Source organism: Streptopelia decaocto (assembly GCF_964273445.1).
Source record: "Streptopelia decaocto genome assembly, chromosome: 1".
Lineage (NCBI taxonomy): Eukaryota > Metazoa > Chordata > Aves > Columbiformes > Columbidae > Streptopelia > Streptopelia decaocto.
The window spans coordinates 209193391-209264878 of NC_138663.1; the positions used below are offsets into that span (position 1 = coordinate 209193391).

The 71488-nt window shown below is 45.8% G+C and overlaps 1 protein-coding gene across 1 annotated transcript; it reads left to right on the forward strand.

Annotated features, from left to right (window-relative positions):
* Positions 1 to 1822: 1822 nt before the first annotated feature.
* Positions 1823 to 31509, forward strand: WNT11 (Wnt family member 11). The gene is made up of 6 exons (XM_082052168.1): positions 1823 to 1935; positions 5255 to 5466; positions 14551 to 14786; positions 16254 to 16531; positions 17981 to 18273; positions 30084 to 31509. Exons 2-6 carry the CDS (start codon positions 5384 to 5386, stop codon positions 30256 to 30258), a joined length of 1065 nt encoding a protein of 354 aa, XP_081908294.1. The 5' UTR covers positions 1823 to 1935; positions 5255 to 5383; the 3' UTR covers positions 30259 to 31509.
* The last annotated feature ends 39979 nt before the right edge of the window (positions 31510 to 71488 follow it).

A 71488-nucleotide genomic window follows, 5' to 3' on the forward strand; every position in this document is an offset into this window, starting at 1 on the left:
GTTGCAGCACCGAATCCAACCAACCCCAGGGACCAACACCGGGCATCCCCCACCCTCCCCACAGCTATGCAAGGGGGGTGTCCTGGGGAAGTGTGTGTGTGGAGGGATCATAGAATCATAGAATGCCCTGAGTTGGAAGGGACCCACAAGGATCATCGAGTCCAACTCCTGTCCCTGCACAGGACAAACCCACAGTTCACACCGTGTGTCTGAGGACGTTGTCCAGTCTCTTCTTGAACACTGTCAGGTTGGGGCTGTGACACCTCCCTGGGGAGCCTGTTCAGTGTCCAGCACCCTCTGGGTGAAGAACCTTTTCCTCATGTCCAGCCTAAACCTCCCCTGGTACATCTTCCTGCCATTCCCTTGGGTTCTGTCATTGGTCACTAAAGAGTTCAGCGCCTACTCCTCCTCCTCACCTTGTGAGGAAGCTGTAAACCTGTGATGTCCCAGGCAAGGAGGGACGAATGCCCCGGGGAAGATGCACCGGGAAAGAGGAGGAGATTTCCCGGGGAAGTGGGGCGAGATGCCCCAGGGAAGGAGAGAGGGGTGTTCCGGGAAACATAGGAGTGAATGTCACGGGGAAGGACGGGGATGTGTCCCGGTGAGGGAGAGGCAGATGTCCTGGGGAAAGAGGGGAATGATGTCCCGGGGAAGCGGGGGGCGGATTGAGGATGTCCCAGTGAAGGAGGGGGAGGGATGACCCGGGGAAGAAGAGGGGGATGCCCCGGGAAAGGATGTCCTGGAGAAGGATAGACAGATATCCCGTTGAAGGAATGGGGAATGCCCCGGCGAAGGAGCAGAGGATGTCCCTGGGAAGGGGACGCGATACACCGGGGAAAGTGAGGGTGATGTCCCAGGGACGGGGGGCGGGGAATGTCCCGGGGAAAGAGGGGATGATGTCCTGGAGAACCAGGTGGAGATGTCCCAGGGAAGTGCGGGGAGATGTCCCGGGGAAAGAGGGTGAGATGCCCCGGTGAAGCCGGGGTGGATGTTCCGGAGAAGGAGGGGGAGATGTCCCGAAGAAGCAGAGGCAGATGTCCCGGGGAAGCAGGGGGAGATGTCCTGGGGAAAAAGAGGCAGTTGTCCCGGGGAAGAAGCAGCAGTTGTCCCGGGGAAGGGGAGGGGATGCACCGGGGAAAGTGGGTGTGATGTCCCACGGACAGAGCGGGGAAATGTTCCGGGGAAGGAAGGTGGGATGTCCCGGGCAAGGAAGGGGGGATATCCCAGGGAAGACAGGGGAGAATGTCCCGGGGACGGAGGGGGTGATGTCCCGGGGACGGAGGGGGTGATGTCCCGGGGACGGAGAGGGTGATGTCCCGGGGAAGACAGGGAGGAATGTCCCGGGGAAGACAGGGAGGAATGTCCCGGAGACGGAGGGGGTGATGTCCCGGGGAAGGAGGGGGTGATGTCCCGGGGACGGAGGGGGTGATGTTCCGGGAACGGAGGGGGTGATGTCCCGGGGACGGAGGGGGTGATGTCCCGGGGAAGACAGGGAGGAATGTCCCGGGGAAGACAGGGAGGAATGTCCCGGGGAAGACAGGGGGGAATGTCCCGGAGACGGAGGGGGTGATGTTCCGGGGAAGGAGGGGCTGATGTCCCGGGCAAGGAAGGGGGGATGTGCCGGGGAAGACAGGGGGGAATGTCCCGGGGACGGAGCGGGTGATGTCCCGGGGACGGAGGGGGTGATGCTGCCGGGGCGGGGGTACCACCCCGTGCGCGGAGCCCCGCGGAGCCCCAGCCCTGCCCGCGGGGGGATCCGCGGGGCGCGGAGCTCTCCTCGCGGAGCCCTTTGTTATGCTAATCCGGGCTGACATCACGCCGCATATCAAAGCCGAGGAGGCCGCATATAAGGCGGCTCCGCGGGCCGCCCCGCCAGAGCAGCCCCGGCCCCCGCGCAGCCCCCGGCCCCTCCGCGCCCGCGCAGCCCGGGCGGAGGTAAGCGGGGACCGACACCCGGGATGGGGGGGTTATAAACCGCTGCCGGGAGCTGCGGGAGCCCCTCGAAATGCCGAAGGTGCGAGGGAGAATGTGGCCAAAAGCAGGAGAGGGAAGACCTGGGAGGCTGCAGGGGAGAGAGGGAGACCGAAGGGGATTGTGGAGAGAGGGGAGACTGGGCGGGGGGGTGTAGAGAGAGGAGGCTGGGAGGCTGCCAGGGAGAGGGGAGACTGGAGGGATGCAGGTAAAAGGGAGACTGGGGTAGATGCAAGGAGAGAGGAGGCTTGAAGGCTGCAAGAGAGAGGGGAGACCCGGGGGGATACAGGAGAGGAGAGGAAAGACCAGGAGATTGCGGGGAGAGGGAAGACCCGGGGGGTGCAGGGAGATGGGAGACTTGAATGCTACAAGAGAGAGGATGCAGCGATACCCGAGACCCGGTGAGGTGCAGGAGAGAGGGTAGACTCGGAGGCTCCAAGGGAGAGAAGAGACTCGAGGGCTTCAAGGGAGGCAAATCAGGGGGTCTAGAAAGACTTGAGACCCAGGTGCTGCAGGGGAGAGGAGAGACCCAAGAGCTGCAAGGGAAACCAGACACCTGGGGGATGAAATGAGAGGGGAAACGTGGGGGCTAAAAGTGAGAGGGGAGATGGAGAAGGATATAGGGACGTGTGAAATCTGAGGGCTGTAAGAGAGAGGGGAGACTCGGGGCTGCAAGCGTGAAGGGAGATACAAGGAGCTGTAAAGAAGAGACTGGGAGACTGCAGGGTAGTGGGGACACCCAGGGGTTGCAATGGGGAGGAGAGGTGCAGAGGGCTGCAAAGGAGAGAAGAGACCCAGGATCTGCAAGGGAGAGGGGGAGACCTGGGGGCTGCAAGCAGCCCAACCACTCCCCATTCCCCGTCCGTGCTCCCCATCCTCACTGCAGGTCATTTGGGGATGTGCCACCCCTAAAACAGGCGACTGCACTCCCGGTGAGAGCCGCAGGCTGGCAAGGGGGTCAGGTGGATGTCCGTCCTTTTGGGGTGGGAAAGTTGGAAAAATGTGAGATGAATACTCACACCTTATATATAGTTAATATTGCTTGTTCTCATCCCTGGGACGAGGCTCTCGGAGGCGTCAGATGGGACTATTTTCTGTGTGTAAGGCTGGGGCTGGTTGCAAACAGCCCCGGGGTGAAGAGGAAAGGGAGCTTTTGAGTTAAAAACGGCTCCGGTTTTTAGGAGTCCACAGGCCACTTGCTGCTGGTTTGATCAGTGACCCAGAGCTCTCCAGAGCTGTAAACATCACGTCTGCCCCAAAGAGTCTCCCTCCCCTCCCCTCCCCTTGCAAATTCCTCTTGCAAATGTAACCTGTGCCGGACTGAGTGGAAAAAGGCATTATTACCTCCCCAAATAACAGGGGTGCAATTGCAGGCCAAGCTTGCAGCTCTTGGGGTGGGGATAGGGGTCTTAGATAATTTCTATTCCTTCCTATGGGGGGGGGGGTGGAAACCCCAAATTGTGATTTTGGTTTTTTTTTTTTAAAGGTAGGGTGAGAGCAGAGGATGATGTTGTCTGGTCAGGGTTAGCAAGAGGGGTTTTAGACCATCTGAGACATTTTACACCCAACTCTTGTGTCGTTCAGCGGTTCACAGGAGGGAGATAAGGAGTCTGAAATATCTAAATGGACACTAAAAGGCATGGGCAGGATTAAGGGCTGAAGGTTTCCAGTGTGCTTGTGGAGGGCTGGGGCAGGGGGGGAAGCAAAGAGCTTCCAGAGATGAAAAGATAGAGAAATACCCTGAAACAAGAAGTGTAGCTGGATGCTCATGGGAGCGCTGCCTTCAAGGGACACATCAAACCCAAATCTGAGCAGGCATTAAAGAAAAACAACCCGTGGCGATGAAATCCTGCCTCCCTTGTAGTCAGTTGGAGTTTTGTCTCGGACTTCAAGGGAGCCGGGAACTCGCCCCTAGAGGTTATTAAAATCCTTTGTAATAACAGCACTTCTCTAGTAACCCTTTGCACCAGGTTGTGACAGCCAAAAAAACAGCCTGGATGGAAAAATATGCTGCAGAAGGCAGAGAAAACACCTAGAAATATTCCTGCCCCCCCTGTAACTCGGTTGCTCCCCAAATGGGGGTATCAAGACAGAAAGCTGCAGCTGGGACATATCCAGAGCTGGGGGTGAGGTGGGATGTGCTTTTTATGGGGTAAAGGGTCCCCCAAAGTGATGCTGACCACTCCAGTGATTCCCAGTCCCATCCCAAACCCCTTTGAGGGGGTGACATGGGGGGATGCACGGTCACAACGTGGGGCTGTGAGACTCCAGAAGTGCAATGTGGCAGGCAGGTTTTTCTGTTTATTTTATTATTGGCTTTCTGGTGGGGTGGGAAACCACCACAAAGACCACAAGAAGCAGCCCGGAGCGGCGTTTGAAGTGAATAACTGAAGGGAAACCCATTTACTGCTATTAATACCGCTGCTAAAATAAGCAAGCAGTGCCCCGGAGACAGAGAGAACCCCTCTAAGAATTTAAGTCCTGCATCTGGTTTGTTTATTTGTTTGGACTGAAGAAGAGGAAAAACAACAACAAAATAACCCCTAAGGAGGTTTGGGGGAATCCTTGAGAGCTTTTGTCTCCTCTTGGCTGCTCCCCTGAAGTCAGAAATGTGATTTTCTGTTTACGAAGTTGCAGCTCTTTTCCGTAAGCTCCAGGTGCCCGAGGACTTGGAAGAAGTGAGAGGCAGAGTTAATGAGGTGAGAAGAAAAGCAGAAGGGAAAGAGCAAAACACATTTGTTGCAACAGATCAGACCGAAACATCTGCAGGGCACGGGCACCTGCGTTAAGCCGGGAAATGCAGCTTTTATAATTCATCCTTTCTGCAGAAAAAAAAAAGAGGAGAAATAAAAGAAATCTGGAGGCAAGGGAGAGATGAATAGCTGAAGATTTGGGCTCGTCTAAAGATTTATCTTTTTTATTTTATTTTTTTTTTTAATTTTTTCCTTCTTCTCAAGCAGTTACACAAACCTTTTGGATAAGGGAGGAAAAAAAGCGAAGCAGTGAATGAAGTCTTGCCATGTGCAGGGTTAAATGGAAACACACAATCAGACCATAACTCAGGGTGTAATTCAAGCCATACGGTTTGTCTGTCTGTTGACTCGAAAGGTTGTATCACGGCTTGGCGAGGGAGGGGACTGAGAGGGGATAATCCAAACCTCTCGTTTTTTTTTCGTGATTCATAAACCACTCCTATGCAATTTGGATAATAGATCTTTCTCGCGACGACTCGCTAAACTTCAGAGTTAACTGTAGCTCGTGCTCTTTCCTTCTCTCCTTTCAGGTAGTTCATCTCCAAGGAGGAGCAAACACCCGAACTGCAGGGAAATACATCGTGCAGAAAATTAGGAAAGCTTATTTTTATTATTATTTTTCCTTCGGAGAAGCCGATTTCCTTCAGCAAGTGGAGAAAATGAAGCCGAGCCTGCGATTTTTCTTAGCTGGTTTTCTGTCTTTGATTCTGCAGACAGGGCTTTGCTATGGGATAAAATGGATGTAAGTACCTGGCTATCTCTCTCTGCATTTTTAAAGTATTTTGTAGGCATTGCTGGTCTCTTATTTTTGCAACTGCTATTTGAAGCACACTGTAAAGCCATTTAAAGAGCAGCAAGTGCTGCGTTTCTCTGGGCATTCATTGATTTCAAGTGTGTGTACTAGGGGCTTGTGCTAACAATATGTCTCCATCTTCTTTTCCAAAATATGCATGATTTAGGCTCGCTTTTTTCTTCCCCTCATTGATACCGAAGGAAAGGCACACACTTGAGCGCTCACATGAGCCACTTAATGAAGTTTCTAGCGTTAGCTCCTGCCACGCTAGGAAATTCTCCTACCGGGACCGCTGGTCGTGCTGAGTAGGAGCTGAGAGCAGGAGGGACGGCAACTAAGATAATGCCGCCAATCTCCAACCACAGGGGATGCTTGACAGATAACATGTTTTTTCTGCGGACCTTTTAACCTTTGGATTTTGCAAAGGGTGTTAAAAATGAGCCGGGGTGGGGGGAAGAAGTGGGAGAGGAGGGTGAAGGAATATCAGGGAGTGTGGTCAAGTCTGGATCGAGTTTCCTCAGAGGTAATGTCACTGCAAACAAAGTGAAAACATCGCTATCTCATTTCTTTGCTTAAGCAAGCAATCAATTAGCTGCTTACTGCAAAATAAACAAATAAGCCCCTCCAACACCCATCTGTTTTCACATCCTTGATGAGTGATCTGTCTTTTCTGAAGCGGTGCGCAAAATAAATAATGGGATGTGGGCTGGCCTCAAATGAGCATCTTCTGTAGAAGAAAAGGCACAATAAAATGCAGTGCCATGGAGAGTCTGTTGTAGAGGGTATAGTGTGTCAAAGTGAGGATTTTGGGGCTAGGTGAGGAAATTGAGATGAGAGGTTCTTTTTTTTGTTCCTTCTTCTGTACTATGTCCAATTCCCATTCCACTGTTCCGATCGTTGTCACTTGAGGCTCTCTCCATGCCACCTTTTGTAAAGGCTTTCTTGAATTTGGGCACCTTCAAGTCAGATGTCTGCTTGGAGCCAGTGTTTTCATTGCCCTGCATGCAGTCATGGGAAGGTGGACCTTCTAGGTGGGGATTCACCTGCTCTGAAGAGAGACATCCAACAGAAATGTCAAGAGGTGTTGTCTGGAGATGACATGACTGCAGGGAGCTGGTAGAGACCACACATCCACCTTTTATATGCATAAAGTGAAGCAGGGGGAACCCCTTCATAAGGTGCTTAAATATACTTGGTCAGGGAGGAATAGTCACCTACTTTAGAGCATCTTACGTTTGCTGTCTCCATACTCCAAGGACCACCTTGGAGGTAGAGAAGAGTCATCATTTGATTTGCTCTTCACTGTCTCGGCTTTACACCTTTTAATAGTCACTACAACTAAATTGCATAGCCCAGCTATTTCTTTCTGCCAGCTTTCTCGAGTATTTAGGTGCTCAGCTTTGCATACATCCAGCATCTTGCATAGGGTGGGCATCTCCTCTCTGTAAGACATTTAGCAACATGCCCATGGGCTGGCAGAACCTGGACTCATTTGTGACCTTTATTTCTATGCAGCACAGAAATAAAGCTGGTTTGTGGCACCCTGATTCAGCATCTTACAAGACGCTGACTTATATACTTGGTGTTAGGGTCCCACTTAAGCAAGTCCTAAATCATGAGTGAAGGGCTTGGCTTCCTTCAAAGGACAGGGGCGAGATGAGCTTCAGAGGGAAACTGATAGTGCTGTGACAAGCTGTAGACACAAAAAAAAGCTGGAAGGCAAGGCAAGGTCTCTAATAGCCTGGCTGGAAAAGCAGCTGTTTGGTTGGTAAGTGGTTAAGCTGGTTGTTTTGGGGTGGAGGCAGAAGCAGTTGGGGGAAAGACACTTTGGTTGCCGCTCCTCCCCTTCCCAGCAGACATATCCCCCCTATCGAAAAGCGAGTGGGGAAGATGAAAGCTGGGATTAAAGTGGCATTTGAAGCATGAACTGCAGCCAGATGCGCTGCTGGGCCTCCTCTCACACCTGTTTAAAACCTGATGGAGACCTGCACTCCTTGTCCCAGGGAACTTGGTGCAACTGGGATGCTGCCAGCCGGGATTTCTAAAAATTATGTGTTTTTTTAATTGTTTTCATTTGCTGTTTCCCCTCCCTTCCACACCCTTGTTTTTCTATGGAAACATGGGTCAGTTTTCCCCCCCTCCTCATCACTCCCTTTTCCCCACTGCAACGGTGCTGCCATCCTTGGTTCTAGGGGATCATCCTTGGAAATTGCATGAGTAAACTCTTGGTGCATTGGAAATTGAATGAGTAAACTCTTGGTGAATTGGAAATTGCATGAGTAAACTCTTGGTGAACAGAAATCGATGGTACCGAATGCCGAGTAATACCTCAGAGCTGCAATCTCAGCCCTGGACTCACACCCTGGGTTTTGTACACCCAAACCCTCCTGTGCTAGTGGACGGAGAGGGGGAAAAAAGAGGATGGGATGAAGAGGGAGGAAAGTGCTACGAGATGTTTTCAGTTGTTGTAGGCACGATGCCAGAGGCGAGCTTCAAAGAGGATTTGGGAGGGGAGGGCAGAAGATAAGGAGGTGGGTTTTGCCAGCCTGGTGTGCTGGGTTTGCAAGCTTGAGGAACAGGGAGCAACTGATATGAAAGGTGATAGGAAATTCAATTTTGATTCAGCGTGTGATGTAATTATGGGGGAAGGGGGGAAGAAAAACACACTTTTCGGCCATTTAGGACTTCCGTGTAATACGAATAACATCTGTAAATTAGGAAAAGTGGGGAGAAGGTAAAAGGGAACTATTTTTCTTATTTTATTTGGCTTATTTTTACGAGCTCTGTGGTCCAGGTCCCCGGATGTTGTAAATTGGCACCCTGCCCTTCCCTGCCATGGAAGCGTTGATCGCTGAGCATCCAGTGCGGTGCAGGGATGATCTACATCTCAAAAACTTGCTTTCTGCTGGAGAAACTTCTTATTCTGGCCTCTTCCATCCAAATTCTAGCAAGCTGCTCAGGTGTAAAGCCAGGGTATGGACAGGTCTTTACAGGATCAGGGTTGCCATAGGGAAGCAGCCTTTCCATTCAATGCATATGAGCCCCTGAGTCTTATTTTTGCATGCTACTTCTTGCAAACACTCGCCTATCCTTAGAGCAGGGTTTGCTGTGTGTGTGTGTTTGTTTTATTTTTCATTGCTTTGTGGTTCTCAGTGCTTGTCTTGCATCACAGTGGCTGGAAAGTCAAGGCAGCTATTGGTTTAAGTGGGAGATGTCTTAGGGCCAATGCATGTAGGAACTCTATCACCTTATCCTTCTCCTTTTGCACCCCCTTTAGCTTTCCTAGGGGCAGCTTGGGTTTGGCCAAGCAGGTTGCTGAAGCATCTCGTTTGAGTGGAGCTGAAAGCCAGATGAGCACTAGAGGGAGCTGCAGCCAGATGTGCATGCTGCAGATGTCTGCAGATGTTGGGATGTGGCTTCCAAGGCACTTCTGCCTTGCTGGGTGTTGGCATCTCCTCTGCCCAGGTGGCGAGACACAGGTTGGACTGTTCCTCTGTGTTGTCACTGTCAATGTGAGTGGTTGCAAAGAGGCCAAATACAGCAGGTGGGTTTTTTTTTTTGCATGGCTTGCAGGACCAGCCCATGATAGCAAGTGGTGGCATTAGGAATCCCATCATTTTTAAGTGGAGCTTGATCACTTTGGTAAATCCCTGCCTGTCCCTGTTGTGTTGGCCTGGACATGCCCCATGGCCCTCTGGAGCCATCCCCAGCTGAGCACCATTCCCAGCTTACAAGGTCAGCTTTGCTGCACGATTCCCACGGTTAAATCACAGCCTTTTGGGAACAAAAGGTGGCTCAGCCATGCGTTTCGATGAACCCGGGGTGTCCTCCAGCTCACCAACCCCAAGCAGCACCGCAGCCTTTCTGCAGCCAGCAGAAAGCGGGGGAGAAAATGGAAAGAGTTTGTGCTTCCCAGCAGCTTCTGCTTCTCTCCTTCAACTAGGGAAGGGGGAGATGGGACACGGGGGCACGGGCGCCTGCGAGGAGACCGTCTGCCTGGCAAGGGGGCTGCTAGATGAGCTGCTGTGAAAAGGCTGCAGGACGGGGACGGTGGGGGCGAGGAGAAGCTGGGGGGGACACAACGGCTTTGAAGCATTTTCTCTTCGCTCCGTAGGCAGCTCGGGAAAACTTGACAAAGCTCCATGGCCTTCCCCGGTGCTCGGCGAGCCAACTCGCCGCTGGCATTGACTTCAGTCGGGCTTGGGCTGGAAGTCAATGGCCTGGTGCCCACTACTGCCAGCGCTGGATTTGGCACCGTATCTGAAAGCAGCTCTTATTTTAAGCTTTTACTTCAGGGTTGTTTTATTTCCCCTCCCCCCAACCCCGACTCCTCTCCCTCTTTCTCCTCTTTATTTCGTTTTAAATCCCTCTTCTCTGTTTTGAAAAGGCTTTGCAGAACCACTGAACGCGTTTACCAGGGGATGTGGTGGCTTTCCCAGTGTTTGTGGTCCCCAGGCCAGGGCTGATGCAGGGCAGGGTGGCAAGGACATGGGCTGCATCTGACTACCAGGAACTTACACAAGGTTATTATAACAATCCTGTGAGCCTCTTCCAGTTGAAAACCTGGGAAAATGAGGCTCCTGAAGATAAAAAAACCTTCAATGAGATTGAATGCAAAAAGCCCCCAATCACCGCCTCTCTTTAGTAAAGTTTACCGCACACTTCACTCTCCACAGCCATGTAATTTCGTCTAAATCTTGTTTCACCCAAATCCCTGGAAGATTAAGGGGTTTAAGAACAGGCATAAAAACAAGGGTGCTTTCATGAAAAAACAAGCAGACAATTTGGAGCAGAAGTTCACGGTTTCACCAACAGTCCCTCTGTGAGACCTTCTTGGGTAACACCACACAAGGGATGATGGAGAGATGCCTTCAAGAGAGCCCACATCAGACAGAGAGGAGAACGTTCTACCCTCCAAGGCTGTTTTACAGGGCACCAATGCTGAAACACTCAATTCAATGAGTTTTTCTCCTTTTGGCTTGACCAGGAGCGGTGTCCAACGCACAGTGCTCCTTGTAAACCAAACCATGTCTGCTCAGATCTGAAGGTAATTCTTCCAAGCTGTTGCTCCTATGAATAGTCTTCTCACAGAGCCCAGATCTGCAGGAATGAGCCCATACCTCTCAAAGGACCTAACACTGTAGAGCATTCATGTTTTCAAATGAATTTATTAACTGCCTGAGATAATTAAAAGAGTAAACGAAAGTCATGATCCATCTGTGCATCATATTTCCTCTGTAATTACGTTTATGGTTTTCTGTCAGTATCCATAACTCCAATTGAAAGCGCTGCTATGCTATATATAAAGCAGGAGATGTTTGGTTTGGGGCCTGTTTATTTAAAGGGATGGGTCAAATTTGTATGTTAAGAAAAAAAAAACAAACCCAAAAACAAACAAAAAACCCAAACAAACAAAAAAAGAAACCCACCTCTCAGTTGTCCCCAGATTTCTGGAGAATGAAGGATGGGGCAGGGGAGTCAAGGGAGGAGAGCACAATGTTAGCAGGAGGAAACATTGGAAAGCAGCACTTATGGGATGGCAGCAGGTAAAATCCCCACGTGCTGCTTCTTTGATGAAGGGTGTGAGTCCAAAGAAAGATGTTTATCAGGGTTTTTTTTTTACCAGACTGAGGGCTAAAGGTTGTTCTTCCCTGAAAGCTGCTTTGTTCAGGCTGGCTGTTCCCCTCCCATTGCTGGTGGTCAATGGAGACTGGGTAGAGATGGAGTAGAGACCCACCACCAAATCCCACCATAGACAAGACTCTTCTGGGGAAGGTTATTTCCTTTCCACTGCCCTATGAATGGACTTTGTTCCCCAACAATGTCCTTTGCAGGTGGTGGGCATCCCTCCCTGGTCCTGCCAGAATTTGGGGAACAGGGAGGGTTGGTGCCTTTCCATGGGGAGGGTTTGAAGTGACAAGGGGTGGAGAAGGCATTTCTGAATGTAGGACAGAGACTGAGCAAACCTAGGCTGTCAGGGCATGGACTAAATGACCTAATAGGCCTCTCACATTCCTGATCTGTGATTTATAAATGCACTTTTCGGTCTCGGCAAGCAACTCCAGTAACTGTGAGTTTTCTTTTCCATCCCCATTACCCTTTACTTTTTCCTCCCGACACTTGGAGATGTTTCCAATTATAGGTTCTCACCAGCAAAGGCATGAAGTTCAGGCCTGGGAGATGTTCAGAAAACACCTTCCTGCGTCTTGCATTTTTATTCTTGGCGGGTTCCCTGGTGCTCGGCTCATTCAATGAGAAACAGCCATTGCTGCCATTTACTGAGTTTGTCTCCCCAACAGGGCCATGGTCCTTTCTCTCTTGACCGTCTGGCAGATACTTTCCCCTCTTCCACAAAGCAAATTTCTTTCTTGTTGCATTATAGATCTGCTTCTCTAATGGAGACCATTTCAGACTATCTGTAATAATATGATCTCATTGTATCACATCCCCTGTTTTTCACAGTGGGGATAAGTTTCAGTCTGAATTCAGCTCTCATCCCAACTTGTAGGTGGTTATTTCTGCTATTTCTGGCTTATCTGTAATGATGAGATGCAGGTGTTACAGTGTAGGCTTCCAGGTCCTTGAAAGATGCTGAAGGCCCCTGTAGAGGATTAGAAAATGTGGTACAGGATGTAGGAGATCCACGCATCATTCTGGAGGGCCAGGTGAAACATCCCAAGCTCTCTAAAGTGTCACTTGGCACCTCTGATTAGAAAATTGAGCTGGTGCCCCGTAGTATAGCATCTCTCAGAGATGAAGTATTCCTCATTTGCCCGAAGCTCAGGCTATGGAGGTCTCTCATTTCATCTGCCTCACCCTTTCTCCTTATCTTGCTGCTGGGACATACTGTGCTGGAGTATTTATCATTTTTACTCTATTGGTGATGAGCTGCTTTGGCATCTTGCCCGATTTGCACTTCACCCATTCCTGAGAGTTGCTGATAGGCTTTCTGGGATAAGTTTTCATAGGTTTCTGGTGCCAAGTGCTAGGGATTGGACTCATCTCACCCAACTCTGTGCTTATACACTCCAGATGCCTGCATCCGAGCTCAGTACCTGGGTTACCTCTATAGCCAGAGCAGAAAATGAGAACTAGGGCACGAATCACCTTATCCTGCTGTAGATCTTAAAAACACATGAGGTTATTTACTCTCTAGACATGGCTTTTTCTTTCCATGGGCTGAGGAGGGACCACCATGAGTGGTTCAAGAAGAGACTGGACAACGTCCTCAGAAACATGGCATGAACTATGGGGTTGTCCTGTGCAGGGACAGGAGTTGGACTCAATGACCCTTGCAGGTCCCTTCCAACTCAGGACATTCTATGATTCTATGAACAGTGTGCAAGGGACAGAGATGAACAACAGGGCAGAGTTTCAGACCATTAAATACTCCACATTTTCCTTTCCCTTGAAATTCATTGGCCGAAATTTCTGTTCGCTGTATATTTAATGGACCTCTTTAAATATATGTATGATGTATATATTTATATAGCTAGCAGAGTGGTGGTTTCCCTTCCAACTTTGCCACTGATTATCTGGTGTCAGAAATGCCAAACTCCAGCAGCTCGGGAATTTGTCAGTGCAGACCCACTCAGGCCTAGCAAGGATGGTAGCTTTTCCCTGCTGGAAGAGGAGTTGGGCTTAGCAGTTATGAAGAACCCAGAGAGAGCTCCAACATACACAGCAGCTGGTTCAAGCCAACCCAGAGGGAGCTGGTGGAACATAGATGTGTTTTCCTGAAAGTCAGAGATCAGAGCTAATACCACCACCCCCCCCCCTCCCCCATCTTGGTTAGGGCTCAATTTTAGCTCCGTTTCCATCCCATTTAACTTCTGAAGGACGTGGATGTTACAGTAATAAAGTGAAATGCGCCCAGAAATGTGTCTGCTAATAAGCCAAACTAACCAAGATGGCTTAGGATGAAACTGAAAGGCAACACATTTAACAAGGAGAGAAGGAAATATGTGTTAAGGCAGTTGTGGTGCCAGGATCAGATGCCAGTTACTGATGCAGCCAGCTAGAAAGTTGTTTTATGGGAATGAATAACATTTATGACTGCCCTAAGCAGGTCATAAAGATACAAAGAGAGTTACACACCAGGCTTCTGCTGATCGCTGTGGGTGCTTAAGAAAGAAGAACACAGCCCTGTGCGATGCATGGCAGCATCTGCCTTTTTCTTTTTTACCTGGAAACGTTGAGAATTGCACACTAGAAAAATCAATGAGGTTTTTAGGGTGTTGTTGGTTTCTTCTGTGGTTACAAATGTGCTGGTGCTAGTGGATCCCTTCTCAGTTCTGACCATGGTATTCTCTTTGTGTATACTCTCACTGTGCTTCTGCTCTACATTTTTGGAAGCTGGAGAAAGAGACTTATCTATGTGCAACAGTGATGGAACTGGTGGAGGCCCTTGGCGTTAACTCTAAGGGAAAGCATCTGTTTTGCAAGCTTGGTGGCTTTTCCCTAGGCTTTGCAGGGGATATTTTTTCCATAATTGATTACATGACATTTAGCACAATCCCTAGAGAGTGTGTGAGACAGATGCTGAATGCAAAACACTGATAACAGCAACTTTACTCTTTTTTTATTATTTTTTTTTCCTGAATACCACGGTCTTGGAAAATCCAGCTTTCTGTTATCGTGGAACTGATGGGTCATTTTTCACTCTGTTGGGATGCCCATCCTCTTCATTCTTCAGCAAAAATAACCCCTCTCCATAAGGATTTACACATTCAGTCAACTTGGCACGTGCCCCAGGAGCTTTGTCCAGGCTCCCCGAGATGATGGAGAGAAACACGCACTTCTAGAGGGTGTTTCTTCCCACATACCTTAAACACCTACTTTAGATGAGAAAAATCACTCTTAAAAGTTGACCATATCTCTCACCAGCTTAAAGTAAGCTCTTATTTTCAGGTAGCTAAAATTAAGATGAACATGTGCCAAAGTACTGGAGGTAGTGGAGGAATTAAGAATGACCTGAAGACTAGCTTTTTTTTGCTGGTTTTAATGCCTTTTTGCATGTGCTTGTCTCCTCAGAGCTCTGTCCAAGACTCCTTCGGCTTTGGCCCTGAATCAAACCCAGCACTGCAAGCAGCTTGAAGGCTTGGTGGTTTCCCAGGTGCAGCTGTGCCGCAGCAACCTGGAGCTAATGCAGACCATCATCCAGGCAGCACGGGAAGTGATAAAGACCTGTCGTAAAACTTTCTCAGACATGCGCTGGAACTGCTCTTCCATTGAGCTGGCTCCTAACTACCTGCTGGACTTAGAGAGAGGTAAACAGCACTTCTGGCTCAGACGGGGACATGAGTGAGTAGAGTCAGTGGGGGGTGTGTGTGTGTGTCCTGGGGCTGGGAAGGGTTGTGCTGCCAGGAGTCTCATGAAGGGACTGCATAGAATCATAGAATACTTTGGGTTGGAAGAGACCTTCCAAGCTCCCCCAGTGCCACCCCTGCCATGAGCAGGGACATCTTCACCAGCTCAGGTTGCTCAGAGCCCCGTCCAGCCTGGCCTGGGATGTCTCCAGGGATGGTTCATCCACCACCTCTCTGGCCAACCTGGGACAGGCTCTCACCACCCTCAGGGTACAACATTTCTTCCTCATGTCTAACTTGAATCTTCCCTCCTTTAGTTTAAAACCATCACCCCTTGTCCTATTGCAACAGGCCCAGCTCTAAAGTCTGTCCCCATCTTTCTTATCAGCCCCTTTTCAGTCCGGAAAGGCCACACTAAGGTCTCCCCGGAGCTTCTGTTCTCCAGCTGAACACCCCAACTCTCTCAGCCTGTCCTCCCAGCAGAGCTGTTCCAGCCTCGCATCATTTCTGGGGCTCCTCTGGCCCCTCTCCAGCAGGTCCATGTGTGTCCTGTGCTGAGGACCCAGAGCTGGACCAGCACTGCAGGGGGGTCTCACCAGAGCGGAGCAGAGGGGCAGAATCCCCTCCCTCCACCTGCTGCTCACGCTGCTGGGGATGCAGCCCAGGACACGGGTGGATTTCTGGGCTGCAAGCACACATTGCTGGCTCATGTCTAATCTTTCACCCACCAGCATCTCTAAGTCCTTCTCCTGGGGGCTGCTCTCCATCCCTTCATCTCCCAGCCTGACACATAGTCTAATTTTTCTGTTCTCTGAGACCATGTTCATCATTATGGTGCCAGTCATGCTGAGAAGCTCTCGAATCCAACACCTTGTCTCCTGCTTAAAAGCATGCCTCCAATCTGGTTTGCTCATCTCATTAGGAATTATGATGCCCTTGCTCACAGCCATGGAGCTGCTGTTCAGAACCTGCAGACTTGTCAGTCACCCCATGCTATGCGTGAAGCTGTGCAGTCAGCTCTCCTATGGGTCAGAGCATCCTTGCACACTTGTGCTGCGGCACTATGGCCACCACCTCCCCCATCTCCATGACTGCCAGCTCCATGACCTGCTGACAAGCAGCATCCAGCACAAGTGTAAAAGGAGATAGAACAGTCCATGGGGGTGCTTCTTCATGTGCTCCAAGAGCCGATCACACCACAATGGGCAAGTTGTGTAAATCTGGTGTGTGTCTTTGCCCTGTTAGGATGTTGTATCATGTCAAAGAGCTCACTTAGGAAATGTATTGCAAGCTGGTGATGCCATGGGAGGTCTCAGCTGCAGTGAGTTGGTGTGTTTGCTGTTCTGTGGGGTACAGATTATGTGGGTCTCTGTTTGGGGAGCATTCAGCTGTCCTAGGAGGCTGAGCTCGAGTTTTTGTCTCTTCCAGGCACAAGGGAGTCAGCATTTGTGTATGCCCTTTCTGCTGCTGCCATCAGCCACACCATTGCCAGAGCCTGCACCACCGGGGACCTCCCTGGCTGTTCCTGTGGTCCCATCCCAGGTGAGACACCTGGACCTGGGTATCGATGGGGAGGATGTGCAGACAACCTCAACTATGGTCTTATCATGGGGTCCAAATTTTCAGATGCTCCCATGAAGATGAAAAAATCAGGATCACAAGCCAATAAACTGATGCATCTACACAACAGTGAAGTAGGGAGACAGGTAACAAATCCACTAGAGTTATTGTACTTATACAATCATCTGTAGTGGTTGGTCGCTCTGTGAGGTTCAGTGTCTCTATCAGCTAGTGAAAGGGGCAGGTTTCTCCCAGATTGCTCTGAACTCCTTTGGCCTGCTGAAGACTGTGGCTCTATAACTCATGCTGGGACTCGGGAGGTCCTGAACACTGTTATCACCCCTATATAACCATGGGTGGGATGTCTCTGACACCCTTTCCACAGTCAAGGATGGCTCTGGCTTGCTTACCCCAGGAGCTGTGGTGGGGATGGGTCCCGTCGTGCTCTGCCAAGGGCGTTGCACAGACCAAATGCTGTGCGAGCGTGGAGCAATTATCATCTGCCAGATGTGTCCATCAGCAGCTGCCCCCCAGCCATCCCTGCAGCCAGGAGGGCTGATTTTTCCTCTTCAAACTACTTTTCTAGTGATGATTCCCATATCTGGCAGAAGCTGCTTTTAACAGCTTGCATCTAATGGAGGGTTAATACGTACCATGTGCTGTACTTGGGGCACACGGAGGTGCAAATCCCCATTGCAGCTGGAGAAATGGATGGGGGACTGTAAAGCTGAGCCCTGCGCCCATCTCTGGGGCTGCAGGGGTTCCCTAGGCTGGTCCTACCACCCAGCTTAGTCCTTCTAGGGCTGCCTGTGCTTGGGTGTGAGAGCAGATACAACTTGGAGCATGTTGAGCAAATTGGCAGCTGACTGTGTAGCTACGGCCTGAACTCACCTTTGCAGAGCACAACCACGCTGAACTTGCCTCTCCTGGGTGTTTTTCTCCACCATTCACACTCTATATATTTTTTTTTTTTTTTAATTATTGTTAATATTTTCGTAATGTCCTTAGTTTTTATTTTAATTGCAACGGGCAAAATTTTGTTTGGGATGTAGCATTGCCACAGCTGGTGCATTCACCCCTTTCTGGCAGCATCCTGCCACGTCCTACAGAAATCAGGGTAGTGCAGAACCAAAGTAAAATGCTCTTTTGTCCCCATGGCCAACAGAAAGGCAAGGTGAGGGTGCCCTGAATTTGTCAGAGCCTTGACATCCCTGTTACCTAAAGCCCAAAGCTGATAGAGGCAGACATGGATGTTAATTACGTATTTATGGATTGCTTTGATTTTCAGCTCCTTAGGAATTTAGGGGGTCGAAATGGAGCCCTGTGTAGATATCTGATCGAAATTCAAAATACTCGTGTCTGCTGACTTCAAAGATGCCTTGGTCAAAGTAATCCTGGGCTGATAGTGATCACCAAGGAGCTCTGGGATCTCATTCCCTTTGCACAGCAGCTACTCTAGAGTGACTGAGCAGAAATCAGAGCAGCAGTCTTTTTCTATAGCAGGCCCTGCTAAAAAAGTGCCTTCTTTAGCAAGTTTGTGGAATATTTGAAGGAAAGAGAAGGGCATTTCCTAACTCCTGCATTCCTTTTTGCAGGTCTTGAAAGCCTCTCTTGAAATGAAATGTAAGTGCCATGGAGTTTCTGGGTCATGCTCTATCAAGACCTGTTGGAAAGGCCTTCAAGAGCTGCGAGACATTGCATTGGACCTCAAAAACAAGTATTTATCAGCCACCAAGGTCGTTCACCGGCCCATGGGCACACGCAAATACCTCGTGCCAAAGGATATTGATATCAGGCCGGTTAAAGAGACAGAGCTGATTTACCTGCAGAGCTCGCCCGATTTCTGCATGAAGAACGAGAAAGTGGGGTCACACGGGACACAGGACAGGTGAGGGTTTCTGCAGCGAGTGCTGACTACACTCTGAGCTCTAAAGAGAGAAGGGGAAGAGAGGAACACGTATGAATAAGAGGCAAATAATTCATGAGGTAGCACATGCAGGTAAAGAATGTCTCTAATATACGGCACGGTCCATGGATGCTCAAGTCTGTTAGTGGTGGCTGTGTCCAAGACAAGGCTGCAGGCACTTTTTGCATTGCATAGGCAGGACCAAGATACCTTTTGAATTTCCCTAGGCAACTCACCTCTTCAGGAACTTGTAGTGATCAAGCAGCTGCTTTTTACTGTCTTGAGTCTCTCTAAGTCACTTCTTGCAGTCACTGCTGACGTGATGAGTTGTTATTCTACTTTAAGACTCCTCTAAGTAGAAAAGTGTTAACCCAATTAGGACCAGTGCTCCCAGGCAGCCTTAAGAAAGCCCTGTAAACTACAAAGGTAAATTTTAAGAATTTTTCTTCCACTGCATTTTAAAAATCCAGGTGTGTTTGTCTTGCTCATGTCTCTGCAGAGGAATTTCTTCATCCCATTAATATTCATGATTTGAGGTCATCATACCCACACCTCCACTGGGCACAGTACTCTCACTTTCAGAGGCAACAGACACACTTGTCTTTTCCCAGGACCTGTTTAATTCCCTCCAAGACAAACCAATTCCATGTTTCAGCAGTCTGAGCATCTCTAGGTGGGCAGCAGACCCTTCAACAGCCAAATAATTGTATATTTCCAGAATTTTGCTGCGTTTCCAGATTTTTTGTTAGGTGGTTACAAAGGCTGGATTTCCAGTGGTGTCATTAGTTGCTGTGCTTGGCTTTCTTCAGATAGTTCTCGTAATTCTTCTTTGCTCTTTGTGTTATTTTGTGGTGGAGACTCAATCAAGTTGCAAGATGCACGCACCTACACTATTGTGGAATGTCTCCATTTTATCTCTTGTTGGATGTAGTGGTCTTCCCATTGTGTATTGAAAAGTTTGATGAGTGAAGGTTTTACTGTGACAGAAACAAAGTAAATGATCCAAATGCAGAAAAGGTACATCCTTTTTGGATTCCTTTGATTCATAGTAAGTGTTTAATGAGGGGACTTTAGAAAATATCCTTTGGCAGTGGCCATTTAATCTGTAACCTCAACTCTGTAGACAATATATTTGTATATAACTGGTAGCGCTGATCAGGAGATGATGACAGTTGAGTGAGGCAAGGGTGTCCTTTTTGTCCTCTGATATTTTGTGGCAGTTACAGTTTTGTATCCTCCATTAGGACCAAAACCAGTGGTTGGACTGCTCTACAACTGCTCTGTGGTGGGAACACTAGGTTGACGTTCATTGCTGGCCCAGCGGTGGAGCAGTAATTAGCAAGTGAAGATGTTTATGAATCACTGAGGACTGTAGGGAAAAAAGGATGCATTGAAACTGGTTTCTGAGGGAAAATGTCATTTGAGTGGAAGCGAAGTTTTTGTGGGTTTTTATGGATTTTGACAAATTTGTGTTCTGAAAAAGATCTCTTTGTTTTTGTCATTCTGGTTTGCAATGAAAAAATTGTGGAGGTTATTTGAAGATTAGTTTTATAGGAATTGCATGAAATTAACAGGATGTGTCAAAAACAAACTGAATTCATTACAGATTTGCCAAGCAAAACATTTTCCATGTGCTGAAATCCTTTTAAGGAGGAGGGAGGCGTGTCTTCATCTAATTTCATTTTACAGCAGATTTGGCCTTTTTATCCCGGCAAAGGATGAAAAATATGTCAAGGTCTTAAATGATCTTATTTTTTTTTTCTACCGAGAATAGGAAAATGTGTATTGCAGGTGTCGGTTTATCCCGATCTGTGTGACAGTGGTGATTGTGAGCCTGTCAGGCGAGGGTCCAGGGGAAGTAAGATTGAGTGAGGATTTAGAGAACCGAGATATTAAGGCAGGAGGGGATGAGTTTCAAAATACACCTGTAAAGAAATACTCCTTATTCTCAGATGTGAGAGACAGTGATGGCCGTGGGAGGGGAGGATGGTGAGATAGTCCCATGTTGAGCTGCAGGCACCTCTTAGGACAAGTTTTAAGGTCATGTGTAGTTACACTCATGTTCATCAAAATCCATCTGCCAGCTCTTGAGCCTGGTGTAATTTGCAGGTGTAACACAATTTGCAGGTGTAACACAAGCCATAGAATCCCCTTTTCTGCATTAAATTAACAGAGGAAATAAGTGTAAAATGCACATAATGTGTCTGCAGATTGGTCGGTTCTTCCTGGTGGGATCCTCCTCCCATGGATGCTTTTTTCCCTTCTCAATTTTTCTCTCCTGGAGAGGACATCTAAATGTATTTTAAATGTGGTGGCTCTGTTCCAGCTGGCCACAGGGCTGCAGAGATAGCGGCTAATGACAGGGATGAGGGAGAAGGAACACAAAAGGGATGCTGTTAGAGAGAGCAGGGAAAAATGTGGTTCTGTAAAGATGTAAAAACACTCACATGAAAATAGCCCAAACAGGTTTTTATTTTACAAGTCAAGTCCCGGAGGCATCTTAACATTTTATCCTTATGCACATCAAAATCTTCTGGGGGGAGATACCATTGTTTCCTATTAAGCTAATTTTTAGGGTCTTTTATGGCAAATGCAATCAAAAAGGGATTTTTCTTGGTGGTCCCTCGGTTCATTTTTTCTCTTCTCCCACCACCTGCCTATTCCCTTTTTGGCTTTTTTATAGCCATGATGATGGGTGCAGGGATCAGCCCATTAAATGTTACAGTGAAGACCTCTCTCACTATGCTCTAGAAGACCTTGATCTGGGCATCTTCAACAGCTTTCCAGACCACTTTATACCTCCAAAGGGGGGCAGACAGGACAGGACCTCATTAACAACACCTTTTATCATAGAATCATAGAACAAGTTGGGTTGGAAGGGACCTTCGCAGCTCATCCAGTGCCACCCCTGTCATGAGCAGGGACATCTTCACCAGCTCAGGTTGCTCAGAGCCCCATCCAGCCTGGCCTGGGATGTCTGCAGGGATGGTTCATCCACCACCTCTCTGGCCAACCTGGGACAAGGTCTCATCACCCTCAGTGTAAAAAATTCCTTCCTTATGTGCCTGAATCTCCCCTCCTTTAGCTTAAAACCATCACTCCGTCCCAATCTTTCTTCTCAGCCCCTTTTAAGTCTGGAAAGGCGCACTAAGGTCTCCCCGGAGCTTCTCTTCTCCAGCTGAACACCCCAACTCTCTCAGCCTGTCCTTCCAGCAGAGCTGTTCCAGCCTCGCATAATTTCTGTGGCTCCTCTGGCCCATGTCCCACAGATCCATGTCTTTTCCTGTTACTGGATTAAAAAGTTCCATTTGCTGTGTTTTTCTTACAACAAATGAGTAGTTCTGCATCATATGGAGAAAAAGTCCTTTTCTCCCTCCCTGTGCCCCAGGTCTGGTGCTCACTCAGAGCATACTGGAAGCAGGACAGAGGTTGATGGCTCGGTTGCAACACCTTGGACATACTGAATTTCAGTGTATGCTGTAGGGAACAATCCTGCACCAGCAGGTGGCTGGAAGGGATAATCTAATCGGTGGCTTCCATCTCTCTAATTAACCCTCACATTATGCAGACTTACTGTGTGTTTTTCAGGCAGGAAAGGGAATTCAATTACCTTGTAGAGGAACTGCATGAAAATCCACTTGTAAAATGTGCAGTCCGTTAATCAAATGCCTTTTAGAGCTCTTGTGTGAAAGGATTTCAAAGCCTTGTTTTGCACAAGCCTGAAATGTTTTCTGAGAAACCTCAGCCTTTCTCATTTTCATGTTGAAATTAGAAATTGTTTGGAAATTTTCATGCCTCCAAGAGCTTGGGGTGTATCCTGATTTCAAAGCCAGGGAGGTGAACCTGAACCTGAGATTTGAAGCCTCTTTGAAGTGCTCAAAATCTGATTAAGGAGCTGAGTTTTGCAACCATTATCCAAACCTCCAGCAAACAGGTTTGTTGCAGCCACAGCCTTTATCGACTGCAGCCAAACTCCATGTGCTTATATGTCACCTCACACTTCCACAGACAATAAAAAATGTCCTGGAGAAAAATCTGAAGAAGTTGATCCGTGGAGCAGCAAGGGGACTGCACAAATTTCAATACAACAAATTAACCACTGGGAAAAACTGTGCGTGTTCCCATTTCAGAGCTTTCTTGGACAGAAGCACCCTATAACTCATCCTTTAAAAAGGTAGTTCAGTTTCTTCTGCCTGAGAAATTTATTACAGCAGCTTTGAGTAAATGATAAATAGTAGCGGATTATAAAATTGAGATGTCTTTTGTGAGAAAAGAAGCATAAGCATTAACCTTATTTATCAGTAGGGTGCAGTGTATCATATTTCAAAAGCTTTCAAGGAAAGGGAAATTCTGCCGTGCATGCAAAAATCTCCAGTTCTTGAAGCCTCGTAGAGATAATTGAGCTGTTTATTACTGACCTTTCCCAGAGCAGTCATGGAGCCAAGCAAAAGCTCCTCCCTCCTTGCTGAAGATGGGAAGGAGCTCTCTTAATGCTGTAGAAATTGGGTTGATCACCCACCGCTCCTTAGCTGACACACTTTGGCAAAGAACATGGCCATTCTGTGGTGGTTGCTCATTGCTCACATATTTGTTCTTTCTTTTGCAATAAAAAATATTAGTCTTAAGTGTCTCCCAAGGTGTCTTAGGCTGGTATGTTTTCTTGGATAGGAACATGTATGAAGTTATCCGAGCACGCATCTGCTTCTCAATGGTGACTGCAAAGACTTGGTGGCTGGTGGTTACTTCTTTTGGCATCTTGGTTGTCCAAACAGATGCATTGATCAAATTCTGCAAAAAAAAAAAGGATGGAGTGGTTTTCCCTGTTCAGTGACAGCCTTTGTTTTTGGTAGCACTTGTCTCCTGCCACCCTGAAAACATGCTTTGCTTGCATGGTTATGCGGGCCATGACATTTCTTAACACTCATACCTGTACAGCAAGGAGTGGTAGTTACGGGTAGACAGCAGCAATTGGTGGGTTTTTTTGGTTATGTCTTGGTTTAGTTTCTGTTAGTGAGGGCGCAAGAGGCAACACGATGAACTCCGGCTTTCACTTGGTTATAATGGGTATTGTGATTTAGTAATTTTTGGAACTGTTATCAGATGTACCGCCCTTTTTTCATGGGATCCAACAAACGATGACTAACAAATAGCGAATGATTATTCTGTGAGTACACCAGAATTTCAAACTAAAGGAAAGTCAAGAAAATTGTGGCTTTCAGTTTCTCTCACCTGCAGTGGAGGAACTTTCCTAGGGCAACATGCCTGTAGCTGGTGCCCATTTGCGCAGTTGGTCCAGCTGTGATTTCTTGGGCTTTTTCTCAGTTCATCCCTGGAGAAGTTTGAGAGACCTGGATTTGTCCATAAAGTTTCCTGACCAGATTTGTGAATAATACATTCATTGGCGGAAAGAGTAATTTCACGCAGTAAAATTGTAGCAGATATTGAATTCAGACAATAAAAAATATGTACTTAGTCCCTCTGCATCGAAACAGTCTTGGAGTTAGGGAACATCAGTGTTGGGAATGACTTTCCATGGAGCTTGATCTTTTTAGGAGCAAGACTGAACTGAGACCACCTGGGCTGATCCTGAAGATGTTTGTCTACTCTGGTCTTACAAACAGTTGCCCTAAACAACATTTTCCAGGGCTTTCCTGTGCTCAGAATTATGTTTTTCTTAATCTAAATTCACTTTTTTATTCCCCAAATCAAACTGGTTGTTTCTTGTCCTCTTTTCTCTGCATATAAAGAACATTTATTCTCTCTTCCTTTTGCAATGATCTTTTATAGATGGGAAGACAGTTCTTACGAACTTCTCTAAGTTGGTTCCCTCAAGCTTTTCTATTTTCTGAACTGCTCCTCTGACCCTCCCGGGAACATTCCCACATGTATCTGGATCTTTCTCAAAGTGTGTTGCTTACTTTGCATTTTAATCCACTCTCACAAAATGCTCTCAGCTACTTTTGCTCCAGCGTTTTCCACAAATGTTTAGGCTCACTCTCTACTCCTTCTTAATGAAAATACAGGCTGATTCCAGGGTCTCCCTTGACATCTTCTTGCTGACATGTACTATTGATAACGCTCTTTCGTACAGTTGTTCAGTGTCAGTCTCTAGTTGTTCCTTGTGGATGAGAAAGCAATTTAAAAGTAGTTAAGATCCTGCCCTCAAAATCTTATATGAAGTTGTGCACTTTGATGTATTTTTAGCCAGTGTCCATTGTGTTACACACCTCCTGGGGGATTTGAGTTATTTTTTCTCTTTCTTTTATATACTGCTGTAAAACATGATGTTACTAGAGCAAGAGGCACTAAAGAAATGAATAGGAATTTGATTTAAAAGAAAAAAAAATTATTTCTTTACACAGCAGTACTGTCTTCTGGGACTTTTGGCTGCTGGAGTTCATGGAGGCAGATGGTTTCCCTGAGATGACAAAGAGATGAGACAAACCCATGGCCATGATGCCCACAAGGGGATCCTGAGATGCCTAGGCAGGAACATACCTTCTATCATCCCTAATGCAACATCCCAGATGCTGGTGATATATAGAATTGTAGAATGGTTTGGGTTGGAAGAGACATTCAAAGCCCATCCAGTTCAACCCTCTGCCTTGGGCAGGGATATATTCACCCAGACCAGGTTGCTCAGAGCCCCATCTAGCCCGACCTGGGATGTCTCCAGGGATGGGACATCTACTGCGAGGAAAAGGCTGAGGAAAATGATGACAGAAAGTGTCCATATTTGCATTTTCCTCCCTGAACAGCATGTCCCACAGCCAGTGGGAGATGTACGGAGCCAGGCAGGTGGCTGCTGTGACCCAGAACAACTTTTCTAATGTACTAATAAGCAGGTTCTGCTTATCAATAAGGCTGAGGGAGTGAGGTGCCAGTCAACATCTGGCCTGTCCCTGTCATCATATGTCATTATTGTGTGTGACACAGTACAGAGTTGGCCTCAGTTTGGCTCTCAGATGCCAGCTGTCATAGAATCTTAGAATGTCCTGAGCTGGAAGGGACCCACAAGGATCATCGAGTCCAACTCCTGTCCCTGCACAGGACAACCCCACAGTTCACACCGTGTGTCTGAGGATGTTGTCCAGTCTCTTCTTGAACACTGTCGGGCCTGGGGCCGTGACACCTCCCTGGGAAGCCTGTTCCAGTGTCCAGCACCCTCTGGGTGAAGAACCTTTTCCTAATGTCCAACCTGAACCTCCCCTGACACATCTTCCTGACATTCCCTCAGGTTCTGCTGTTGGTTGATAAAGAGAAGAGATCAGCGCCTGCCCCTCCTTCTCCCCATGTGAGGAAGCTGTAGCCATCATGAGCTCTCCCCTCAGTCTCCTCTTCTCCAAGATGAACAAACCAAGTGACTTTAGCCTCTCCTCATATGGTTTCCTTTCCAAACCCTTCACCAACTTTGTAGCCTCTTCTGGACACTCTCTAGTAGCTTTATATCCTTTTTATCCTGTGTTCCCAGCCCTGCACAGAGCGAATGCTCCAGGTGAGGCTGCACCAGCACAGAGCAGAGCAGGACAATCCCCTCCCTGCCCGGCTGGCCATGCTGTTCTGGATGCACCAGGACACGGGTCCCTCTTGGCTGCCAGGGACACCGCTGGCTCATGTCCAACTTGCCATCCACCAGAACCCCCAAATTCTTCTCTACAGAGCTGCTTTCCAGCATCTCATCCCCCAGTCTGTATGTGCAGCCAGGGTTGCTGTGTCCCAGGTGCAAAATCCAGCACTTGCCCTTGTTGTCAACCAAAAAAATCTATCCTTATATCTGCTGATGGGACAGAAGTGAACTGGGATTCACAATGAAATTAAGTATGATGTCTTGCTATAGGTTTTAAAATTAAAATCCCCCAGGAGATAACTCTGAGATGACTTAGCCTCTTCATCTGGGGGAAGACTCATGGAAGTGTTGAGATGTCCTTCATCATCTCTGCTGAGGAGCCACCCCCATGATGAAGCTGTTTGAGCTCTGGGAGCGATGTACTGCAGTGTTTCTGCAAGTGAGGACTGGAAGGGGGAGATTTTGGACAGGCATATTGAGTGGGATTTGTCCAGTCAGCAGGGCTGACCTTCTCCCTTCTTGTATAAAGAAGGAGAAAACACTGTGACAATGTGAAAGCCTGTCCCTGAGCCAGGACCTTGGCTGGGATTACGGCCGAAGCATCGTTTTTCACCGATCTTCCAAGTGCTTCTAGAGGTTACGGTGTTGTGTTAAGATGCAATCTCCTGCCTTCGTATTTTCTCTCTGAGGCTCAGGAGGAGGGCATTTCTCTGAGTTGCTGGAATCGTGCTGGACCAAGCCCAAAATAAATGAGATTGAACTTAACCCATCAGCGGGGAGCCTGGTGAGATCGCAGCCGTGGGCTCTGAAAGCAGATGCTCTGGGGCAGCTTCTGTGGGTAAACTCTGGTCTTTGGGCTCCTTTGTCTTCCCCCTCTTTCTTTTTCTATGTATAGACACAGCTGGTGAAGTACCTCTGTTTCAGCTTGTTTAAAGAAAAAGAAAGATAATTCATCCAAGCCTCTGCTTTAGAAAAGAAAACTAAGTCTCTGGTTTGTGGCATTGTCAGGAAAATTTTCTAGAAGCCCATTCAGTCTCAGGATGTGGTCAAAAGCTTTCTTTTGGCTATTCAGCTCATCCACCCAGAACATCCTTGTTCTTTTATCCAAAACTGAAGGAAGCTTGGGGACTTTTCAGTAAGGTTTTCGTTTTTTTCCTTTCTTTATTTCAGACTGGGTGGGATGGGGTCAGCTATGGAAAAATGTATCTCCTAGTAGATCCACTTTTTACAAACCACAGGAGTGGATGCAAGAAAAGGGAGATTCCCAGGTCTCAATACAGCAGGTAGAAGAGTTTTGAATGTGGTAAATGTGACTGTTGAGTGCCTTGTACATTTGACGAGTGATTATCCTCAGTGGTGAACTTGAGTCAGAGTGGACCTGTATTCTTTTTCTTGACTATTTTAATGATCTCTCAGCATGAGGTGGCACATCCATCACCGTGCTTCTGCAGGGTCTCCATCCTCCCTAGGTGAACCTCCAGGCAACAACCTTTCCATCCACCGGTAAAGCTGAGTAAAGTTGTCAAATACCCTCCCCTCTTCTAATGTCAACATGCCTACATTTGAACCTTTGCTCTGAATATTTAATGCATTTACTAATACATTTATAAGGAGTCATTTGGAGGTTTGGGGCCCCGGCTCGCAGGGGCGGTAACAACGCCTTTGGTTCAGCGTTAGGTAAACATGCTCAGTGTGGTTGCAGACTTCGGCTTCGGTAGAGGTTTTCAAAGGTTTGTAAATATTTACACACACTCCTGAAAGAAGGAGAGCAGGGAGGGGGGTCTTTAAACACTGAACCTGGAGAGGAATGCGAGTCAGAAACAACAAACAGGAGGCCCGCCTGAGTCAGAAAAAAGTAAGGGAAGAACAAGAACAAGATCTCAACACTTCATTAATCCTGTAACTTCTCCTAAAACATTACTTCATGAGGAATTCCTATAAGTCTAATGGATTTGTTTTCTTCTATTAATGGAGTCAGTTCAAGAGTCCAACTCATGCTCCTGTCTCTTTTCCCTGCCCCAAACCAGCCTTAGAGTGTTTCTGTCCAAAATAGCCATGCAGGATGGAGCCAGGCTCTTCTCTGTGACAACCAGCAGTAGGACAAGGGGTAATGGGTTCAAATTGGAACACAAGAGGTTCCACTTAAATTTGAGAAGAAACTTCTTCTTAGTAAGGGTAACAGAACACTGGAACAGGCTGCCCAGGGTGGTTGTGGAGTCTCCTATTCTGGAGACATTCAAACCCACCTGGACACCTTCGTGTGTAACCTCATCTAAGTGTTCCTGCTCCAGCAGGTGGATTGGACTAGATGATCTCTTGAGGTCCTTTCCAATCTCTAACATTCTCTGATTCTGTGATTCTGTGAATAAGACTGTGGAGAGAAGTCAGCAATTCCCCCATTCTCCACACTGCCTGTCTTACAGTAGTTTCAAGGCTCAACATCAAGTTCACAGCCCTATGGTGTTGGGTATATCATGAGATGTTACCCTACAGCACTAGTGCCCAGCCAAACATCTGAGCAAACATGAAGACTTCCACTCTGGGTATCTTTACAGCCAAGGGAGAAACAGCATCTCTATGACATGATTAAGATAATCCTAAAGTCAAGGCCTGTTGCTCTGTCATGTCCAGTGACTCAACTTGGAGTATTTTAGGAGAAGGAAACAGCTGTTTTTTTGAGAATGGCTGGGGATCCATGATCAATGGATCATTGAAGGAGATTCCCAATTCATGACTTCTGAAAATCTCAAGCCAGCTGCTTGCAAGAGGACAAAGCTAGGGAACCCCACACAATGGCAGACTTATCCTAACAAGTCTGGCTTTAATTAAAAGCAGAAGCAAAACAAGCAGTGGAAGTCCGTGTGATATTTGGCGACTTGTCATCCTATACTGTGCTCCTGCCGTGCTGCCTGCTCCTGGGTCAGGACTTGGGGTGTTACAGGACCAGCTCCCCATCTGCTTGTGCCATGCAGAGAGACATTTAGAGGAGAAAGTGCAGAGTCCAGCTCTGCTAGTTTCGGTTGTGATATCCCTGATAATATCAGGGCTGGATCGTGGTTGTAACAACCTGCTCAGGAGCTTTCCCAGCCCAGGATCACTGGCACAGAGCCTGTGCAAATACTCTGTGGCTGCAGGGTTCCTCTTCCATCCTTTTCAGGTTACGTAGTGTTCAACAAACACCAGTGTTTGTTCTTTAGGGTATCATCTTCTTCCAGCTCCTTTCAGACAGCTTTGGGGCCTGCCTGGGAATACAGATTGCTAGGAACTATGAGTTTTCGGTTTGGTGGAGGTATCACAATAGCTTCGCTCCTCTGCCTGTACAGAAGCTGGGTCCTGGCTGACAGGCAGCCTGAATGCTGCTGAGCCCAAACTGAGGGTCAGAACAGGTGTTTAATGTAATTTTGGCTGTCAGAGCAGGTGATACAAGTGCAATCCTGGCCATCTGAGCAGGCGATGTGAGTGCTCCCCTAGGACTCTCCCTGCCTCCCTTGATGTGTGCAAGGCAGCTTGGCTGGATGCTCACCCCACCATGTGCTTGCTGTAGCTGAGATGCAACCATGCTGCCCTCACCCAGCATCCTGCAGAGATATCAGCTCCTAGCACCACTGCAGCACACTGTTTTGGAAAGCTCTGCAAGGTTCTTAGGGTGCTTATGGTTGTGGCTTAGCGGTGGACTTGACAGTGTTAGGTTAATGGATTGTTTAGATGATCTTAAAGGTCTTTAGGTTTTTTCCAGCCTGACTCATCGAACCATAGAATAGTTTGGGTTGGAAGGGACCCTCAAAGCTCCCCTAGTGCCACCCCTGCCATGAGCAGGGACATCTTCAACAGCTCAGGTTGCTCTCTGAGCCCCATCCAGCCTGGCCTGGGATGTCTCCAGGGATGGTTCATCCACCACCTCTCTGGCCAACCTGGGACACGCTCTCACCACCCTCAGGGACAACAATTTCTTCCTCATATCTGGACTGAATCTCCCTCCTTTAGTTTGAAACTGTCACCCCTAGTCCTATCACAACAGGCCCTGCTCAAAAGTCTGTCCCCATCTTTCTTCTCAGCTGCTTTTAAGTCCAGAAAGGCCACAATAAGGTCTCCCTGAAGCCTTCTCTTCTCCAGGCTGAACACCCCCATTCTCAACCTGTCCTCCCAGCAGGGCTGTTCCAGCCCTCTGATCATTTTTGCACCCCTTTACAATTTCCACTTGCTCACCACATTTTCTTTCTTCCAGGCAATGCAACAAGACCTCCAACGGGAGTGACAGCTGCGACCTGATGTGCTGCGGCAGAGGCTACAACCCCTACATGGACAAAGTGGTGGAGCGATGCCACTGCAAGTACCACTGGTGCTGCTACGTGACCTGTAAAAAGTGCGAGAGGACTGTCGAGAGATACGTGTGCAAGTGAAAACCCTCCTCTCTCCACCCGGGAGCTGAGAGGCCAGAGGCACCCCAGCACTATTCAGAGAAGAGAAAACATTTCCCCGGCTAGACATCATTTATCTTGTAAAGGCATAGACTTGAAGAAAGATGGTAGGAGGGAAAAAAAACAACCAACCAACCAACCAACCAACCAATCACACCAGTAAAACTAAGGCCCTTAAAAAAAAAAAATAACAGCCCACAAATGTTTCCCCCCATGAATAAAGTGCTCTCTGAGAAGACAAAAACTCATTTGGGATGCTATCTTATTCCAAAATTTTTCCTATGGTTGCCAATGACGTCCAGCCATCAAGTCCCTTAGTATTTTGAGCAACAATACTAGAAGCTTTCCGCGGGGAAGAAAAGCAACTGTTGTTTGAAAATAACTAAGGCTCACACCTGTCTGTGCCTTCCAGCAGAGGTACTGAGTCTGCATTAGGACCATCCCAGAATGGAAAACGCTGCAAGTTTTCAGCAATAACTGCCTTTATGGTTTTTTTGCCAAAGACTTAATTTTTAGCGTGGAAGCATCCACTCCAGATGATAAAGGTGGAAAGATTTCAGGTCAATCCCCTGAAACGAACAGCTCATTTTAACCTTTATTTTACACAGGTTTGCAACTTTGAAGTTATTGCTGCAGGAAAAGTTGTCCATGATTTTTCTGGGTTGGATGTGGTTTCAAATTCATGTTTGAAGAACCCCCGTGGATCCCGGAGGTGATGAGAATAGGGTACCCCGAAAAAGGCTTTATGGGATCCATGAGACTGTAGTGGAGGCGTTAGGATAAAGTAACAAAGTAAAGTCAAAATCCAGTGGGAAAAGTAAAAAAATAAATAAATAAAAATTAGCTCCTGCTCTCTTTCCCTCTTGCCCTTTGGGTTTGATGCCCTTAGCCACTGATGTTCTACTATGTTGGGCCATCAAGTCCTTAGGGAAATCTGCCACTGCCTTTTTGTTCCTGCAAAACTCTTGACCCAGCCCCAGGAAAGTGCAGAGAGTGGAGCAGGTCTGGTCCCGGCCGTAGGGAGAGCATCCACGCAGGGCAGCAAACTTCCCAGAACAAAATAAGAGTGTGGACGTGTCAGCCCTTCACCTGGCCCTGGCACAGCAGAGAACCACTATCTGTGGCTGTACATATCTTCTTTTTTCACGCGGACATACAGAAATATTTATAAGATATATACCATGCTTTTGTCTACTCTACTTCCCCACATAAATATATCTATATATTATAAACAAGCATTAACAATAGTATGAAATAAATGCTGAACTTACTGATGCAACAGCAAAATGTTAGATTATTATGTTTCACTCTCCTACTTGGAAAGCAGCCCTGCTTTCCCTCCCAAGGGCAGGAGGAGATCGTGGCTCGAGGCACTCGCTGGTGTGGGATAGGTAAGTTCATTTATTCCCTGTCTCCCCAGCCTCTTCATTTTGAGCAGAATTAGCCAAGACTCAGTCAAGACAACGAAACAGAGCACTTGGAGAAAGGGAGAGTCACTGTTCTTGTTTTGCTTTTTAATATTAGTAATCACTCTCATCAGTAAAATATCCCACAGCCCCTAAGGAGCTTAATAACAAATGTGACTAATACCTCTCGTGGGTGGTTTGCTTCTCGCTCCTGCATGTTGTAGGAGTTGCTGTGCAGAGGATGTTTTGGCTTAGATTTAGGTCCTTTTCTTGCTCATTTTTTTTTTTTTGCAATAAGCACCCAGCTCTATGTGCCGGTTACGAAGGGTGATGCTGGAGAAGGATGTCTGCTCCAGGAGCAGAAGGCTGCAGATTCCATGAGGTCCTTCTGATAATTTTTGGGCACCCGGTTCCCCAAGCAAAGTTCTGCAAGCAGCCAGAAAATCACTCCTACACAAATGAGGTTTGACAGTGCCACTTTCCTAGAAGGAAATATGTCCATAACACTGCAGTCTTCCTCTAAATCCTTTTTTTTATCAACCCCCCCCCGCCCTCCCCAGCTGCTCTTTTGGAGGCATTTGCTATGTCCCTGATCAGCCCTGCGGAGCTGGAGGAGAAAAGCATTGGGGACCATAGAGCAAAATTACAGATATTTTGTACTCCTCAGCCACTTTGCTTTGCTGTAACAGGTTCGGTCTCCTCGCCTCTTTCCCTCCCCCCTCCACGAGCAGGCAAAAAGAGGCCTTTGGTAGTTTGTCAGTGGTTTGTGTTATTGTCACCCCATAAAAGCTGGTGGACTGAAACGTCTCCGCAGTGCGGTGTGATGAGCGGTGGGTGTCTTTGGGCTGACATGCAGACAGGCTGGTGGCAGAAATCCCACTGCTCTCCAAAGCCAGGATTTGGCTCCGTTAGATATGTAAACGGTCTACTTTCATTCTTTTAAGGAATTTTATTTTTATTTCCAGTTTCTGATGAAGCCAACAACGCAGGGTTGTTCTGACCAAAGAAAAATTTGAACATTTCAATGCTATTCTGTAATGACTCTTTTTCTTGCTCCCTTGCTGATGTCCTTCCTGAGCCTTTCTGCTTGGCAAAAAAATAGCGAGATGGAAGAAATGCTCTATGTGCACATTATTTTCAGCCGCCTTTCACTGCTTTGGTATCAGGCCCGTGTTCCTCACCTGCTTTTCCCACATCAGAAGAAATCATAACTTTGCAGAGCATAAAAACATGTGTGTAAGCCTACCAGGCACCTGTGGGTCCATCAGGTGGGAAATGAACCCTCAGCAGACCTTTAGCCGTAGTGGTACCTCATGCTTTGTGTCTGCCTCTGCCCACATCTGTCTGTTACTGCAGATGTTGAACGGAAACAGCTGCAGTGTTTGGAGGTTTGCAGTTTGGGGCATCCAGGCTCAAAATCTCTGCTGATCATAGAGTCATAGATGATTTTGGTTGGAAAAGAACCTCAAGATCATCAAGTCAAGCATTAACCCAACACTGACACCAACACATGTGCCTAAGAACCTCATCTCCACACCTGTTCAATCCCTCCAGGGATGGTGACTCCACCACTGCCCTGGGCAGCCTGTTCCAATGCCCCACAGCCCTTTGGGGAAGAAATTGTTCCCAAGGTCTGACTTCAAACCTCCCCTGGCACAACCTGAGGCTGTTTCCTCAGAGTTAGAGAAAAACTGGTGTAATGGTATAAATTTATAAACCAATAGCCTAGGACATGGGCTGGGGCCACAGACACTCTTACCTCAAAGAAGTAAAATTTGGAGGAAGCCCAGAGCAGTGACCATCCCCCAGAACTGCCACTGTGGAGGCCAAACCTCAAATCCTGGGGGCAGCTTTGGGTCCCTCATGCCAAGAAAGGCCTTGAGGTGCTGGAGTGAGTTGAGAGAAGGGAACGGAGCTGGGGAAGGGGCTGGAGCACAAGTGTGATGGGAGCGGCTGAGGGACCTGGGGGGTTCAGCTGGAGAACAGGAGCTGAGGGGAGACCTTCTGATCTCTGAACTGCCTGAAAGGAGCTTGGAGCCAGGGGGGGGTGGGCTCTGCTCCCAGGGAACAAGTGACAGGATGAGAGGTCTCAGGGTCCTTCTCCGGAGTGGCTGCACCCTGCATTAGCCACGTGCCCGGGGTGATGTGCCTCTCCAGGATGAGACTCATGCACAGGGCAAGGTGTGATAAAGTCCAGCATCCCTTGTTGCACAGCACTGCTTCATCCAGCAAATTAGGGTCATCTCCCTCCTGATGGTCTGACATTTTCTAATTTTTCAGGAAATGGCTTTCTATGAGAGGGATGCAGTGCTCTCTGTTTTCTTTTCATTTTAATACAAACTAGGAATAAAAAGAGAATCTATAACATGGGACTGTACTGGTGGAACAGCTCACGGTGCATCTTTGCTCCTCACAGCCTGTCTCTGATTCTTTCCTCCTGGCATCAGCAGCAAAGCACAGAGAGGCCAGAAAAGAGAAGTGTCATTACTCTCAATTTCAATGCTCAGTGCGACCAGCATCCGAGAAATAGCTGCCAAATGATTTTCTGTCCATGCGTAGCCTGAAAGGTATTTAGGAGAACATTTGTCAACAAACAGTTTTACAAGGAAAACACATCCCTAATGGCAGGGCAAGACCGTCATGTACCAGTCTCCTTCCCTCCCCATCCCCTCTGCAACCAGTTTGCAAGGCTTTGCTATGAAACACTGAGGTCTTTCAGCTTCTGAATGAAATGGCTTTAATTATTTTGATGCTACAGTTCTCTCATAACATGCCCTGCCAGATCCTAACAGCTGGTATAGTTTGGCCCAGCTCCATGTCCTACTACACAGCTCTCTTGATTTACACTAACTGGGAAAATACAATTGTTTGAAAATATTACAATATTATGCCTGAGGGAAAAGGGCAAGCTATCTTTAAAAGTATTATGTTGGTGGCTTTGTAGCATTTATCTGTTTGAAAAAATAGCCATGATTTAATAAAACAGTTTGGACTTAACGCTCTTTCCAAATGTGAGGATTTGGACTTCATGTGCATTCAGCTGGCTTCATATTTTTTTTTATGAATTCCCCTCCCACAGCCACCCCTTTCCAGTTTTATATCATACAGGATTTTCCCCAAAGTAGGTAAATGACCTTCAATATAGAAAATTCCCATTTGACTGTTTGGTTCAGTCTGCAAAATGGAAAGTGTCTTAATCATGTTAAAGCAGTCAACCCACAAGCATTTCATGTGCAGCGACAAAAGCCTTTGCTGAGGGGAAGTGGGGCAGGAAAGGAGGCAAAAATCTCAATATAATTAACAGTGCCTTTGTCAGGAAAGTGATCAAAGAGCCCTTGAGGGACCATCCCTTTTCCTGCTAGAGGACAGATCCCTCTTGACAACCATTAGCATCCTCCAAGTGAGTTTGGCTTGTGCTGCCCAGCTCTGGGCTACCTGCTTGGGCAAGACGCTGGGATGAGGCTCTGGAGGTATTTGGGGACGTGGGGAACAAGAAGAAAATTCAGTCCTGGGGTCGCTTGTTCTAAACTCTCTCACCCCACCAATAAGGTTTTGTTTTCTCTGCATTGGGCAGGGGGCTAAGAAACACCATCGCTTCGCTCCCAAGAGCTGATCGGAGCCAGCACAGGAATGACTTTGTCCTCTGCACGTGGGAGACGAAGCAGAAAACAAGATTTGGGAGAAACGGGGGGGAAAGAACAGGAAACTTAAAATCCACCTGAGATTAATGACTTTAACATGTACAACATGTTTTGTTTTGTTTTGTTTTCCCCTCAGGACCAGTTTCGTCAGTCAGACAGAGTTTGATTAAATATTTCAGCAGAGCTGTGGTTTATTCATCTAGAGCAAAAGTTATCCCCTGTTCAGGGCAGCAGCATTAGCTTTGTTTTCTAATTATAACAGCAAAAATAATAATAAAAATAATAACAATGGTATGCAATGTGGATCCTTTTTATTTGCTTTTTGTTAAGAGTAAGTGGACTGTACTTTGCCTGTATTGTAAAGATGAAATGAGTTATTTTAAAGATCCTTTCTGGCTTGTGTGGAGTGTTTTTTTTCTCTTTTAAGTGGAATTTTTCAAGGTATTCACCAAAACCACATGGCCTTGAAATTTTTCTTAAGAAAATAAAAAGACAGAAGAGGGTCTCGTGTAATCGCACGAGTCCAGGAGCTGGGACGTGAAGGGAAATGCTGCAAAGGCTGCAGAACTTAGGAGAAAGCCACTGGATCTGAAACGCTGCTCTGGGTCTGTCGTGCTGCCACTTGCACAGGGACGAGCTTCAAACCTAAAAACTCTCATGAGTTGAGTTACATTGAGAGCCCGTCCTCTTGTACAACACAGCGACAACTCAAACAGAGGCAGCTCGCGCGCTTAAGGCTAAACATGTGTATAAGTGTTTTTCTGGGTCGGGGCCAAAGCACTGAATACCTTGGGGAACTGAATCCTGTAAATGCCAGTTATCGATATCTCAGATCTCTCTAAGTGGTGACTGCTGAAAAACATGGGCTTTTTTTTTTTTTTAAATGGATACCCGTATTTATTTCAGATTTTTTAATGCCAGGCCCCAAATTCTCTCAGTCTGCGATGGGGTCTGTTGCATTCCTCAGTGGTGATGAACAATGAACCTGGGCTGGAACAAAGGTGGGAATGTAAAATAAAAACAGGTAAAATTGGGTGCTCACAACACCGCATTTGAAGATCTAGGGGTGTGTGACAGTTCAACTTCAATATTCATACTGAACTCTGATTCATACTGAATTTCAGAGATTTTAAGTCCATCATTCTATGGGGCTTCCTTCCTCCCCTGTTGTTTCTCATCCTAAACTTCAAGATATTTAGGATTATCCCAGATTACAGCATCTCATCCAAAATTTCAAGCTATTTAGGGTTATTCTAAATAACATGGACTTAAAAATCTGTCTCTTCTCTGAAATTCAGTATGAATTTTGAGAAAGCAGCTGATCCTTGAGGAGGCTGAGGTTGAGCTGTCACACACCCCTAGCACTTCAGATAATTAAGCTTATCCTAAATATACTGAAATTTAGGATGAGATGCTATAATCTGGGTCATTATAAAAGTCATCAGTAGCAGCAACTGCATCACCAAAGAAAACCAACCTGTGGGCATTATCCCAAACTGAATTTCCCCCAGGCCTAGGAGGCTGATGGTGCAAAGAAGGATCCAGAACTTTCTTTGCTGCTTGCAGACACTGAAAACACGCAACTACCTGCAGCTGCTTTCCACTCCACTACCTGCTCAATATGCAATTAATTTTACAAAGTGCTGCACATATTGACCAGGGCCAGGCTTAAGACAGGAAAACTGTTTTATCTTCTAAACTCTCTGCTCTGTCCAGGGCTCCACTCCTCATCTGGTTAGGATAGATTAAAATACCACCTCGGTGCTCACCTCTGCAGGTGCTTCCTTCCCGGCTGCAGGCAGTGTGAAATCTGCAGGGGGGGTGAGCTGGAAGTCTCTTTGCATTTGGGGAAAGTGGGAAATGATGGCTAGCAACTCCCTGTATATCCACGCTTGAGGAGCAGCGCCCGGCGTGACATAAAAGTGTCGAGCTGACAGTTGCAATTTAAGGCTGATTTAAGGCAGGCACAACTCCCCTGCTCACCCTGACCCCCACACATAACTCTTGCTCTGCTGGATGTAGGGGTCCTCTCAGCAGTGAAGCATCTGGTGTCATTCGAGGCTTTGGACAGACTTCAGAGTGGTGTTCGGCTTGCAGGACTCCCCTGCCCACCAGGGCTGGAAGAGGAACACCAAGGGGACACCCAAGGGCATTTTAAATAGCATTGACCTTTCATCGAATCATAGAATCACCCAGCTCAGGTTGCTCAGAGCCCCGTCCAGCCTGGCCTGGGATGTCTCCAGGGATGGTTCATCCACCACCTCTCTGGCCAACCTGGGCCAGGCTCTCACCACCCTCAGGGGCAACAATTTCTTCCTCATGTCCGGCCTGAATCTCCCTCCTTTAGTTTAAAACCATCACTCCTTGTCCTATCACAACAGGGTGATGCAAGATCTCAAAGACACTTTCTTTGCTCCACAGCACTTGTCCTAAGGGCTTTTCCAGGTCTGCCATGGACCAACAAATGGGGTGATACAGAAGAATGAGCTCTCCAAAGCCACAGGACTGATCCTGCCTCATAATTGCCACTGACACACATAGGCTAGCTTGGACCTCCAGATCTGGTCCTTACAGTCCCCCAATTGCCAAGAGAAACTTCTGAGTTAAACAGGACCATAGCGAAAAGTTCCAAGCTATTGAATGAATTCCCCCTAGGAGGAATTCACCTACTCTGACATTACACAGGTTGTTGAGCAAGCTGTCCTCAGCTCCCTGCGCTGTCAATAAAGACATTTCTAGAGCGCTAGAAACCTGGCGTGCCTCCAAAGAGTGGATTGGGATAAGGCAAATTGTGTCCATTGGGAGCTAGCATGACTCTTTTCATGTAGACATCCATGCAACAGATGTCAGAAGTCAGATGAGATTTATCCTTAGCCTGATGCTTGGTGTAGAGGTCCTTCTGTTTCAATGTTTGGTCTTGTTATAAGCCAAGCTAATGAGTTGTTAAGCATAGCTGGACTATTAGCATCAGAGCATGATCTTGTAAAAGTCCTATACCCAAAATAATTACAGCTGGCACTTATTATTTTGCACTAATTGCTTAAAGATATTTACAAATAAAACAACGAAACTCAATGGATTAAATCAAGCATTATAAACATGTAAATGTAGCTGCTTAGATTTATTTTTTCCTCTTCTCTCCATTAGAGGGAACATTTTCATTTTGGGATTTGCACATAATTCCAAGGAAACTAGAAAAGTTACTTTTTTGTGGAGTTTATAAAGAAAATCAAACCATTCAAGTGCACTGACCACTTTGCGGTTGCAATCAAATGTCAGACTCCAGTCCCCTGAACTTGACTCATATTGTTAATTGCTCTTGTACAAAGTATCTTTTTTCTTTTTTTTTTTTTTTCTTTTTTCAGCCATTAAAGAGGCTATTCCAGATAATAAAATGTAAACAAAGAAACTTCAAAGAACAAAAAGAATGCCATGCAGTAGCTGTGTTTTACACTAACACTGAATTGCTGGTAGAGGATTTCTCCTTCCAAAATATTTTCCATTACTCTGTCTAAGCTGGTTAATAGCCTAAGCACCCTGGCTTACCTTTGGAGACTTAGATAAGCTCAGAGATCTTCCTGCATAGAAACGCACCGATCATCCTTTCAACATCATCCTTTTTCTCCTTAGAGTGATCTTGGCCAGTCTAACGAGATTGACCTTCATTCTTGTTGCTGATATCCTGCTCATACTTTTGAACACTTCTCTCAATGGTGTGTGCACTGGATGAAATACAGAATAAAGGAATCGTGGACTATGAGCTTATGTACTTCAAAGCAAAAAAAAAAGTCAGCATTTAGAGGTAAGATGCTCTGAAGTTCCTTTTAGGCACCTAAATTCAATAGTGAGAATTGAGTGCCTCAATGGTTGATACATTCCTGTATATTTTATCCTTTTTTAGTCCAGAGCTATTGTTCCTTCCCAGCTTTGCAACTAACGTGGGTTTATAAATAGGTTAGATATAAAGGAATGGGTCTGGGAATTCACCACAATTTTTGTTAAATAAAACTCCCACCCTCTTCTAACACAATCAAATGTGACTCCACAGACCTCAAATCCTATCCAAGTTTTCCTTCTATACCATATCCCACATATTTTTCAGGTGCTGTCAGGCAGACAGGCACCTGGGGGTGAGAATCATCTCATGCAGCTTCAGGTGATGGCGATGGAGATATCCCCATCTGAACTAACCCTGCACCATCTTCACAATGGATGGACGGACAGATGGATGGATGCGAGGAAGGGATGAACTGACTGCCTCTCATCTGTTATTCTACTTTTTATCGTGGTCTGGGGTAGGAACATATGATTTGTGTTTTACTTGGTTTGCTTCTGAGACCCGGCCAGCCTCACCTAATTCTGGATTTTAATTGAATCCAGGACTGGTTCTTCTGGGTTTCATGCTAGGGGACTTTTCACCTCTATAGCTGATGCTGGGTAATGGAGTTATGTTATGTTAGAAATCCAGCGAAGGTGGGTTTATATTTATCATCACCCTGTAACTAGGACTGACACACAAAAAGATTAAAGCCATAAACCCCAAAATAGAACATCTTCTTGCAGGTTTTTTTTTTTTGAAAGGTCCAAAGTTTTCAACTAGGATTTGCCTTGGCAGGATGAAGTACATTTTCAGACTCAGCTTCTTAATGGGGTACATCTGCTTTATGTAATTTTGCATCTGAACTGTGTGTCTTGTCAGATGCAAACAGAGTCAGAGCTGCACTCAGCAGTACTCACTTTCCCTGGAATCAGATAAGCTCAGCCCAATAAATTAGTTTTACTGCTCTTAGTATCACCCTGTTATCATTGTGAGTGATTTAGTCTGGGTTTCCCAAAATTCCCCATTCTTTCACAATGAAATGAATTGAACTCCCAAAATAAATAAATACTTAGTGCCTTTCTTTCTTCCTTTCTTTTCTTCTCATTTCCTTTTTTTCCTTTTCTCTTTCCTTTATTTTTCTTTCTTCGGCTTCTCTTGTTCTTCCTCTCTTTTTCTTGCTTTCTCACTTACTTTCTTGCTTTCTCTCTCTTTGCATCAATGAGCTACATAAAGTAATTCACAGTTACACTTTTAAAATGTGTAGCTTTCTGCTCAAAGAGAAGCTATTTAATTAGGCAATTGTGACCTAGTTCTCAGCTGGTGTAAATCAGCAGCAATGATTTATACCAGCTGAACATATGAATTCTGGTGTTTGGTAGCAGCTTTTGGAGGCTCTGCCTTGTAAAGTGCATTGGGCTGTGTATTATATTAGCTACAAGAACATTTTGTAAAAATACAGTTGTATTTTGTGCTGTCTTCTTTTTTTTTTTTTCCATATACTTTATATTCCCGCACTGTTTGCATGATTAAACAAGAGGAAAGATGGACTTGTCATTGCAGAACAGACCAGGAGCTGGGTGATAATGGTCTAAGCTCCCTCTTACATCATGGGCAAGTGACTTGAAGCTGAGGTGCTGAATATCCTGTACGAGGTATTGACAGCTCGCAAGCTCCACTGGAGCCCACAGTGCTTTAGAGGGATCTAAGGGGCCTCCGGAGGCACCTGGAGCTGTGATGGATGCAGCCCACAGGCTGGATGTTCAGCAGGAAAAGAGGTCGGAATAGGTGTCCACCACCATGGTGATGGAAGTGCATTAAGAAGGCAAATAGGAATCAATATTTGTTGTTTGTTTGTTTGTTGTTAATGTATTTCATTTTCTCAGAAAGGGTGATGGATCTATTCCTGGGGCAAATGAACTCAAGGACTGACAATTGATATATGGACCTCTGATTAGGGGCATCTGAGAACCCGGTGAACATGATTTTCTCCTCTCACAGGCTTAGCTATGCCTGGCAGAGGGTTGGGAAAGGAATGAACACTTGGCAGTGGCAATGTCCTAAATCATCTAGAAAACTTGGCCAGAGTTTGTCTATCAGAGTTGAGAGCTGTGGGAGAGGTGGCCAGCTCTGGCAAGCTGGAGGGGTGGCAGTTTGAGCCCCGATTTTCTGAGGATATCAGCCTTTTGCAACATTCTTCTTCTGCCTTCACAAATGTCTGTATGTCCATCCTCTGTCCTTTTGGATGCCTTCTGCTCTCAGTGATGAGTTCCAGCAAACTTTGGCATGATGTTGGAGTTTCAAGAGCATCAAAGGTGGGATGAGATTCCACCTGCCTACTTAAGCCAAGTCTGTTGTTGAGCTCGTTCATCCTGGGCTTTATAAGCAGTAATTGGAAACTGGCATCAGGGACTTGTTTCATCTTTGTGTAAAACAGCCCAGAACCTCTCTGATGTAGGCAGCACATTGCCAGAGTAGTTCAGGATTAGTCTCCTAAGCGATCAATTAAACTTGGTATACTTAGAGGGAAAAACAAAGTAACTGTACTCCATGTAGAGCTAGGTGAATTAATTTAGTGATAATAATCCCAAACTCTTGGTGCTCAGTTCCTGTCTCTGTTCTGGCTAAATTTCCTTTGGAACATACCAAATCTATGGGCATAATAAGTCAAAGAAAGGCATTTCTCTGTGAAACATAAATTCATTTTCCTGCTCTCCTTTGTGCTCGGTTATAACCGGGATTTCATGAGAGTGTGCTTGAGAGTGGAAAAACATATTATCCTTTAAATATGGTGTCCCAGTTATGGCTAAACTTTCTGTTTGGACTTTGACTGAGCTGCTGGGCTTAAATCCCAGCTCTGGAGCTACCAGATGGACCACATTATTCTCACTTACAGAAACCCCATCAGACAAAGTGTTTCGACCACAACAGCTCTGCTGCTCATGGAAGGTGTGAGGTACTAATGGGACTTTGTGTTCCTGCCATGGGTGTCATGCTTCTTCTGGTACCCCTCCCAGCTCACATTGTCCTTGTTTTTTAAAAATCCCTGGATCAGAGGAACGGGGAAAGGACTGGTTGAGACAAAGCCCTGCCAGTGGATGGGGCAAGGCCAGATGGACATGCCTAAATGAGGACCACTGGCATCTCAGCATCACAGCAGCCTTGAGTGCTTCACAGGGGAATGTCTCAGCCCAGCCAACAGGCGCTGCCAAAGAGAGAGACGTGTTGGAAATCACACTTCTTTCTTGGACTCAAGCGCCTGTGTGTAGCCCCGAGATACCTGCCATCTTTGGCTGCGTTTGACTAGTAAATAAACCAGGCTGGAGCCTGTTCGCTGGCTGCCCATGGCAAGTGGCACAGCAGAACTTGCAAACAGATGGTTTTTATTGCCCGAACAGATGACTTCATGCCTACTGAGTTTTGTCAGTGATCTTTGCCTTTTGCTAGGATGACCATGCATGGGTGATGTCTGGACTCACTAGCTGATGTGGACCTCAGACACGAAGGGGAGTAAGCTAAGATATAAGCAGTCTGGATGATCATGGAACAAAGCTGGAACCATTACTCTGGCTCTAGCTGTCCTTTTAATACAGACACAACCTTGGAGGCTTAAAGCATTTTGTAACCCTTTGCTTTTCCTTTCCTGAAATTGTACATTATCACCTTAAGCTACTCTCACCTTCTCATATCACAGAAGAGAGTCCTGCAGTTCACCTTGCTGTTGGCTGAAAAGCTAATTCCCTTGTTTATCATGAACCTCTCCCCCAACAGCTTCATTTGATGTCCCCTGGTCCTCCTTCAACACTAGAAACTTCTTGTACTGAAAGAGATCCTTCTTCATCCCTCCGGTATATCTTCTCATTTTCATGTAACTATCACCCTCGTGATCCTCGGGGATGTGTAACACAGGCATAGAGGGTTATCCTGCTACCACTATAGTGGTAGCTCATAGTCCAGCAGCACATAGCATGTAGACCTCTCTTTTTATGCCTCCTCAGAAGTGAGTCCTTGCAGCTTTTTGACTGCGAGGAGCAGGAGGCACTGAAATGTCCATCCAGGCTTCACTGAGGGATAGCCAAGGTAGGGCTGGGTCACATTTACTTATTTTTCTTGTCCCAGTGCCTCCCAGAAGATTTCGTACCCTGAGGAGAGAGCTTAGACAGTGATCCCTGGCCACAACATGTTGAATGGTGAGGAGAAAAGAAACAACATTTTGGGTTTTTTTCCAGGTAAAAAACCTCAGGATAGGAGCCATATCACCCCCATCGGTGACATCGGGTCAGGTTTTGATTTAGCTGTTTACCTTCTTGCTTAATAAATTGGAGTCTGAGGCAGGAGCCAAGGAAGAAAGAGTGGGTCACTTGGCTCTTCTGACCTACTGTTTTTTCTCCAAAGCCCTTTGCAGACAGGTGGAGAGGATGGAGGTCCTGGCAAGTCCTGACCCCCCATGGCAGGCTGTAAACACTGATCACACTTTGCCTGCATGTAGGTGTAGTTGGAAAGGCTGCCCAGACAAATGTTCTGGAGTAAAACGAGCATGTATCACCCTTGGAGGTACTAACAGAGGTCACAAAACCCACCTTCTTTCCATATCTCCCAATGGTACAAGAGAATGAGAGAGCTAGCCTACAAGGACTAGTAGCAAACTCTTATTTTCCCCACCTCTCATGTGTGGCAGGAAATCTCTGTACCTCAGTTATACTTGTTATCCCTGTATGAGATCCCTTAATATGCTGCTCAGAGAGAGGAGCACACAATAAGGACAAGAGATTGATCCCCAAATGTTTCAGAAGTGGGTAACTTCCCTCGTCTCCTTAGGTCAGCTAACTTTGGGCTCTAGGAGTTCAAGAACAAACTCCTGAGGAGGTCATTGCATGGGGTTCACCTGGGTCACTGAGATCTGTGCCTCAGCTGGGGGCCTTAGCACCATCCCCAAGACCATGGAGACGTGTTTAGGTATCACAAAGTGAGGTCTGCAGGGGAAGCAGAGGCCTCCCTTTCTTGAGAAGCTGTGCAGGGGGCTGGAGAGCCAGCCCACAAGACCTTCATGGCACCACCAAACCTCACCAGTAGCCTCTATTCCTGGTGCATGGATAAGAAGGTGAGGAGCTAAGCTCCACAAGTATCTATGAGACATGAAAAACCAACTGGCTTTTCTGGCTTCATGTCAAGATGGAAAGCAGATGTGATCCTTGTACTGTGGCTTTTTTCTTCCCTGGCAAGCAGATGTTGTAACCTTTTCTAGAGCAGGCTGGAGAAACGTGCCCTCTTCTCCAAGAGCGGGCCAAAGCTCCCTGCCAGGAGAAGGAAGATTAAGAGATACAGACCTCTTCTTGGCCCAGCTCACAGCCTGCAAAGAGGGTGCAAAAGAGTGTGTATGGGGGCACTGACACCCACTTCATCATTGCTTTGGATCCATGGGAAAGGATCTGCAAAGAGAATCAGGAGTGTTGGTTGGCTCAAGGTGGAGTTACTTGTAAAGCTTGTGTGTGGTGTGGTATTTTCTTTAAGCATATGTAGTCAATTGTGGCCTGGTTGTAGCAATGAGTGGGAAGTCTGGGTCCTTTGTGTGCATGAAAGGGCAGGTAGTAGGTTTAAGGCTGGGCTGAAAGTCAGAGGGTCGGGAGCCATGGAGAAAAGAAAGCAGGACAATGAAGGAAAAGAAAGGAATGAAGTCACTGATTGCTTCTCAAGGCTGTATTTAAAAATGTCACCTGATTGGTTTTCAAGCCAGAAAGGTTTCAGGTCCAGTGGGTTTCCAGTAATGATGGCAAAATAAGGAGGAGTATTGAAAGGAATTTGTAAACTTTGTATTTCTTTCACAGTTATTTTAAAGTTTCATGAAAAGGACTTTTGTCCTTCCTGGCTTGAAATCAAACTTGGGACTAAAAACCAGTCTATGTTCACCAAGAGAAAAGGCTTTTTCTCAGCAAGATTTCCAGCACTTGGATTTGTGACATTGGAGGCTTTTTTTTTTTAGGAAGAAATGTTTCTCTATGTCTACATTTTGCAAAATTTCATATTGTAGTAATCTGTGTGGAAACAGCCTTTCTGTAGGCAAAGTCTTCAGAATCACAATTTTCCAGCCCATGGAGGGGATTGAGGCATTCACAAGGAAAATATAATGCTGCCACCTTGATCATTTGAAGATATTGTTGTGAAGTGCGTGGCAGTCTTCCAACTGATCTGTGCTCCATCAGCTGGAGAAGGGCAACCGCAGGCCGAGGGGTCTTCTGGGTTTGCTCTTCCCCAGCAACATCTGGTGCCAGAGCAAAACACAAGATGTGCAGTAGTGAGTTTCTGGAGCCCCCATTAAATCATATCATTATAACAGATTCTGGGCAATTCATTGCAGCCTTTACACCACATCACAGAGTGGAGATGACTAGAAAACAAGAGGATGAGATGATGATTGGACTTTGGCCACTAGTCACTCTTTTTCACAGATCACAGAATCAGAGGATGGTTGCAGTTGGAAGGAACCTCTGGAGATCATCCAGTCCAACCCACCTGCTAACGCAGGGTCACCAGAGCAGATCACACAGGAATGTGTCCAGGTGGGTTTGAATGTCTCCAGAGAAAGAGACTCTACAACCTCTCTGGGCAGCCTGTTCCAGGGCTCTGGCACCTCACAGTAAAGAAGTTTCTCCTCATGTTCAGATGGAAACTCCTGTGTTTCAGTTTGTGACCATTGCCCCTCACCCTGGTGTTGGGCACCACTGAAAAGAGTCTGGTCCATCCTCTCAGCACCCACCTTGCAGATATTTGTCAGCATAAATAAGATCCCCTCTCAGCTTCTCTTTTCCAGGCTGAACAGACCCAGCTCCCACAGTCTTTCCTCATCAGAAAGATGCTCCAGACCCCTCATCTTTGTAGCTCTCTGCTGAACTCTCTCCAGTAATTAATAGAATCATGGAACCATTTTGGTTGGAAGAGACCCTCAAGATCATTGACTCCAACGATAACCTAACTCTGGCACTAAGCCATGTTCCTAAGAACCTCAAATTCCTTGTCCTTCTTAAACTAGGGAGCTCAGAAGTGGACACAGTACTCCAGATACTGCCTCACCAGGACAGAGTAGACTTAGCGTAAGTCAGTAGGTATCTCAGCTCATAGATAGGGAGCACACAGTCCCTACTAGCACTTCAACAAACACTGGGACTGTCTCTTGACCTAAACTGTTTGTTAAATAACTTTTAGTCAAACCTGAGGTTTCTACAAAGGTTTATTTTCAAGAGAAGAAAATATGACTTCATCATGCTAGCAAGTATCAGAGAAGGAATCAGACACAGGGTCCCAGAGGGATGAAGGAATCCAAAACATGCAGAGCCAGAGTCAGGGACAAGATTGCTGGAACAGGGAAAATTGCATAACTCCGGGCTGGCAACTGACCCAACATTAGTCCTGGAGACTCACCTGCAAACCAAGCTGACCCTAAAACAGAGGGAGTCAGCTCTTATGTGCTTAGTGTGGAATGACCTGCAAGGGATTTGGTGAACCCAGCTCAATTTCCATGTGTCTCCTGATGAAATCTGTATTGAAGGCATTACGATAGTGTGGGCTTTTCCAGATGTGACAGTCGATGTCTGCAGGCACACTTTTTAGCATTCTGCAGGGTTAGGAAGACATTTTATGATCTAGGTGGATGAGGCTGTTTAATGTTTGAGCAAAAAAGAAATAATAATGGCAAAGAGCTGCCTAACAAGCCTTTTTCTGAGTGATTGCTAGCCAGGCTAATGTGTATTTGGTCATAAAGCAGCTGCAACATTTGGGATGTATTAACCAGCTTTTGCATAACATATGTAGGAAGATGCTGAGAAGATATAACGGGTATGTTATGATGTTGTACAAATCTATTGAGTTACACAGTATAAAATTTGAGTTTCTTTAACAAAGTGACCTTTGTCATTGTTGTGGACATGGTTCACATGAAAGGCACAGATTTTTGGTGTGAGATTTTCTTATGGTATTTCATATGTATTTCCCCTTCTCCTCCCCATATCTGCAAGATAATGTTTTAGCTTTCCTATCAGCTTGAGGATCATCCAGATACAAGAGTAATGAGAAACAGGCACCTTCAAGAAAGTAGACCCGCTTTATTTTAGTGACAGGAGACCATTGACAGGCCTCACTACCTGGGGCATGCTGAGTCTGTCAGTCTCTTATGAAATTACCCATTTTAATAATAGCTTTTTTTGGGAATGGTGTTGCCTGTGTGAATGACCTGTGAAAAGGTCAACCAGAAGATGTGGGGGTCTTCTCTTCTGGGGTGTCCTTGCACTTGAAGGTGGGCAGTGCTGCTCATGTTGTGTTTGATGAAGGAAAGCTGGGCAATGATTTAAATTTCAGATCCTATTATAAAATACAATCTGAAGTCCTTAGCAGTCTACGTAAGAAGGTCTTTGCTTCTTCTAAACCATAGAGGAGCTGTTTTAAAGATTCCTGAAATCACCCCTGGAATCCCAGGGAATATCTTCACTGCTCAATAAGAGAGGTCAGGTCTTGGATGACCGGTTGTCCATGCTCCTTCACCGTTAGCTCACTCCCAAACCCTTCTCTCAGGCATAGGAGAGCTGAGGTGTTTGGACACAAGCCATGCTGTGACACTTGGCCTCAGGGCCAGCAAATTGGCCCCGACTGGCTTCATTTAACAGAGTAGGTGTTGCTGATGAGACTGGACCGCTTTTGGCTCCCTCTGCCCTGCGCAGCCCTTCAGCACTGTCCCGGCAGGCTTTGCACCTTCAAACACCCCCACAAGTCTTTATGCCACATCTCAGAGCTCGTAACACCTACCCTCGGTTTCGTGCTATAAAAACATTACTCTGGCAGGCTGCAGCACAGACCACTTAATATTTCAGACACTTTGAGCAGAACCCCTCCATCCCTCCTCCAATAATTGCTGTGAACTAGGGCCACGGGGCATCACACGGGACACGGAGGAGGCTGAAGGCCAAATGCCATGTGGTGTGGACCAGGCAGTCTGCTGGCAGCCCTGAGCTGTGTGTGGTGATACAAACCAGGCTGTACGACTGGACTTCAAGGCTAAATGGGAGCACAACCCCCGTTGCTTTAGGACTACAGAGGAAAATGTTGTGGATTTAGAGGACCCATGTCCTTAGAAGGTAAGAAAGACAATTCAAATTGCAGACATTGGAAACAGTTTGTGAGATGTTCATTCATTCAACTGACTTCCCAGCTCACCTTCATGGGATGAAAATCGTGGCTCAGATAAATCTTCCTTTGGTAAGACATGTGGCAACACGCAAAACCCAGCAAGTCTCTATAACTTCCCGTGGTTAAGTCTGCAGTACAACAGAGTCATTTAATAGGGTTGTCAAATGCAAGGTAAGCCATGGCAGCCAAATGTGAGGTCATTCACATCAACTCAACTTACCATGCACAAGTGTCCAACTTCTGCTTGCCTTGCATGGAGAATATGCACTGGGATAGTTACTACATCTCAGCCAACATATGGCAATGATGTGTTCAGCTGACACAACTGGGTTGTGTGTTTGAACCCCGGCATCCAGCTGTTCACAGATGATGGGTTGCATCTCCATAAAGGGGTGGCAGATGTGGACTGCTCTGTGAGAAAGAAAGCCCAGCTTGTCTTTAATCAAGATTGCATGGGTTTGACATTCCAGGCATATCTCGACATTGCTGCAGATATTAGAGCAAACCTCTAGGTCCCCATGCAGGGAGCACAGGTATGTTCTTATATGTACAAAAGGGTGCCAAAATGCCTGTGATTTAAATCTGTTCAATAGACTGGATATGTTCTACAGGAATATCACAGAATCACAGAATCACAGACTGGCTGAGGTTGGAAGGGACCTTTGGAAATAATCCAGTCCAATTCACCTGCTAAAGAAGGGTCACCAGAGCAGATCACACAGGAATGTGTCCAGGCGGGTTTTGAATGTCTCCAGAGAAGGAGACTCCACAACCTCTCTGGGCAGCCTGTTCCAGGCTCTGGCACCTCAAAGGAAAGAAGTTTCTCCTCATATTCAGATGGAACCTCCTGTGTTTCAGTCTGTGCCTGTTGCCCCTCATCCTGTCATTGGGCACCACTGAACAGAGTCTGGTCCATGCTCTTCACATCCACCCCGGAGATATTGATCAGCATAAGGTCACCTTTCAGGTTCTCTTCTCCAGGCTGAACAGACCCAGTTCCCGCAGTCTTTCCTCATAAGAAAGGTGCTCCAGACCTCTGATCATCTTCATAGCCCTCTGCTGGATTCTCTCCATTAATTCCTTGTTCTTCTTAAACTGGAGAGCCCAGAACTGGACACAGTGATTCTGTGATTCTGAGGAATTTGCATTTCTTCACACAATGAGCTGTTTGCCTGGAAGTGCCAGCCTATGTAGGTGTGAAAGCCAGCAGCTCACCTCCCAACCACTCAACCTCATGACCCTCTTCCTTTATTCCTGAGTGTACAGGGACACTGCTGTCCCCTTTCTGTAGTTGCTGAGAGAAGATTCCTCAAACCTTTCACCTGGCCCACCTCAAAGGAGATAGCTGTCACCATATTTCATCTTCAGTCATCATTGCGTGAAGTTGCTCTGGAGATCCCAGGTCAGGTAGAGCAAACAAGGCAGGCTTGCCAGCTGAGATATCAGTTTACCTGCCAGAGTGGAAATGGTGTTCCTTGATTAAACAATATGAGAGGATGGGTATATTTTCAGAGATGATGTGAAAGAGAAACCATTCCTCTTGCAGTGATGCTGGAGGAAGAAGCGGCTCTCACAGCACCTATCTCTCTGCTGACAAGGAGATCACAGGGGACATCTGTGGCTTTTATAAGATAGACATATTACTATTTACTGACTCCAGGCAGTGAGGAGATGGTAGGTTTTCACCACTATCAAACCAGGATGGTTTTGAACTAACACCCCAAATATATCTCAGCAGGCTTACAAGGCCCTGAATATCTCCCTTCTGTGCAGCATTCAGGTCTCAGAGGCCATGGGTGTTATTACTACAATAAACATTGATGTTAGCTCTGTATCTGCCAGGTATGCTGCACTTTAGAATGCTACACGTATTCCCAGACTTTAGGAATTTCCCCAAATCCTACCTATTCAAAACATATCCCTCAGCTGCAAAAATCCAAATACATCTTCTATTGTGTCTTTACAGTGATTATCAGAAGATTTTCCTCCAGTTTAGTGGATCTTCAGTTTACACAACCTTGACCTCTGAAGCACAAAGAGAAAGAAGAAAATAACAGGGCACAGTGTCTCCTTTAGCTATTATTCCACCAGGGCCGGCCAAGCTACTGAAAGGGAAATCCCAGCACAAATTAAGGAAATTCAGATATTTCTTTCATTCTAAGAGGCATTCCTGACAGAGACAGGGCTTGTTTCCAAAAACGTGGCTGCATTCCAGGATTAGAGAAACTTTATTATGCAAATATTGACCTGTGTTGAAGGAAACAGCAATAAAAAGCTGTCAAAGGTGACAAAGGCTATTGTACTTGGGTTGTAACATCTGAAGCTAAATTTTGAGAGCATTGTTTCACTGGTGAAATGGGTTTCACAAGTAGAGGGTAGCAGTGGGTGATTTGTGCATTTCTTTTGTTTTTATTTTCTTTTCATATTCATTTTAATTGGGGAAATTTCTGTCCTGGAAATGATGACGGAAACACTAGCGAATGCACAGAATCCTGTTATTGTCCAGGACTTAGTCGTGCAACGATCCAAACAATGATCCAACACGTAGGCCAAAACTAATAAAGACCTACCTGGCAGGAACATGAAGAGGAACATTATGCATTATGGACAAGCCCCAGGAATGAGAGCGCCGGGTGGAAGAATATTGGAAAAAGATGGGAACTCCACCTCCAGTGAAGCTGATGGAAAAGGCTGAGAGAGGCCCAGCAATGATGGGGCAGGAACTCAGTAATGATATACAAATTGTAAGGTTTGAGGCAAAAGTCAGGGGTCGCACAGATGAGGATTTAAGTTACGGGTTGGCGAGGGAGAGCCAAGAAGTCTAAATATTTGCAGCTTATGTGCAAAGGGGCTGGAGAAGAGAAGACGATACGGCACAACCCTGCAGGCTGTGTAGGTGTGAGTTGGAGCAACACCTTGCCCTTAAAATGATTTCATCTGCCTCCACAGCAGAATTGAATTAAATCTTCACAAACTGGGGAGAGATGCTATAAAAAGTCATCTCTACTCATTTCTTGTCCTTACAAAAGAATAGAAGAATGACTACATTAGACCAGGTCACAGAGAGTGTCCCCTACCCAGATGTAGTCAGAAACAAATGTTTTTAAAAGTATTTAATGACTCCTCTTTCCTTTGCAATGCCCTCCTAGCTTCTGACATGGGTTTTTCTAGGGTACAGTTTTATTGCATTCAAATTTAAATATACCAGACTCACATTTCAACCTCAGGAGCACTCGCTGAAGCTAAAGGAGGATTTGGCCCTGAGACAGGGGCTACTTTGAAACGATATTATTTTTTCTGCTACTTATCTCCTTCTGTTAGACATGTCAGCTCTAAGCTATCTATGCTCACCTTGGTGGTATATAGGCATTTCCCAATGGCTCTGTAGGATATCCTCATTTATTCAGAAAAGACCTCTTCTTTTTCCCATCATCTCCCCTCATCATATATATATTGTCAGCATCATGGGCAGCATGAAAAATAGAGTTTATACCCCATTCCTGAGGTGGCATATGAATTAGAAGCCAAGGCAGGGTGTTGGTTCTAAGCGCTAGCATCTAGACAAAAATTCTTGTCCACATTCCTTCAATATCCCATCCTCAATATCTGACCATGGTGAATAAACTGTTCTTTTGCATTACCTGTCTCCTTCCATTGACTAAAGAGACAGTGTAGTTGGTGTCGCACGAAATGCTAATTTATCATGACAATTAGCAAATTAGTCCAAAAGTTCATAGAGGTCATGAGCTTTCCATGACCCCACTACTCTTTGTGTGAACATGGAATCATGCCATCTTGATCTAGATATGATATTGCTTTTGTGGGTTGACATCTAGGAGTAGTTTCAGTGCAAAATGTTAATTGTGACCTTTGAGATTGTCACAGGTCCTTCAAAAGCAGCCTGGTGTTCATGGAGTCTGACCGGGCCTCACAAAACCTGTGTCATTGTTTAATCCTAACTGGCAACTAAGCACTACGCAGCTGCTCACTCACTCACTCTCTCCATGGGATGGGGGAGAGAATCGGAAGAGCAAAAGCGGGAAAACTTGTAGATTGAGATAAAGACAGTTTAATAGGCAAAGCAAAAGCTGTGTGTGCAAGCAAAGGAAAATAAGGAATTAATTCATTACTTCCCATCAACAGACAGATTTTAAGATCCATCTCCATTACATGCAATTGTTACTTGGAAAGACAAATATTACCACTCCAAACGTCATAGAATTGTAGAATCATAGAACAGTTTGGGTTGGAAGGGACCTTCAAAGCTCATCCAGTGCCACCCCTGCCATGAGCAGGGACATCTTCACCAGCTCAGGTTGCTCAGAGCCCCGTCCAGCCTGGCCTGGGATGTCTCCAGGGATGGTTCGTCCACCACCTCTCTGGCCAACCTGGGACAGGTTCTCACCACCCTCGGGGCAACAATTTCTTCCTCGTGTCCAGCCTGAAACTCCCTCCTTTAGTTTGAAACCATCAACCCTTGTCCTGTCACAACAGGCCCTGCTCAAAAGTCTGTCCCTATCTTTCTTATCGGCCCTTTTATGTACAGAAAGGCCACAATAAGGTCTTCCTGGACCTTCTCTTCTCCAGGTGAACAATCCCAACTTTCTCAGCCTGTCCTCCCAGCAGAGCTGTTCCAGCCCTCTCACCATTTCCATGACCCTCCTGAATCCTCTCCACCCTTCTTCTCTCACCAGCTTTATACACTGTGCATGATGCCATATGATGTGGAACATCCCTTTGTTCAGTTGAGGTCAGCTGTCCCAGCTGTATCCTTTCATAACTTCTCAAGCATCTCCAGCCCACTTGCTGGCGGGGTCGTCTGAGAATCAGGAAAGACTTTGACTGTGTACACACTGCTCAGCAGTAACGAAAACATCCCTGTATTATCAACACTATTTTCAGCACAAATCCAAAACATTGCCCCATGCTAGCTACTAAGAAGAAAATTAACTCTATCCCAGCCAAACCCAGCACAATGTTGCACCAAATATGCTGTCCCTGCCCAAAAGCCCTATTAAGGTGTTAACCAGGAGTTTATCCCTGGAAAATCCTGGTCTAGGGCTATGCTGCTGCCATGTGTTCAATTTGCCTACAAAAGAAAATGTTGCTCTGTCTGAGCTGGTGCTGGTCACTGTGTCTCTGCACAAATGACGTCTGTTAGTTGCAGCACTGGTTACCTCATAGTTCAGCAAAATGGGGTGAAAAGGTCTAACATTGAGTGTCTGCAAGTGCAGTGGAGGTAAATAGATGCTGGAGCTTCTTTTGCGACTTTTTTCCTTCTTCCTATGTACCAGGCACGATGTGGTCTGGGGAGTTTTAACAGTATGAATAACCACATACACACACCAAAAAAAGACGCAGGGGAGTCTAGACTTGTTAAAGCCTTTTCCTTGCTGTCTCTGTCTGGCAGACCCTGAGTTTTAAAATACCAATGCCTTTTCTTGTCACTCTCAGCTTTAATTTATTATTTTTTTAAATCAATAAATATCCTTCCACTCCTCCATCTGGAGGATTCCTCTGTCATCCTACCACTGCCAAGCTGATCAGAGCCACCTATGCAATGCCATTTGATCCAGAACATATTTCAATCTTGGCCCATTCTCAGCCTCATAAATTCCTGACATGATTTGGGAGGCGTTTCTTTTGGAAATAACTCTCTGTTCCTCTGTCGTATTTATAGAGATTGCTGCTGCCTCTGATCTGAGGCCAAACATTAGGAGTAATTGCAGCAGGAAGCAGGACAGTGCTCAACATATTGTTTGTCTGGATTGTTTTAATTTCAGGATTGTGGAAGTGCCCCCACTTACTGATGTTAGGAGAAAAAAGAAAGAAAGGAATGGAGGAGAGGAGAGGAGAGGAGAGGAGAGGAGAGGAGAGGAGAGGAGAGGAGAGGAGAGGAGAGGAGAGGAGAGGAGAGGAGAGGAGAGGAGAGGAGAGGAGAGGAGAGGAGAGGAGAGGAGAGGAGAGAGAAAAGGAAAGAAAGGAAAGGAAAGGGAAGGAAAGGGAAGGAAAGGAAAGGGAAGGAAATGAAAGGGAAGGAAAGGGAAGGAAAGGGAAGGGAAGGGAAGGGAAGGGAAGGGAAGGGAAGGGAAGGGAAGGGAAGGGAAGGGAAGGGAAGGGAAGGGAAGGGAAGGGAAGGGAAGGGAAGGAAAGGAAAGGAAAGGAAAGGAAAGGAAAGGAAAGGAAAGGAAAGGAAAGGAAAGGAAAGGAAAGGAAAGGAAAGGAAAGGAAAGGAAAGGAAAGGAAAGGAAAGGAAAGGAAAGGAAAGGAAAGGAAAGGAAAGGAAAGGAAAGGAAAGGAGAGGAAAGGAAAGGAGAGGAAAGGAAAAAAGGAAAAAAAATAAAAAGAAAAAAGGAAAAAGGAAAAAGGAAAGAAAAGAAAAGAAAAGAAAAGAAAAGAAAAGAAAAGAAAAGAAAAGAAAAGAAAAGAAAAGAAAAGAAAAGAAAAGAAAAGAAAAGAAAAGAAAAGAAAAGAAAAGAAAAGAAAAGAAAAGAAAAGAAAAGAAAAGAAAAGAAAGAAAAGGAGAAAAAAGAAAAAGATTGTTCAGGATATTATTATTATTATTATTAATTATTAATAATTATATTAATATATTATATTATATTATATTAATAATTATAATTATAATTAATTATTATTAATAATAATAATAATAATAATTTTTGTTGCTTTTGTTAGAGGTAAAGAGGGAATCATTACACTTTCTGCTGAGGACAGGGAGGTGAATTAGATGTCGGTGACTTATTAATTCAGGAATCCTGTCCCTGTGCAGATTCGACCAGAGCTTCCCACTTTTCTTTTCTTTTTTTTTAATATTCTGCTTGCTGAAACAAAGCCAGGAAATGCACATGGCTCTGCATACACATATGTGTGTCTGTGTGTGCATGACGGGAGAGGGGAGGACGCAGAGCTGTAGGTGGGCCCCCAGAAACATCAGCCACACCACTGCATCAGTCAGGGCTGAAGCTGCACATGGACAAGGCGCTAACGCTGGCAATTTGGAAGGAGCCACACGTCCCGCCAGGCGATGGCCTGTACTCAAGGTGTGAAGTCCTTGGCCATGTGGCTCAGAGCTGGGGAGGAAAGCTGCAGGAGGTGGATGCCAGGAGCCTTCAGACACGCCGTGTCTGCACTGGGGTAGCCGTGCTTGGAAATGAGAGACACATGCACATGCTGGGAGCCTGAGCTGAAGCCCATTGAAGTTGGCAGAAAAGCATTTTTCACTTCAATAAGCTTTGGACAACACTGGAGGTGCAGCTGAGAGGGAGGATGGGGAAAAGGACAGAGCAAGGTCTCGCTGGTACAGGGATGTCAGGCAGACTATGAGGTTGAACCACAGGGCTCTTGGTGCTCAGAAACCCCATTGTAAACATCTCCCACCCCTGTCTGACTGTTGATAAAATTGCCAGGTTGTCTGGGATATCACTGAAGCACAAAGTGAGCTTATCATGGAATCCTTTCGGTTGGAAGAGACCCTCAGGATCATTGAGTTCAAACATAACCTAACTCTAGCACTAACCCATGTCCCTAAGAACCTCGTCTAAACACCTTTTAAACCCCTCCAGGGATGGTGACTCCACCACTGCCCTGGGCAGCCTGTTCCAATGCCTGACAACCCTTTCCGTGAAGAATTTTTCCTAATATCCAATCTAAACCTCGCCTAGCACAACCTGAGGCCATTTCCTCTTGTCCTATCACTTGTTCCTTGGGAGAAGAGACCAACACCCTCCGTGCTACAATCTCCTTTCAAGTAGTTGTAGACAGCAATAAGGTCTCCCCTCAGCCTCCTCTTCTTCAGGCTAAACAACCCCAGTTCCCTCAAATGCTCCTCATCAGACTTGTGCTCCAAGTGATGTGATGAAGTTGGACATCACTGCAGAAAGGCAAGGGTTGTCTTCTCTTCCCACTGCCATGCTTGCTTTGTTTTTCACTCCGATACAACAAGGATGTAGCCTTGCCCCAATCTTACTGCCTTCCGAGGACAGTAATTAGACTTGCTTAAGCACCTATTTTTTTTTTTGTAAAACCCTTAGAGCTGTTCTTAGGTATTTGATGAACTATGCTTCTGAGTCGGAATCCCAGATTTGAGCTATTTTCCTCTTGAGAAGGAAACCTGACTGTGATTTCATTGCTGGGTAATAGCTTTGGGAAAACAAAACAAAACAAAACAAGAATAAAAAAAGGAGATCTCTTCTGCCAAATCCTGGGCTGTGTTGGTTCAAACCTACCCATTTTGCTGGTTACTGAGAGTGCTCTTAATTTAGCATAGATATGGGGTAAGAGCTGCTATAAGTTCAGAGGAGAAAAGCATCCACGCTTCCAGCAAGAGCTACAATCATATTACCTTAACACAAGGGAATAATAAAGGACTCTACTCAGAGAAAAATTAGCCAGAGCCAACAGCTGGGAGCTGGAGCCAAGAAAACGTTGGTTACAAGCAAGTGAGCCTTGTAAATGGAAGGGGGTGGTTGACAGCCTGGGGCGATCTATCAAGGCACGGTTAAAGGGTTGGCCAATCATTAGGGTGCCTTCAGGAAAAGATACTTTAAACAAATCCAGGTCACTGGGCTCAGTCCAGTTTCAAGGTGAAAGCGCCTGTTCTGTGCTATGCAGAAGGTAAAATTTGGGGTTCAATTGTTTCTGCCATTCTTAACATCTGTGAAGAGAGAAATGCTAGGAAGCACTTATGCACTTCTTAAGCTGATGGAAAAAACGGAAATGAAGCCATCTCGCGTTAGTTATTGGATTGTCAGCAGTACGGTGTATTTGCATTTTATCCCCAGCAACTTGCAAAATAGTTCAGGCAGAGTTTTGAAAAATATTGCAGTGGTGGAAGAGAGATAAGGCACAAACTGCCTGTCTTGACAGGGGGAGAAAGCAACTCTCCTGTCTGGCTGCTGATGTGAAGGTACCTTTGGTGTCCTCCATTCCATTTCTAACAGCAGCACCCGGCACTGTCATTGACTCAGATGCTGAATCTACTGCCTCAATGAAAAATGTCAGCAACTGAAGGAGGATGGAAAATAAATGTCTTTTTAGGTCCTGGAACAAATTGAGAGCAGAATCGAAATATGTCTTGCTGCATTCAGGCTCAATCATTTTTCCCTGAGCTCCTGCATCTTCTCAGAGGTAGGACAGAGAGGTTAACCCGGTGCAGCCTTTCCTACGTTATTAGATGGGGGGAAACTCATAGACTTACGGTAAGAAGTACAGATGAAAGAGTGGAAAAAAGGATGGTTTAATTCTGTTTTTCACCTAGGGAGCTGAGGCAGCAAAAGCTAAAAGGAAGCTATAGCAAAATGGGAAATTAAGCAATTATATTGAGCCTAACCACTCCTCTGTCATTCCAGTAGCACCTTCCCATGGAGCTAACCACCTCAACCCATAACTGTGTCTAGGAGTTACATTACCCTGGAGTCTTTGACACAATTAAGTCACAATAACCTTCCTCTGGGAAAAGAAGTAGCCTTGAAAAAATTAACAAACTCAGCATTGCCCTGACTCTTTTAAGCGGCTCCTGATGGGCTACAGTCTCCTTCAAAATCTGATGCTAGTAAAAAATATTCCTTTTATTTGAAGGAAAAAAAAAAAAAGAAGAGGGATAATAGAAAAAGGGACAACATAAAATAGATGGAGACTGGGACAGATGCCAGAAGATCTGACGCTAATCAGGTCCAGATAATGTCCAAGTCCAATATCACCTTCCCTGGGGACGGTACCCAGGACATGGTGCCAGGAGGATGTCAGTGCTGAGACTCCAGCACTTGCTTGCACCACCGGGAAAAGGGAATCTGCATATATTTAGTCAGCCAGAAAGACTATTCCAATTAGTGGATGCCAGATCAAGGCCTGAATGATTCTGAAACATGTAGCGGTTTGGACAGGGCTTAAACAAGTCACACAAGGGTCGTCACTAACTTAAAACTATTACTATCTTACAAGCATGTGCATGTCCAGGCACTTAAATCAGAAACTGTTTAATTTATACTAACGGTCACCCATTTAGCATGAATTCCTGTGTCCCTGGCAAGCTGAGCCAGGGCTGTTTCATTGCTTCTTATCCCCTGGAAATTTGCTTATTCATAAACAAAAATAATTTTTAAAAAGTCATTATCTGAGATGAGGGAAGGAGCCTTTGTCACAGAAGAGAGGGTGTCATCACTCAGCTGTGTTACTGCTAGCTTCAGCCTGACCGCTGGACCTAATATGGTTGTGGTTAATGCTGACACCAACAGTCATGGACAAGCGAGGACTTTTTTGGAAATGATGGGAGAGGGACTGCAGAGCCCCATGTGAACATTCAAGTGGAGAGAGTCATGTCAGCAGATGCAGCAATGCCAGCATCGCGCTGGTTGTGGGGAGGGTGCTGTTCTCACACACCTGCATTTTTCCACACTGCAGCTGTTCTTTTTCTTCAAATAAGGGCAGGAAAATTTTCAGGTCAAGACAACAGACAACAAAGAGCAACTGGCAGGGTGGAATTTAAGGGTCAGTTGTAAGTGCAGACACTAGTTTAATGCCTGTTCCTGCTCCAAATACTGTGAGTATATCCTCAGCATGGTGAGGCTAGGCATGAGGAAGAAATTGTTGCCCCTGAGGGTGGTGAGAGCCTGGCCCAGGTTGGTCAGAGAGGTGGTGGATGAACCATCCCTGGAGACATCCCAGGCCAGGCTGGACGGGGCTCTGAGCAACCTGAGCTGGTGAAGATGTCCTTGATCATGGCAGGAGTGGCAATGAATGAGATTGGAAAGTCTCTTCCAACCCAAACTGTTCTATGAATCTATGATAAATCTGCAGGTTCACTTATTTCCAGCTCAGTGAACTCATGTCTCTCTCCACGTAGCTCTGCCCAAAGCAAAATCCCTCTGGTCCATGATACAGTGCATACATGGCTCATCCCAGTCATCAACCCAAAGTTGGATCGGGATGATCTCTTTGAAGATCCCTTCCAACCCAAAATATTCTATGATTCTATGATACTATAAAAGCACCACAGGAAACCTTGCTCTACAGAGCCCAGCAAGACAAAACAAGGAGGACATCTGAGGTACTCTTACCCAAAGTCAGCGAATTAACAGTTGGTTAGAAATTTAGTTTCAGTCCTTTTTCCATGGAAGTCAAACCAGATTTTGCAGCTGTCTACTCTATGACCAGGGCTTCATCAGCACTTGTTGCCCTCGGGCATATCTTGCCTGTCTGAAGAAAGAAAGTAATTTTCAGAAGACTAATGTTAGGTGCAGGGTTGCTCGATTACATGGATTTAATTGAATGAGATGGATAGGGTCAAACGCTGCTGATTTAGAGTGCTTTAAGTTTCAGAGGTAGAAACTTCCACTTTGTACCTGGTGAAAATCAAAGTATCTCAGAGATTTGAAGCCCTTTGCCTCTTTGCTTTCCAGGTAGAGAATGCACAGACCTGCAGAAGAGGATTTTCAGAGGGCACTGTTTATTAACGGAGTTCATCCCAGCTGCGCAATCCTCACGCCGAGTAACAGCAGGAGTTTCTTCAGGCCTCCTCACCATGCAGGGTTGTGGTGTTTGTGAAAATGAGGCGTCTTGAAGGGAAACTTTCATCTGAATTTCTCAGCAGGTGAGCCCCAAATGTGTTTTACATTCCATTTAATACTAAACACACACAGTCAGGCCTGATGGATTTGATACCCTTTCTGGTCCATCAATCTGACATATTGGAAGGGAAAGGGATTTTTTTCAATGCCATGCAAGCTTTCAACCCCTTAGAGATGATCGCTTCCCTGGTACAGCCCATCCTCTGCCTGCATAATGAAATAATGTTTGGATATAAAGACCATGATAGTCAGTCAGGCAGATGGATGCATTTTCTAGTAACAAAATCCAGACAGTTGGACTATTTTTCTAGACCAACCTCCAAAAACCTGTGCTTGATGTAAGGAAACTCAGGAAGGAATCTGTCCCACCTCCCGAAAGTTAAAACACTAGCAAGAAATTGCTCCCAACTCATACATTTTTCCTCTGCTTTCGTGTCATAACCCTCTTCGCTTACCCTCCAGCAAATCTGCTGTACCAGATGCCAGAGTTCAAGCGTAAACAGGGAGTTTCAATACACAGACCTGATCCCTTCCTTTCCCATTGCAATCCTCCTCTATTGACCATTTCCCACAATTAGGGGTCCCTCCATTCCAAAAACTGCTTTAAGCATAAGCATGCTATTATGTTACCTTCCCCAGAGAGCATACTACATTTGGTAAAGCCCCTTTTCCATGTTTTTTCTTTTTTCTTTTTTTTTTTTTTTTTAAAAAAAAAAAAAAGGAAAATTGAAAACACAAATGGGTAACAGTTACAAATCTCTTTCCATATTTCACATTCCAACATTCTCCCTTTAATATCTATCTTTATGTTTTGCTTTTTTTACCATAGTTACAACACCTTTTGGAGGAAGACTGGCCAGATATTTACTGGTTTTGAAGAATTACAAGGCTAAATTTTGAGTTCAGGGAGGTTTCGTGGTCTCATCTGAGTCCATAGCTTAGCTACAGAATGTATAGGTAATGTGTGCCCCACAGTTGGCCCACAGAGTAAGAAAAGACAGGGATGAAGTCTAGCAGTGAGCTGGACCAGAGACTTCACCCCCTGATGCAAAGGCCTTGACTATTTTCATACTCTCATGCACATCTTGCAGTGAACTGGGACTGACCTTTCGTTTCTGAACAGGAAACTCTCCAGAATGTATTTCTTCTGGGGGTATGTGATATTTTGCATATATTTCTGTATCTGCTGCTAGTTCATGGCCTGTATTCCTTCTGTTTCCCTCCGGTCAAGTCTCAGCGGATCTGTAATCTCTTACATCTGTGTCTGTAGCTCGTATGTGCAGTGGGCAAATATACTTGTGGCTTCAAAGAACTGCTTTCTCTTATACGCCCTTTAGTTCTCAGTACATGGAGCGCTCTTTCACATTCATGTTTTGTTCCAAGAAAATAGTCTGGTCTGGAAAAGACCCCAAAAAAGGTGTTCTACAAGGTCTCCAGCTTGTGAGAATGGTAAGCTCTGGTCTTTGGCTTTCTTCCTTCTCATCTTGCATTTTTTTCCACTCCCCTTGGTTCTTTCATGCTGTGCAAGTATTTGGACTTTGGTGCTTGAATCAGAATGTCATGCTGGTCTTCAATGAGAGTATTCCTCCTCTAGAGAATGACTCACCAGGCACTGTCTTTGCTTCCTCCTGTACAATCTTAGCAAATAAAACGTCTGGTTTGTCTTTGCTGTTTGGTCACAGTCAGAGGGCGACATGCTGGGACAGGATTTCTCTTCCTGGGTAAATCACGCAAAATTACTGCAAGTCAAACAAGGTGCCTGCTGAAATGCTGCTTTGCTTTATTGCATTTCATCTGACAGTTCATCTGCCTCCCTTCGGTCTGAACACTTGTCTGCAACGATGAGGTAGTTTGTGTGGTTTGCGATGAAAAGGTCTCTTCCTAGTTTGTTCCAAAATCTACTGGGGATGCTGTATATTTTCGTTGTCTCTGTTTGTTGCTTGGCCAGCATTTTCTTGCCTGTACAACATCTGCTCACCAGACCTCAGATATCCCTGATTGCATTTGGCCAATGTGAGGCACCTCTAGCTTTCTGGTGTGTTCTTGAGAGCGCATCTTTTCCCAAAAATCTGGGTGTTGTGATTCAGCTGCATTTCTGTCTGAGCCATCTACCACATGCGACCAGCTCATCGCTGTATTTCGAGCTAGTAACCTCTCTCTGCCTTCTTTTCCATGGCTTTTTGTGCATCATGTCGATATCTGGTGAACTTGGTTCTGCACTTTTACATAGGTGGGAATTCACTTTTCCTACACTCACAGCTCTTGGTAGAGTTCTCGTGGGAGCATGAGGGTTGACAATTTAGAAGTCTGGACATCTGGGGATGGCTGAGGAGAATTGCTCTCTTCTTTAGCCAGATATTCACTAAAGGAGCTTTGTCTCCTGCCTCCTTCACTCCCCAGCCCCATTATCCTGCCTTTAACTTCTACCCTGTCTTTTCAGTTAGGACCTTCAGTTCCTCCAGCCACCCAGTGCCCACCTTCACCTCCTTTGCTCTCCTTCAACTCTTCCTATCTCCTAATGTGCAGATATTTAAATCTGTAGATTTTAGACCTCATTTTATCCAGCCCCAGACAGCCAACTGAGATCAGGAGCACCCTTGAATAGTTGTAACTAAGGGCATTTCAGCTCATTTCTTCTTTCCACTGACTATAAAGGGAGTTCTCCAGGGAATGCACGCCTATTTGTTTTTCTTTGGTGCTTAGCATCACACAGGACAAATCCAGTCCATATGCTGAAGTGCCTGTTGGATAGCCTGACCCTTGAGGCAATGCTCAGGGCAACTTCTTTTGGTGTCTCTGGGGTGCTGTCCTCAGTTTCTTCACCTGCTATGAGTATTTCAGAAACCCCTTTCTTTCCTAATTTTACATTATGGGCAACAATAACAAAATCTGCACAGGCCAGAGAAAAACCTGACAGTAGGTAATTACACTGAGCCTTTTCATTCAGACTCCCACATCTTTCATTCCTGCTACAAATTTTGTGTAATTTGGCAGTGGTCTGATCTATTGTTTCTCCAGATTTTTGACCTCTGTCACGAATCTTTCATACATTATGTTTTCTGGGGGCTGACAGCGATTTTGGAGTACAATTAACATTTATTCGGGTCCTCTGGTGAGTTGTGGATGCATTCATATGAGGGGCAAGCATGTCACAGCCATTGCCTACTACAGCTAGTAGTGCAGCAATTGTATTTTGCTCTAGTTTTTAACCATTGCAATGCCAGGGCAAAAAGCATCAATATGCTAAGCAGGGTTTGGTGGCCATCAGGGCTGTAATTTAGTACAAGGGATGTGATTTCTCTCCAATTGTTGTTCCTTTTTCTGGTCGTCTCCACTTTGGATTCCCTAGTTTTGCTATTAGGACCATGGTCATAATTTGAGTAGAAAAACAGCAGCTACAAACACTGATACAGTCCTATTTTACTTCTTGTGCCTCAACCACAGACCTGTCTCATGAAACACTTCCTCCAAGAAAAGCTGCCTGCACACCCAGATGTTGTCTGAGCACTAGTGTACTGCAATGGCCCCACGGGGAAAAACACACACCATAATCCTCCAGAAGTGAATTTTCCTTGTCTGGCTTTCCTACCCCCTGACATCACTTCTCCTCTACACACATGAGGCATTGCAGTAGCTCCTGAGGGCTGGGAATGTGTTAAAGAGGTCAGAAATAACTGGCAAGAGATTTCCCAGGGAACAGACCTGGGCTTTGGTTGGAAAGTCGGTCTATAGATGGCCTTGTAGCTCTTCGAAGGTGATAAGGGAATACAATTGCACCCCTCTGCCTAGCCCTCAATCAAAAAGGAGAGGTCATGTAATCAAGTGGGTCACTGAACTGGACTCTGGAGACCTCAGCTTATTGAATGATCTAAGGAAGAAACAAAAGACAAGAGCAAACAAATGTCTTCTTCGTTTTTTCTCCTCCTGCTGATAGTGTATGTCTTCTCCATTCAGAGATTATCTCTTTTATCATAGAATCATAGAATTGTTTGGGTTGGAAATGACCTTCCAAGCTCATCCAGTCCAACCTCTGCCATGAGCAGGGACATCTTCACCCTGATCAGGTTGCTCAGAGCCCCGTCCAGCCTGGCCTGGGATGTCTCCAGGGATGGTTCATCCACCACCTCTCTGGCCAACCTGGGACAGGCTCTCACCACCCTCAGTGTAAAAAATTTCTTCTTCATGTCCAGCCCTTCCTTTAGCTTGAAACTGTCACCCTTTGACCTACCTCAACAGGACCTGCTCAAAAATCTGTCCCCATCTTTCTTGTAGGCCCCTTTTAAGTACAGAAAAGCCACAATAAGGTCTCTCCAGAGCCTTTTCTTCTCCAATATGTGTATGTTTAAATGTACATCTCTCCATACCATGTGTATGTGCGGTGCACAAGGGGCTCATGCTCTCCACTTCCAATCACTTCTTAAATATAAAGGAAATAAGAGGAGCCATTACTCGACACCTAAGACTGTGTTTATGTTCCTCCTCACCTTCAAAGGTCTGATCAACAGCTTGCATTTGGTGTTGCATCCCTTTCTCCTTCTTTGCAATATTTCTTTTTATGGGGTCATACTTTATTGCTTTCTTTCTAAGTGTTTCATTACAAACTCTATTAATGAACCACTAGGGGTAGCCAAATGTGTTTGGTTGCACGCAGGACCTTGAGAGAGGATTATGGAACAAATTGACTGCAAACAGCCTCAACTTGCTTGTAAACAAGGCAGCCTAACTAATCCTTCTTCCTGTCCCAGCAGATGAGGTCTCAAGACAAGAGACCTCCCTGAACTCAGGACCTTGGGGAGACCTGGAAGGACATCAAAAGCTCCATAGCTGAGAATTTGCTGCAGCAACGTGACCCCATCCAGACCCAGCACACATTCAGTGGGATAAACAAATGATGTTTGTCATGCATCTCAGCACTAAAGCCACCAGTGTCTCATTGGGAATGTAAAACATGCACTGGAGAATACTGGGAATGAGAAATTCTCTTTTTGGTTTAAGTGAAAATACTGGGAAAACAACCTGCAGAAACTATTGATGTGGCCATCTCCTGTGACAGCTTCCCCTCTTGTGAGATGGTGACTTAGGAAAAAGAGACAAAATCTTCTGTAGCTCTTTGTCTTCCATCTTCACCCTGCTTCACCCTCTCCTCCCTGTGTTATTTATGTTCAGTCATTAACTGCTGTTAATCACAGTGTACAATTAGGAAACAACACTGCCATAACATTGATGAGGAAACTGGATGAACTTAATGATTTCAGAGTCACACAGGCAGCTCATACTTTGGGCAAGAGATGTACCAAAGTCTTCCTGCATCCCATGTCGTAGAATGATTTTGGTTGGAAAAGACCATCAAGATCACCAAGTCCAGCCATTAACCCAACACTGGTACTAACCCATGTCCCTAAGAACCTCATCTCCACGTCTGTTCAACCCCTCCAGGGATGGTGACTCCACCACTGCCCTGGGCAGCCTGTTCCAATGCCCGACAGCCCTTTGGCCTCCTGCACTGTGTGTGTGAAACCGTACAGCATGAGAGGGGACTTTTTTCATCCCCTTTTCAAAGAGGTCTCACTGACTGGATCTTGTTCCCAAGATCCAACCTCAACCGCCGTGCAACCTGAGGCTGTTTCCTCGGAGTCAGAGCAAAACTGGTGTAATGGTGTTAACTCATAAACCAACAGCCTAGGACATGGGCTGGGGCCACAGACACTCTTAGCTCAAAGAAGTAAAATTTGGACAAAACCCAGGGCAGTGACCATCCCCCAGAACTGGCACTGGGGATGCCAAACCTCAAATCCTGGGGTCAATTTTGGGTCCCTCATGCCAAGAAAGGCCTTGAGGTGCTGGAGCGAGTTGAGAGAAGGGAACGGAGCTGGGGAAGGGGCTGGAGCACAAGTGTGATGGGAGCAGCTGAGGGACCTGGGGGGTTCAGCTGGAGAACAGGAGCTGAGGGGAGACCTTCTGATCTCTGAACTGCCTGAAAGGAGCTTGGAGCCAGGGGGGGTTGGGCTCTGCTCCCCAGGAACAAGCGCCAGGAGCAGAGGAAACGGCCTCAAGCTGTACCAAGGGAGGTTCAGATTGGATATGAGGAAAAATTTCTTCTTGGAAAGGGCTGTTGGGCATTGGAACAGGCTGCCCAGGGCAGTGCTGGAGTCACCATCCCTGGAGGAGTTGGGCAGATGCAGAGGTGATGTTCCTGGGGACATGGTTTACGGCCAGGGTTGGGTTAACAGTTGGACTCAATGATCTGGAGGGTCATTTCCAACCAAAACGGTTCTATGATTCTGTGATTTTTAAGACTAACAACAGATAGTATTTATCCAAGGCTCTTGAAGGAAGTGTCTACCCAAACTATGCATCCCCCAAGAACCAAGCTCCAAAACAGTAATTTGATGGTTTGTGAATGCTGTGTCTGGTTACTCATATTTCAATTTTGCAAATTGAAATATAGAACCTCCTTAGAGACAATCAAACTTTGAGATGCAATATTTAAAATAATCGGTATCATAGAATATCCAAGTAAGCAAACTGGCATAACTTCCCCTCAGAAGCAATCTTGGGTCTAGTAGAACTCTTGGTGTGTATTTTTGAAAAAGGGAGGAGGGGACGACTGATAATGAGAGGGTTATATTGAATTAAGCTTTGATGAAGTTCATCAGTAGAGATGGTTATGGAAATAATACAGTCATGGTAGGAGAATAATAACTCTGTTGAGGAATGCATATGTGTAAGAGGCAGAAAACTAGATTTAGGAAGAGATTATCAGTTTTCAATCTGCTGGTGAGGTTCCTTGGGGCTGATATTGAGTGATAAATGATCTGGAAAAGAATGACGTGACAAGCAATAAATGATAGATGATTGTCAAGTACTTCTGGGACTCCTCTAGTGGAGAACAGAAAGAACTCTACAAGAAGCTTCCAGAGGTCTTTCTAGGGTCAGTGTAGTCATACTACCTGGATATAGCCTAAAATTGTTAAAGAAATTTGCTTTCTTTAAAAGCACATTTGTTCATTTCCAGATTCTCTATGTACCTGAAGAACTGTCTGTCCTACCGACTTAAAAGACATGACTTTGACACCGAAATAATGAGATTCTGCAATATAATACATTTGATACATTTTCATTAAGCTTTTCATTTTTGAGACTTTATGATTGGTCTTCTGAAGCTTTTTCTAGCATCCGTGAGGACAATCAGCTTTGGAAAAATATGACTTGATTGTTATCAGAATTACATGTCTCTGGGAAAGAGGCGACAATTTCTGTGGGAGTCATTGCTGAACATGGCTGCAGTTGTTTCGCTGGGTTGCTTTACAGGCACAGTTCTCTGTGCATTGCAGAGCTTAACCTGAGACCGTGCACAGACACATACTTTACACTTGGACGTGTGTATTTCCTCCAGAAACACATGCTGCTGATCAGCCCAGCAAGGGAACAACCCCCCTGGATTCAGCTGACCGATGGTAACAAGAGTAGAGCGACTTGCCTTTCTGAATCCTCAGCATTTACTTCTTGACACGACAACTTTCTCTGTTCTCAGCCTCTGCATATGCGAGATGTGGTTTGTATCCAGGTCTAAATCCAAACCCCTCCAAGGTGTGTGATGGTTCAGATTTCAGCCTATCTCAAACACAAACTTTTTTAATAAAGTAGAAATCTCCAGATGCACCCAAACAGCTGAAAACCATCAGCGATGATAGTGCCATTTCAGCTCTTTTGGAGGAACCTCTACGTCTCCCTTTACTTTCCACCTCCCTGGTCTCCATCTTGCCATCTGTTGTTCCACGTAACTAGATCATTGCTTTGTATCTTGCTTGTGCCCTTCACCTGACACAGCCCATTCCCGCTTTCCAATAAAGGCAGAAACACAGGGGATGTGCTGGTGTGCTCTAATCCTGCTTCCAACCCATTCCATGCTGGGGGCCCCATGCAAACCACACTATCAATCTGGCAGTCTCTGATGATGGAGCCCACATGGGAACCTTAGATAATGGATTACAGTGGAGGACATGTATTTTTAAATGTGTTTAAGATGTCTGGCAGTTTCTTAAAAAGCAAGAGACAGAGAGAGAGAGAAAAAAAAAAAAACAATTTGAAAGGAGAAAAATGGACCCCAAATCAGTGAGACCTCTTTGGAAAGGGGATGAAGAAAGTCCCCTGTCATGCTGTAGGGCTTCATACACCCATCGCAGGACGTCAATGGTGAAAGTATCCTTCAAGAAGAACTCCCATAGCTGAGGGCAGGGAGACAAACAGGCAATATGGTAAACATTGCACACGGTTCAAATTATCATTGGTAATAAAACCATTCATCATCAGCCTCCATGCTGAAGATGGAGATGGCTATTGCTCCCGAGGATTGAGTGACTAAAATAATTAATCACTTTCTGCCTTCTTGCTGTCTTATTTTCTCTGGCCTCCGTGGCCTTGGCTCAAGGTTTTTCTGCAGAACAACTGGTCAGTTGCACTGAGCTCGGTATCCAAAACTTATAGCATAGGACTCAAACATAATCGTCATCACTGGTGGGTCACTCTGCTCATCAAGGCAGGGCCTCCTCTGCCATGAGGACTGAATTATCTCTCTGTCTCAAAGACTAATTATTCAGCAACAGAGCTGAAAAAAGAATGGAGATGCCCTGCGTGTGACCCCTCTAGGGCTGGTGGAGATGACCCCACCAGATCCCAGAAGGTTGCTACATTTTAGAGTTTCCTTTAGTTGACCCCATTAAAATTCTACCTGTTATGGTGTCTTTGTGCATCACATGCAATATCAGGATTGCAGTGTCTAGGAAGCAATGGGAGCCTCCCTCCTGCTTCCTTCTGGAGATGGACACAGCCATCTTCTGCACATCCCTGCATGGTCTCCCACAAGACCAGAAAAAGGGCCAGAGTTTGTGCTGTCCTCTGCTTAAGATTGCAACCCAACAACCAGCCATTTAAACCAGCACCCTGAGAAGCAGGCAGGAAGAGTCTTCCACATTGACCCCCGAAACCATGGATTTAGGCATCCCTCCCTGCTGGCGCCCAGCTCCTTGCCTTACCGACATTCCTTCCATCTCTTTCAAGCAAAATCCTCCCACCCATAAATCTACAGATTCACAACAGCAGCTTCCTCTCCCAGACACATTCTTTATGTGGTTAGCAATGTTCTTTGGGGCCTCCCTACCTTCTTGTCCACAAAGGACATCCTGAGCCATATCACAGAAAAAAGGTGAAAAGTTATGTATTCGGTTGCAACATGTTTGGGTGCTGTATAGCAGCAATATTGGGTAAAACTGGCAAAAACAACATCCAGTTCTATAGGTATCAGTGATTTTAAGCCATTTTTACACATGATGAGTTTTATGTTACAGGATATTTTATTCATAGAATCATACAATTATAGAATTACAGAATCATAGAATCATTTTGGTTGTAAGAGACTCTCATGATCATCAAGTCCAACTGCTAACCCAACGCTGTCACTAACCCATGTCACTAAGAACCTCATCTACATATCTTTTAAACCCCTTGAGGGATGGTGACTCCACCACTGCCCTGGGCAGCCTGTTCCAATGAAGAAGACATTGCAGACGAGGACATCATAGAGCAGAACTTCATTTTACACAGTTCTTTTTTTTTTTTTTTCCCTAACAGCTTCATTTAGTTATTTCTTTGCATCAATTTTAAACCACTGCATCTTTGCCAGACCTGAATATGGTTTAAGCCAGCAATAATGGCCAACCCTCAACTGCTTGGAGTCAGCCCTTCTGAGGTCGAGGTTGTGCCAGTTTACCCCAACTGAAAAATTTGTCTAAGGCCATTACAGAGGTGTGACCCTGGAATGAGTGAGGTTGGAAAAAAAGCTTGTGTTCTATGGGGTTACTCTGATGCACAGCTCAGGTAGATCAGTAGCAGACTCAGACTCACAGTAACCTGGATTTATTCAGGGCTATGGTAACTCTGGATTTAGGTCAGGATGCATATAGGTAGCCAACACCATGAGCACCACATTGCAAAGTGCAAGCTCACACTTGCAATGCTGTGTGTTTAATAGAGTCAAGTTCTCACTTCAGGTGGGTGCAAAAGCACATTGACCACATCACACTGTTGGATAAAGAGAAGGGCAGGAAGAGAGAGAGGAGAGGAGAGGAGAGGAGAGGAGAGGAGAGGAGAGGAGAGGAGAAGAGGAGAAGAGGAGAAGAGGAGAAGAGGAGAAGAGGAGAAGAGGAGAAGAGGAGAAGAGGAGAAGAGGAGAAGAGGAGAAGAGGAGAAGAGGAGAAGAGGAGAAGAGGAGAAGAGGAGAAGAGGAGAAGAGGAGAAGAGGAGAAGAGGAGAAGAGGAGAAGAGAAGAGAAGAGAAGAGAAGAGAAGAGAAGAGAAGAGAAGAGAAGAGAAGAGAAGAGAAGAGAAGAGAAGAGAAGAGAAGAGAAGAGAAGAGAAGAGAAGAGAAGAGAAGAGAGAAGAGAAGAGGAGAAGAGAAGAGGAGAAGAGAAGAGGAGAAGAGAAGAGAGAAGAGAAGAGAAGAGAAGAGAAGAGAAGAGAAGAGAAGAGAAGAGAAGAGAAGAGAAGAGAAGAGAAGAGAAGAGAAGAGAAGAGAAGAGAGAAGAGAGAAGAGAGAGAAGAGAAGAGAAGAGAAGAGAAGAGAAGAGAAGAGAAGAGAAGAGAAGAGAAGAGAAGAGAAGAGAAGAGAAGAGAAGAGAAGAGAAGAGAAGAGAAGAGAAGAGAAGAGAAGAGAAGAGAAGAGAAGAGAAGAGAAGAGAAGAGAAGAGAAGAGAAGAGAAGAGAAGAGAAGAGAAGAGAAGAGAAGAGAAGAGAAGAGAAGAGAAGAGAAGAGAAGAGAAGAGAAGAGAAGAGAAGAGGAGAAGAGAAGAGAAGAGGAGAAGAGAAGAAGAGAAGAGAAGAGAAGAGAAGAGAAGAGAAGAGAAGAGAAGAGAAGAGAAGAGAAGAGAAGAGAAGAGAAGAGAAGAGAAGAGAAGAGAAGAGAAGAGAGAGAGAGAGAAGAGAAGAGAAGAGAAGAGAAGAGAAGAGAAGAGAAGAGAAGAGAAGAGAAGAGAAGAGAAGAGAAGAGAAGAGAAGAGAAGAGAAGAGGAGAGAGAAGAGAAGAGAAGAGGAGAAGAGAAGAGGAGAAGAGAAGAGAGAGAGAGAAGAGAAGAGAGAGAGAAGAGAAGAGAAGAGAAGAGAAGAGAAGAGAAGAGAAGAGAAGAGAAGAGAAGAGAAGAGAAGAGAAGAGAAGAGAAGAGAAGAGAAGAGAAGAGGAGTCTACTGTGGTGTCGTCCATCAGCATCAAACTGCTCTACTCATATCTGCTCGGAAATCTGTTCTGTGCTTATCGCAGACAGGGAAATTAAAAATAAGAAAATTAAAAATAAGGCCATAAAGACACTCAGAGATACAGCATAGTGGTTGGTTTCTGCCCAGCTCATTACCTGCTCTGTAAAACCCCTCGCTGCTTTGCCGGAGTCAGCAGGTCCCAGATTTACAGACGCGAATGTACGGCTCCTGTTTCAGGGTTTAATTTATTATTGAAATGGGTGAGAAATCAGGCGCCTAAAGAAGAAGTTAGACACAGAAATGCCTCTGTGGAGTCAACCATGCAAGTCTGGCCAATAAATATCTGAAATGTCCCATCCCC

Coding starts and splice junctions, on each gene's coding strand:
- WNT11 (XM_082052168.1), top strand. CDS start 5,384: ATGAAGCCGAGCCTGCGATTTTTCTTAGCTGGTTTTCTGTCTTTGATT. Junction 5,467..14,550: donor TGCTATGGGATAAAATGGAT/GTAAGTACCTGG, acceptor TTGTCTCCTCAG/AGCTCTGTCCAAGACTCCTT. Junction 18,274..30,083: donor TCACACGGGACACAGGACAG/GTGAGGGTTTCT, acceptor TCTTTCTTCCAG/GCAATGCAACAAGACCTCCA.